This window comes from Capsicum annuum, chromosome 4 (assembly GCF_002878395.1).
Source record: "Capsicum annuum cultivar UCD-10X-F1 chromosome 4, UCD10Xv1.1, whole genome shotgun sequence".
Lineage (NCBI taxonomy): Eukaryota > Viridiplantae > Streptophyta > Magnoliopsida > Solanales > Solanaceae > Capsicum > Capsicum annuum.
Window position 1 is genome coordinate 217,330,989 of NC_061114.1, and position 72,089 is coordinate 217,403,077.

The 72,089-nt window shown below is 35.2% G+C and overlaps 4 protein-coding genes across 6 annotated transcripts; 3 read left to right on the plus strand and 1 right to left on the minus strand.

Annotated features, from left to right (window-relative positions):
• Nucleotides 1-8,228: 8,228 nt before the first annotated feature.
• LOC107867328 (serine hydroxymethyltransferase, mitochondrial) lies at nt 8,229-14,738 on the plus strand. Of its 3 annotated transcripts, none has more exons than XM_047411070.1 (16): nt 8,229-8,549; nt 8,956-9,006; nt 9,149-9,235; nt 9,722-9,843; nt 10,105-10,181; nt 10,316-10,440; nt 10,531-10,623; nt 11,418-11,510; nt 11,595-11,792; nt 12,560-12,664; nt 12,758-12,823; nt 12,942-13,019; nt 13,256-13,367; nt 13,706-13,816; nt 13,939-14,106; nt 14,536-14,738. In XM_047411070.1, exons 1-15 carry the CDS (start codon nt 8,457-8,459, stop codon nt 14,085-14,087), a joined length of 1,560 nt encoding a protein of 519 aa, XP_047267026.1. In that variant the 5' UTR covers nt 8,229-8,456; the 3' UTR covers nt 14,088-14,106; nt 14,536-14,738. The 3 variants fall into 3 exon arrangements, with proteins under 3 accessions (XP_047267026.1, XP_016568990.2, XP_047267027.1); XM_047411071.1 differs by lacking the exon at nt 14,536-14,738 and adding an exon at nt 14,385-14,529 and having other exon boundaries at nt 8,248-8,549; XM_016713504.2 differs by lacking the exon at nt 14,536-14,738 and having other exon boundaries at nt 13,939-14,333.
• A 131-nt stretch (nt 14,739-14,869) lies between these two features.
• On the plus strand, nt 14,870-17,239 carry LOC107867329 (putative F-box protein At5g62660). The gene is made up of 2 exons (XM_016713505.2): nt 14,870-16,304; nt 16,839-17,239. The coding sequence occupies exon 1, from the start codon at nt 15,349-15,351 to the stop codon at nt 16,213-16,215; it is 867 nt and encodes a 288-aa protein (XP_016568991.2). The 5' UTR covers nt 14,870-15,348; the 3' UTR covers nt 16,216-16,304; nt 16,839-17,239.
• Nucleotides 17,240-43,488: 26,249 nt separating this feature from the next.
• On the plus strand, nt 43,489-46,607 carry LOC107867331 (putative pentatricopeptide repeat-containing protein At5g52630). The gene is made up of 2 exons (XM_016713506.2): nt 43,489-43,780; nt 44,218-46,607. Exons 1-2 carry the CDS (start codon nt 43,688-43,690, stop codon nt 46,390-46,392), a joined length of 2,268 nt encoding a protein of 755 aa, XP_016568992.1. The 5' UTR covers nt 43,489-43,687; the 3' UTR covers nt 46,393-46,607.
• Nucleotides 46,608-47,074: 467 nt separating this feature from the next.
• Nucleotides 47,075-54,537, minus strand: LOC107867332 (CBL-interacting serine/threonine-protein kinase 8). Its single transcript, XM_016713508.2, has 14 exons — nt 54,025-54,537; nt 53,098-53,160; nt 52,906-52,977; nt 52,690-52,797; nt 52,525-52,599; nt 52,366-52,419; nt 52,095-52,220; nt 51,840-51,929; nt 48,812-48,934; nt 48,252-48,371; nt 47,889-48,008; nt 47,689-47,745; nt 47,533-47,607; nt 47,075-47,440 (listed from the first exon to the last, which is right to left on the minus strand). The coding sequence occupies exons 1-14, from the start codon at nt 54,181-54,183 to the stop codon at nt 47,339-47,341; spliced, it is 1,344 nt and encodes a 447-aa protein (XP_016568994.2). The 5' UTR covers nt 54,184-54,537; the 3' UTR covers nt 47,075-47,338.
• Nucleotides 54,538-72,089: the final 17,552 nt, after the last annotated feature.

Sequence of the window (72,089 nt, forward strand, 5' to 3'; positions counted from 1 at the left end):
TTTGAGTTTCTTTTCATGTCATTTGGACTAACGAATGCTCCGGCAGCATTCATAGACGTAATGAATAGGATTTTCAAACCTTTTCAAAACTATCGAAAACAACCTCTCTACTTTTTCGGAGGTAGTGGTATGGACTGCGTATATTTTACCCTCTCCAGACCCCACTTTATAGGAATACACTGGGTTTGTTGTTGTTATTGATTTTTATATATTTACGTAATAAAATTGAGCATGCAGATCATTTGAGGTCAGTATTACAGAAAATCAGAGAGCACCAGTTGTATGTTAAGTTCTCTAAGTGTGAGTTTGGGTTGACCACGGTAGCCTTTCTTAATCATGTGGTATCTGGAGAAGGCATCCGAGTAGATTTTCAGAAGATAGAAACTATGAAGAATTGGCCTCGACCGACCACTCCTACTGAGGTGCATAGTTTCTTGGGGCTAGCCGGTTACTACAGGAGATTTGTGGAGGGCTTTTCCTCTATTTCTGCCCTATTAACCAAATTAACGCAGAAAGTGGTTAAGTACCAGTGGTCAGATGCTTGTGAAAGAAGTTTTCAAGAGCTAAAACATAGATTAACAACTGCGCTAGTGTTGGCCTTACCAAAGGGTACAGAAGGATATGTGGTGTATTGTGATGCTTCAGATATTGGTTTGGTTTGCGTCCTAATGCAGCATGGAAGAGTAATAACATATGCTTTTCAATAATTAAAGAAGCATGAACAGAATTATCCTACTCATGACTTAGAGCTTGCAGTAGTGGTATTTGCACTAAAAATTTAGTGGTATTATTTATATGGAGTGCATATTGATATCTTTACAGATCATAAGAGTCTTCAATATCTATTCAAGAAGAAAGAGTTGAACTTAAGGAAAAGGAGGTAGTTAGAGTTACTGAAGGATTATGATGTCAATAATCTCTATCATCCCCATAAAGGTAACATTGTAACTGATACTCTTAGTTGACTATCCATGGGAAGTCTAGCTCATCTACCACCGGTTCAACGGGAAGTAGTGAGAGATGTTCATAAATTGGCCAATTTTGGCGTTCACCTTGTGGATTCTAAAAATGGTGGCGTTATTGTACTTAATTCAGCCGAGTCATCGCTCATGGCATCAGTTAAGTAGAGACAGTATGATGACTCCTTATTGTTCCAATACAAATAGGTAATTCAATAACATTGAATTACGATATTTGAACTAGCAGGTGATGACACCTTGAGGTGTCGAGGTAGATTATGTGTACCTGATGTAGATGGATTGTGATAATAGATTATGGTTGAGGCACATTGCTCTCGTTATTCAATCCATCTCGGTTCTATAAAAATGTATCATGATCTTAAAGAGATCTACTGGTGGAATGACATGAAGAAAGATATAGCAGAATATGTGGCACAGTGCTTTAATTGTTAGCAAGTGAAGGCGGAACATCAAAGACCCGGTGGCCTAGCTCAAACCTTTAGTATTCCTGTGTGGAAGTGGGATGCTATTAATATGGATATCGTTATGGGCTTACCTTTGTCTTATCGGAAACATGACTCCATTTGGGTAATAGTTGATCGGCTAACGAAATCTGCCCATTTCCTTCCTGTTAATTCTACCAGCATGACTGAAGATTATGCTAAGTTATATGTAAAAAAGATTGTTCGCCTACATGGGACCCGATGTCCATTATTTCAGATAGAGGTTCCTCGTTTAAAGATGAGTTTTGGAAATTGTTTCATAGGAGCTTGGGTACACAGGTGAACCTTAGTACTGCATTTCATTCTCAGACAGACGGCTAAGCTGAGCGCACCATTCAAAAGCTCAAAGATATGTTGAGAGCGTGTGTGCTGGATTTTAAAAGTAATTGGGATGATCGTTTGCCTGTAATAGAATTTGCTTATAATAACAGTTATCACTCCACCATCCATTTAAAGCTTTATATAGAAGATGATGTAGATCGCCTATTGGTTGGTTTGAAGTAGGTGAGACATAGGTATTGGGTCTGGACCTAGTCCATCAAGCCGTTGAAAAGGTTAAACTGATACGAGAGTGGTTGAAGACTGCCCAGAGTAGGCAAAAATCATATATGGATGTGCAACATAGAGATTTAGAATTTCAAATTAATGATTTCGTGTTCTTGAAGATGTAGCCTATGAAAGGCATTATGCGATTTTGTAAGAAGGGTAAGTTAAGTCCCAGGTATATTGGACCCTATAGAGTTATTCGCAAAATTGGCCTACTAGCCTATGAGCTAGAATTACCTCCAGAGTTATCTGCAGTGCATCCGGTCTTTAATGTGTCTATGCTACGTAAATGCTTAGGAGAGCCATCTCGAGTCATCCCTATAGAGGGTATTGAGTTGAACGAAGACTTATAATTTGAGGAAATCCCTATGGCTATATTGGATCTTCAGGTCAAAAAGTTGAGATCTAGAGACATAGCTTCAGTAAAGGTGCTGTGGAGAAATCAAAACGTAGAAGAAGCCACTTGGGAAACAGAAATGGATATGAAAACTAAATACCCTTATTTATTTCAAAAACTATCAGAAGGTTCTTAAACTACTTGTCCCTTTATATGATCGTTAGTTTCTACTATATTTTGCTCTATTGACATCTGATTCTTACTTGATATGTTTAGGTACATGATTTGTGCCTATGAGCCTTGAGATTTACACGGAAACAACATGCAAATGCCGAGAATAAGGTAAGTTACATGGTTAGTTATGACTTTTTAATGGTGTTTAAGGCCAAGAAGAGCCTTGTGTACTATTGTTTTCGAGTTTAAGGCCAAGCGGAGCCTCGTGTGTTATTTGTTGAATATTATATGTGTTGTGACACTCTGTGAAGTGCATTTGGATGTATTCTGGATATATGACAAATACCCGATAGTCCTATTTACAAAGGAAACTCTGGCGAAAATTTTGGAAATTTAGGGAGTTAGTCAAATTTAATGCCTTGTGATGGATCAAGTAAGAACAGAAGTTGATTAAATGATCTTAAGAATGTCTTGGATAGTTATGGGATGAAAAGTAAGGTATAAGCATCATTCGAGGACGAATGATCCTAAGTGGGGGAGATTGTAGTACCTCGAGAAAATTTTTGAATTAAGTAGAACTTTGGCTTATAAAGATAATTGCGGTACAAAAGAAAAGCAAATGCAATAGTATGCATATATACACGGTATTTTTATGTTGTGGCTGTTAAGAAGTGGACTTAAGAGTATTGTTATTTATGTAATATAAGTGTACAAGTTGTGGGTGCCACCCCTCTTAATGATGACCGTAAACTAGTATTAAACAAAAGGGTCCATTATTTCCCTTGTTCATTGGAAACTAATCCCGGGAAAACAAAAGTGGGGTTACCCCTTTTGTTTTCTTCCTTTTCATTATCAATTAAGAAATTAAAACAAAGCCTTAAGAGAAAACATTAGGCGGCAGCTAGAGTATTAGTACTCGACTTCTTCTCCTTCTCTTGGTATTCAAGAATTCACTAGAAGAGGAAGGGAGGAAAAGATTCTTATGATACTTTTGAAATAATCTTTAAGTGGTGACTTCAATAACCTAAAGTTGGAGTTGAATTTTAAAAGCTAGTGAATTGCGTATCGGATAGCAGAAAATAGTGGTTGGAAGGTTAAAGGCTTCAATATCGCGGGTTGAATTACTTGAGGGTCGAATTACTACCGTAGCTAATAAAGTATTAAGGTATGTAAAGCTAAACCCTTCCCCGTCACTAAGGCACCACCATACGTCACAAACTTCTTTCTGTTGATATTAATATAATTCTCGAAGTACGAAAGTAGAATCTTTATATTACCTTACATATCATTCTCTCGCTCTACCATCAAGCTTATGAGTATCTATCTTTCTCTCTTTGTGTTAAGTTTTCATGATACTTCCATATTATTATAAGTTTCTGTATTTGAAGCCCTTACACGCTAGAAGTAAATAGTAATAACATAGTTTCACTTGTATATGGTAGCTAAGATCAGTATCGTAACTCATATGTCATAGGCCTTCAAGGCATTATTTGATAAACATTAACGATGGGAGGGTAATAGGTTTGGCTTGGCGTACCGCTCGACATGATTTTGTGTATAGGATCGAGACCAGACCACTATAGCGAACCCAACCATTGGGTGTACCCGCCTTTGTGGAATCATTTGTATTTAAAGTCAGCTGGAACGCCATGTACTAGTTTTTCCTGACTCGAGCCAACATATGGCATATGTGGCCTGCGGGCGGACACTCATAGTGAGCCCCTAGGTGGGGCGTACCTGAATACAGACTGCGATTACAGTTATATATATGGGATCATAGCAATGAGTATATGAGCAACATATGCCTTATACTTGCCTCAGATGGCCTTTGAAAGACCATCTTGTTATCATTTGTACGACTTATAGGATAAGTGCATCACCTAGGCAAAGTGTAGGTCCTATGTTATGATGAACGCTTTTCTAAATATTATATATGATGCTAATAAGGCTGGTGCATAAGTTATCAGTTCATATTGTGTAGGTGTTATTTGTCGGCTCATACGTTTTTCACTTTACCATTTGACTCATATGAGCTTCTGTATTTGTCCAGTTGTTATTTTGTCTGCTTTAATACTAGTACATATTGTTTATGTACTAACGTCTTGGGCCCACCATGTTTTATTAATGCAGGCTCAGACCCTTAGGATAGCAAACGTCCACGTTAGGCTCTATTGCTGTTTTCAGTGGATATTTTGGTAAGCTTCAACTCTTTCTGGAGCCAGTCTATGCCTAGTATTTTGATTATATGTACAGGTCTCTGGCTGGTTATGATGGGCCTAATGCCAACTAGTCACTTGTAGTTTAGCGAGTTAAACTGACTAGAGGCTTCATGGACATTGCGTAGTAATGTATAGTTTTGTAAATATAACTCCCTCGTGTATATATGTAACTCTTACTGAATATCCTACTCGTTATTATCCCATAACCTCGTATAGGTCATAAAGTGCCTGTAGAGTAGGTGTATACAGTTCTTGTCCGTCATCATCGTTTTGGGACGTGACACTAACAATCCAAGTTTTAGCTTAAATTAATGTGTGAACAGTAAAGTGGGTGACGTGTCACCCTAACAAATTTTAATTAACAATTTTGATGTTCTTGGTTTTTCACAATTTAGAATGGATGAAATTGGTTTTGGAGGGAAAGTGTAAGTCCTAGAACCTTTTTCAATTTCAATATTCAATAGATGTGACTTTGACTTATACTATTCCCACAAAACAAGGCCTTTGAATTAGGAAAAGTGGTTGAAAAAGTTGTGGTCAAGTAAAGATTGATGTGATCAAGCCTTTCACCAACAAGTCTTGCAACTTTATATTCCACCTTTTTAGATCTATTAGGCACTTTATTTTGGTCAAGATAAGAGAGAGGTGAAGAACAACAAGATCACAACAATAATTTTCAAGAAAAACAACAACATCGACAACGTCCCAGTCCAATTTTTTTTAATAACAACATTACAACATACGACCACCTTTCAAGTTCACAACAACATGGTCAACTTTTTTTTTAAGCTCAAACTTTAGATATAGAAACTTTTAGTGTTGGTGAGAAAGAAACCAACACTTGAAACACTCTAAACAAACAAAATGACCACAAGAGCACAACTCTCGGCCAAGAACAACTTCAAGAATACAACTTTTTTTTTTTTGTTTTTTCTAGCAAGCCCAAGATTGATTTTGTTGGAATAAAATCAATCACAAGCTCTGATACCAAATGATACAAGATAGGCAAGGAACACACGAAATAAAAACCAAAACAGTTCACAAGTTGGAAGAACCGAGGACCCCTTTAGTGACAATTCTCGAATTCACTACAACAACAATGAAAACACAATAACAACAAGATATTAAGGTGTTCAACACCTCTAAAATCAATGAACTAACAAACTAGATTAACAACACAAGCACAAGAACAAGAAGAACACAAAGTCTCAATTTTGGGACACCAAACCCGAGAATGAACACCAATAATAATGAAATAGATAGATAGATAGGTAACTTGACATACAAATGTACAAACACTATGAACCTAAGTTATATTAAATACACAGACCCAAGAATTCATACAAGTAACACTAAGATCTACGGTGACCTCAAGGGAATGGTATTCCTAAGCAACCAACGTTTCAAAACTAGCACCAACACAAGTGATATCCACACGTGTTTACAAGGAATATACCTTGCAAGACTCTCTCTCTATAGAGCTCTCAAAATATCATCAAAGTTATGAGAAAATGATCTAACATGTTCTATTTATAGCCTAGGTTTCAACTTAATACAAAATATCTAGAATGCCCTTAATGAGCCATGGCTAAGGGGTGGTCTTGGAGTGTACATTTGGGGCGGCTTTGGAGTGTTGGGGACTTGTCCTCTACACTTCAAAGCTTGTTCCATTGGTCGGGCAGCCCACGAACTCGAGTCTTAATGTTTTGGTCTACAATCACAGTCGTTCTTGTATCATCGAGTTTGGTCCTAACCCCAAATGACATCCTTTATTAAATGCACTTATGCCAGACTTCTCCAAGATAAAGTAGTGCAGCCAAATAATACTCCCAACTCCTGTTGGATATGGAAACTCAACTGTCCGAATAAAATTAAATATTTTCTTTGGTTAAACAACTATGATCGACTTCCTAAAAAAGCTACCTTCATCGTCTGGGTATCACTAATGAACCAAGCTGTGCTATTTTTAATGCACCAAAAATCTTAAAACATATCTTTCTTCAATGTCCCAACGTTTAACTGTTTTGGAACCAGCTGCACCTCCTCCCCTTTTCCCAAGCTATAGTGATGTTCAATAGACAAGATTGGTTACACCTGTGCAGCAAAATACGAGCTCCTCCGATTCATAAGTTAGTTGAGTGGAACAATGCTTCCCCTTTCTATGTGTGGCATATTTGGCTCACTCGGAACCGCAACCTTTATAACGACTCTAAAATTAACATCCCTCTCTCACCCCCTTTTGCTCGAGCTGCGGGATATTTTTTTTAAACACGAGCCACTCTCGTGGAAATTCGAAACCTAAAAAAGCTTGGAAACCCCCTGATAAAGGACTCAAGCTAAACTTTGATGGCTCATACAATCACTTAACGAAAGCTGCGGGTGCTGGGGAGTCTTTCGTGACCCATTTAGAACATGGGTGAAGGGTTATAGTGCGAAAATAAATGTCCATTCACCTTTAAAATCTGAATTAACTGGTTTCCTATTTGGTCTTCTGATTGCTAACGATATGCAGGTCACACACCTGGAAATTGCTACGGACTCTCTTGAGGTAATAAGCTCCGTGGATTCATTTGCACAAACTAACAACAATTTAATTCTATCGTGCAGGGATCTTCTCCTCAGCCTGGGGAGCCCGATGCTACTGCATGCGCCTAGGAGATATAACATTGTAGCTGACAAGCTTGCAAAATAAGGGCAGATGTTAACCAATAGTAGCTATTTTGTAGCATGGATAGAACCACCAGATTTTGTTTACCCTATGATTAATGCTGACATGGATAGTAATCCTTTTGATGGGCCTGTTATGCCCCTTGTAAGATCTAATTGTAGTAATAGTGCTAGGCCTTTGCGTACTTCTGTTGAGCTTGTACAAGTTAACACTGTGTCCAACTATGATGCATATTATAAATAATGAATAAAAGTTTCTCCTTTGTTACCAAAAAAAGAGTTGGTGGTAATGAGAAGGTCAAGAATTCAAGTCGTAAAAATAATATTTTGCAGAATTAAATTGATGAGAAAATAAAATCCTGAGTCGACTTATTCGATTCATGAAGAAGAAAGAGAATTTTAGGTTCAGTTCTCCGTCTTAGCGATAGAAAATAGGAGAAATATAATAAAGTTGTGTATAATAGATCCTTGTGATCCAACCTTTACTCGAAACTTAAAAATAGCGAAAAATTTAATACACTAAAATAAAGATTACTAAATATACTTTCTCCATTCATAAATTTTACTTTTGACTTGACATATTTCTCAACAAACAATAAATAAAGGCGTAATTTTTTACTATATTATTTTTAAATATAATAAATTTTTTATTTTAAAAAATATAATAAGTAATGTATTGTATTTAACTTAAGAGTGAAATGAATAAAAATATATAAACTGTCATTATTTATAAACTGAGCAAATATGTATTACAGTAAAAATTTTTTAAATAAAAGAATGTTCAAATAAAATGAATCAAGGGAGTAGAAAAAGAATACAGTAATAAAATTTTAGTGCAACTACAACCACCAAAAAAATGAAGTCACATCCATCAACAAGCAAAGCAAAGTCACCAACCAAAGCACTAACCATCTTGAACCACCCTCTTACTCCTGAAACCCCTTAAACAAGGAATCTAACAACAAACACCAACCCAAATAAAACCCCAAAAGCTCATCTCTCAAATCCCAATTGCCATTTACACATACAACCCAAAAAAATATTACATAAAATGGCAATGTCTAAAGCTTTTCGTAAAATATCTTACGCTTCCTCAATTAATCTTCTTCGTCCTCTCTCCAATGGCTCTTCCCTCCATTACATGGTATACTAAGTTCAATTTACGTCGCAGATTTCGGATTTCGACATTCAAATAACTCTATTTTTAATCATAATTATTTTTTAAATAAATAATGTGTTTCTTTTTAGCTAGTTTCCAATTATTTAAAATTTGTTGCAAAAGTTGGAAGATTTAACATACAAATTCACGATCAGAACCCTCGAAATTCGAACCACGGCACGTAAATTTAAATATTTTGATTGTTAATTATTGTGAATTATAGTGTTTTTGTTAAGGTAGATTCCAAATGTATAAATATTGTTTCAAAATTTTTGAAGATTTTATATCCGAATTCCGGTCAAAATTAAACTGTTTAACTCTCAAAATCCGAAATTTGAGCTGGTGATATTCAATTTGTTAATTTTTTATTTTTTTTAAATTATTGTTGTAGTCGTCTTTGCCAAATCAAGCAGTTGGTGATAGGGAGGATCCGCGCGTTACGGTTAGTAAATCGAATCGTAATATATAAAAGCCATTTCATTTTTATTTATTTATTTATAATTTGGGATCTTTGGTTTTGTATAAGTATCTAATGCTAGGAACAATAATGTTAATTGTTGATCTTGGTTATTTGGTTTATATAGTGGATTAAGCAGTTGAATGCGCCACTTGAAGAAATCGATCCAGAGATTGCTGACATTATTGAGCTTGAGAAAGCTAGGCAATGGAAGGTTTGTATTTTGTAATGAAATGTGTTTATGATTCCATAATTTGTTAATAAAGTTTTGTTTTGGTTTGCGAAATCATATTCGATTTGTTTTGGTTTGCCAAATCATATTCGAAAGCATAATTAATAAAGTTGGTTTAGTTAAATACGCCATTTAATTAAAACTTTTAAGGTGTGTGTAAGGCAACACTGACCAAGTAATATGAAATGGAGGAGTAGTTAATCACTCATTTTCATTTTATATCATGATAGATTATCACTGATTGTATATAATGGAAGAAAATAATTAAACGAGTTGTTAAAAGAGTTAGTTTAGTAGAGAAAACATTAAATCAAACTTTAGAAAAAGTTGTATGGTAACAGAAATGTGTTAAGATTCTAGTAACCATCCGATGTCGTATATATTGGAATGAAGAGAGTACATTTTACAAGTGTTTGGTATGTTTAAAGGATTGTTTATGTATGAACCATATATTTGACGAATTTGTAGGGTCTTGAGCTTATCCCTTCAGAGAATTTTACATCACTCTCAGTGATGCAAGCAGTTGGATCAGTAATGACCAACAAATACAGTGAAGGGTATCCTGGTGCTAGATACTATGGAGGAAATGAGTACGTACATTGCTTTCGTTTCTCTGATTGATTTGAAATTCATATTATCTTTCTCCGAATACTTATCACCAAGAATTTGAACAAAAGTGATAATTTAAGCTTCTATGACATTGATATACTTGCTTTCTGGCTGATCAGCAAGAGTTTGTGATTCTGGCTATCATTTGTTGCTAATTGAATACCATTTGCAACATACTTTTTTTTAATTGGAAATGATACTATTTGGAACATTTACCATGTCTCTTTTATCGGTTTATGTAGGTATATTGACATGGCAGAGAGATTGTGTCAAAAACGTGCACTGGAAGCTTTTAAATTGGATCCTACCAAATGGGGAGGTAATTACATCAGGCAGAAAACTTTATGCTGAGTGGATCTTTAGATGTGAACTGACCTTATTACGGCTCTATTCTTGATCGCTAGGCTTCTGATAATAGTCTTTATGCTAAATATTCATCGGACTTTGTTGCAGTCAATGTTCAGTCGCTGTCTGGATCTCCTTCAAACTTTCAAGTGTACACTGCTTTATTAAAGCCTCATGAGAGAATTATGGCACTAGATCTTCCTCACGGTGGACATCTTTCTCATGGTTATCAGGTTCTGTTCTCTTGAACTACTATATCTGAGGTGTATTTTGCTGTAATCTTATTTCCCAGCAATGCCCTTATTTCTGTCTATGCTATGCAGACTGACACCAAGAAGATTTCTGCTGTGTCTATCTTTTTCGAGACCATGCCCTACAGATTGGATGAGAGCACAGGTTATATTGATTATGAACAGGTAATCTGTTGCTTGTCGGTGTAATTGGGAATGGTTTAGTTATTACAAGGCGTTTTGTTTTTCTTGTGTCTTGCACCTTTTGGCCACTTCTAATTACTAATTTCTGCTGTCATTGATTCAGTTTATCTAAAGAAAATGCCAACATTATATTTTCTCATCCCCTTTCTATTGTCTGCATTCTAAGTTGCTCGGACTCTCCAAAAATATTGCCGCACCAGTGTCGGATCCTTCAAAAATGCACTACTTTTGAAGGATCCGACACTTGTCCAATGACATGTTTGAAGAGTTCGAGCAACATAGTCTGTATGCACTGATTTCTTGGTTGCAGCATCAAATATTTGCAAACATTATAATATCTGATCTAGAATTCTCCTCAACTGAACCTGCGTCTTCACGTTATTTCTAGTTCATATGTTTTGATATGTTTGCAATGTCGTTGTTACGGAACACACTTTTTGAAGCTTCTAACCATTGCTGAGTAAATAATAATGAGGAAGCGAGACAAACGAGTCTTTGATGCTTCCTCTTTTCAAGGACTTCAGCTACTTCGGCACAAAAATTAAAGGTTGTTGAGCCAGGGTTACTTTTGAAGCAACTGTAATTATACCACCATAATTTACACATGATTATGCTAGTCTTTTCTGGGGAAAAAGCATGCATTATTTATTGTTTACGAATCTCAGCTGCGACACGATTTCCTTTCCCTCTTTGTTGTCTTTGTCTGGTTCTTTTAGTCTAGCTAGTACGTGATTTCTTCAGCACATTCTTCAGTTGTTGAATTTCCATTTGCACAGCTGGAGAAAAGTGCAACACTCTTCCGACCAAAGTTGATTGTTGCTGGTGCAAGTGCTTATGCCCGCTTATATGATTATGCATGTATCCGCAAGGTAAACTAATAAATCTTTTTATGCTTGTTTCCACTACTTTATTTTCCAACTTTTAAAGTACTTCTGTTTTTGAGCAATTGACAGGTTTGTGACAAGCAAAAAGCTATTCTCTTGGCAGACATGGCCCATATCAGTGGCTTGGTTGCTGCTGGAGTCATCCCTTCTCCTTTTGAGTATGCAGACGTTGTTACCACCACAACTCACAAGTCGCTACGTGGGCCACGTGGGGCGATGATTTTCTTCAGAAAAGGAGTGAAGGAGATAAACAAAAAAGGAGAAGAAGTGAGTATGACTTGAAGTCAAATAACATGTAGAATTAAGTGTGGATACTCTTTGGAACTGAAATCTAGGAATGGAAATTTTGTTGTTAGTCCTTGTAGCTTGTTCTAGTTTAGTTCTCCTATCGCCATGTCCTGCATCGGAAATTTTGTCTTATATTAGACAAGCCAATTTAGTCTTTCACTCTGAGCCGACCAAATTGAATAATTCTATGGGTTCCATCAACTTCTGCTGGCCTTAACCCAAAATCTCTGTTTATTCCTTGCACAAGCCCTCATATCTTCCGTCGACCTTGTATACTTTCCCCCTGGGCACACCATCATGTACCTCAATTAACATGATACCACCTTGTTAGCTACACTGGCATAGAAGAACATCCACAGCCCTCTTGAATGATTATGTACAATAGTATACAAGGGGCTTCTGAGTGTTTTGTGGAGGTTATAAATAGGTTGCTAGATTTTAGTGTTTGAAGGAGCTAATTTGGGGGTATTAAACAGGTCAAGGGCATAAGATACCTATGGGGTCTGAAATATTGGTTAAATTTCTCTCTATGATCGATTAAATTGGCATTTTCAAATGAATCTAGGTTAAATGTCTTAATCTCTATAAATTTAGAGCATAAAATCAGAATTAACACATAAGGCTGGATGAGAAGCACAAAAATTTCATTGTTGGAATATGGGTGGTGCCACTTATATCTCCTTTCTTTGAATGAATAATAGAGAAACTGTAATGTGATAAGTAATAGTGCGAATTTCATCCTACAGGTGATGTATGACTATGAAGATAAAATCAACCAAGCTGTTTTCCCTGGACTTCAAGGTGGCCCCCACAATCACACAATTTCTGGCTTAGCTGTTGCACTGAAACAGGTAAGTAGTTCATCTTCTGTGTTTGTTTCCAATGTTCACAGGTTTTCCTTTATAAGGTGTTAAAGCATAAAATGTCTCTTTGTATGTTTCTAGGTCATGACACCAGAATACAAGGCATACCAAGAGCAAGTTCTTAGCAATTGCTCCAAGTTTGCTGAGGTACTCCTTGTAGTAAAACTTCCTTATCCTATAGCATAGTCTAACATTACTCTCCCACAGAAGAAGGCCACTTGATGATTTTGTTGCATGTGTTAATTTCTGATCACAATATTTGCAGAGTTTGCTGGCAGTGGGATATGATCTTGTATCTGGTGGAACTGAGAATCATCTGGTGCTGGTGAACTTAAGAAATATGGTACATAACAGGTTTATTTTAAAATGGCTGGAGAGCTGCTTATTGTCCTGTAATTTGATTGCTGATCATTTTGCCTTAGACATCTAAAAGAACGGGATTATATTAATTTTGATAGCAGTATTTATTTATATTTGCAAAATATTCAGAAAAGAAATCAGGCACAGAACGTCTTGTCTTTTGTGTATTGGATGTATTTAATCGATCAAATATGACAATTTGTGCATTACCTTCTTCAGGGTATTGATGGATCTAGAGTTGAGAAGGTTTTAGAGTCGGTGCATATTGCAGCCAATAAGAACACTGTGCCCGGTGATGTATCTGCCATGGTGCCTGGTGGCATTCGCATGGGTAAAAAGCTTCTTTTCCTCTATTTTATGATTGCTTATAGTGTCCAGCATCTCATGAATTTCACATTTAGAATGTTTAGCTTCTTTCAGCTCTTCTTCTCTTTCCTCCCTTTTCTTGAGAAAGCGTATTTTTAGTATTTAACCAGGGGGGGAACCTTTTAATATTCTTGAGGCAAGATCTAAGTATTAACTACTAATTCCTCTTAATCCGAAATTAAAAACACTAATTAACAATTAAAATGAGTAAACAGAACAAAGAAAATTATTTTCATTAATGGAGACACACGTGTAGATACAATCATCTTAAAGTCAATTTACCCCTTCTCGTATGTGATCCAGGAACCCCAGCTCTCACTTCTAGGGGATTTGTTGAGGAGGATTTTGTAAAAGTGGCTGAATTTTTTGATGCTGCTGTAAAGTTGGCCCTTAGGGTCAAGGCTGAGACCAAAGGTTTGGTGATTTTCAATTTGTCTATTCTGGAATGCATCAGTTCCTTTGATCGTACAATTTATTATTATTAAAGATTTCAGATTGGGTACTTACATGCAATCATCGGTTTCTAATAAATGTAGGAACGAAGTTGAAGGACTTTGTGGCAACATTGAGTTCAGACTCCAAAATTCAATCTGAGATTTCAAAGCTAAGGCAGGATGTTGAGGAATATGCCAAACAATTTCCTACTATTGGTTTCGAGAAAGAAACAATGAAATACAAGGATTGAGCCGGGATCTAGTGTTGAGGTACTTCTGTTGCCTTAACGTTTCTCCCAAAAGAAAAAAAGAGTTTTTTCCGTTTATCTTTTTTTCTGTTTATTATACCAGAATGTAAAATCATGTATTTTAAGTTTCTAACAATGGGTCCATTTACTTAACCATTTGAGGGTTCCTTTTCCTTCACATTCTGAAATTTTGCTGTCGCTGGCTCTTTAAAATGTTTCATTTGCAAGATGATTGCCTTTTTAGTTCTAGTTTCCGACTTTTCCTTGTCCCCTTATCGATGATCTTATTTCTGCTACGAGGGTGAGTCTGAAAACACGTTTCTCCAATGAAGTTAGAACATTGTCCTTTTGAATTCTCCTGCAGTGTGCGGAATAGAGTTACATGGATTACATTTGTATAATTTTCCAAATCAAAGTCATGAACGGATGTAATTTTCAAACTGTAAAACAGCTGTTCCAAGATTCAATTCTCTCAGTCATCATTTCAAGAATAATGAAGAAGGCAAAGATGGTTAAGAGAAGGACCTTTTTTGGAATACTTGCACATGATGTATAACAAAAAGAGATAACAGGTTATGCATACAAAGTGAAACTTACCAAACTTTGGCTCCAAGGAAAAGAAAATCAGCCAAGTAAAATTTCCTTATTTTACTATTTTTCCTAATTTATTATTTGAAATATTTAAACCTGAAAATAAAGCGAAAGTTACCTGTAAAAGAATCCCACGGAGAGTGATTACTGCTTAAACTCCGGAAGGAAAAGAAAATCAACTCTATAAATAGAGAGAGAGAGAGAGAGAGTATCTCGTATTCTTGTTAACCCCAACTCCACCATATCATTAGTTAGATTTCTTCCTGTTACTCCAACACAAATTGGCAAAACTTCACCCCCTCAAACCCCTCAAATTAGACTGCCTGTCAAATCTCTTTTGCCTGTGAGATCTGTTTTACCTTTGAAATCTGTTTTTCATGCAAAATCTGTTTTGCCGTACAGATGTGTGGGCAAGAATTGGAACACATCTCTTATAACAAGCTCTTTTTCTGATAAAGAGCAGCTTCATCACAATGAAAATCCTACCCGTCTCATAATACCCATTTACAACGGCCCTGATCCGACCACTACTATTCACCTATTTCCCCATAAAATAGTGCCTGGAGTGACTCCTGTACCTGAAAAGCCTAGTTATTTACAGATTCCTGCAAAACTAGATGGAATTATTGGTCCTGTTGACGGCATTTTTTTCTTGCATAAAGATTTTGACCGTATGGCTCTGTGGAACCCGGCTACGAGGGAGTTTAGACCTCTTCCACGAGATTTCTTCGATTCGATCCCCGAAACATCTCGTCCAATTAATTATTATAATAATTACCTGGGCTTTGGGTTTGATCCATCAAGTCATGATTACAACGTGGTGTGTGTTTCGTTTCTTAGTGATATGGCTAAGCATAATCCTTTTTACTCATTAAACAAGAACTGTTGGAAATTCCTGGATTGCAACTTCCACGCTGATCCATGGATGTCAGACTCATCGTGCTCTACATGTGTGAACGGATTTTATTATTGGCTCACAGAAAGTTACATTAGTCCCCGCAAAAGCGGCGTCATAATACGTTATTTTGACATGCACAACGAAGTGTTTGGCGAGATTCCAGGGCCTATAGACTATACATCAAATCAGCATTGTGAGCTTTCTATCTATAAGGACTCAATTTGCCTACTAGTGTATCATCATCACAACCGTCATGATGATGATGATGATGATGCAATTCCTATAATTGATGTATGGTTGTTGAACGATGATAGATCATGGACTAAAGTTGTCAATCTGATTCCTACCAGGATTGAACTTCGCAATGTGGTGCCTACAATGACATGTTGGACTGTAGGATTTTGGGATCAAGATAAGTTTATTTTTGAATCTGAAAATGAAATAATACACTTTGACACTAAAACCCGTGAATTTACACCTCTACTTGATAAGCCTAAACAAGTGTGTGATAGAGCAGCTTTAAGTTATAAGGAGAGTCGAGTTTCAATCAAAGGAGATATCTTTAATCACATGCAAGAATTTTTTGAAGAATATTCCGAAGATGAAGATTGCAAAAATGAAGATTCCAAAGATGATGAATAACGGATTTGCTCCTCTCCATTTCCACTCTCTCCATTTTCCCCAAGTTCCTATCTTGATTGTTGACATATGACATAGCTCAAATTGAATGGGTAAGATTTAATTATTCTAAAATAAATCTCTAACCATAATTTAGATAATAAATACATTATATATTGAATTTAAAAAAAATATTATAATCGCACAATCTTAGCAAGGGGAAGTTTGATTATGAATATCTTGTATTATTGGTTTGAATTATCATGGAATATCAAGGTCCAAGATTCTTACTCGAATTCCTTTTTATTTGAAATAAATAATTAAGTGTTTGAATTTAAAATAAAGGGATATTCTTGATTTTATGCTCAAATTTCGGTAAATTCAAAAGTTGCTGTAAGTATTTGTTTAAAAATATTTATTAGTGAGTTGAAAATATTTTTAAACAAATACTTCCAGCAACTTTTGAATTTACCGAAATTGGTCTACTAATTATTCTAGCCTATAGGAACAGTATAAAATTTCATTATTTACATAATAAAGTAATCCTACTAAACTAAAACAATTGATATTGCGTATAATTCATCGTGTAGTTTTCTACTTTTCATCACTGTTTAGTGTGAATATATATATTTTTTTTATTTCAACAGAAACTTTTGTCTCACAACATGCGAAGTTCATGAAGAAGTTGCAACAAGCCACAAAAAGAGTTCTTATTGCTACAAATTCCAACTAGTTTTATTGCACTTTCTTTTATACTCTTTATTTATTTATTTTGTTTCAAAGTTTGATTTTGCTAGAGAATTCACTATGTTGACAACAAATTCTCATTACAAAATATAGGCTACTTCCTAATTCCTATTGTTTTAAGTTTCTTTTTACATAATATATAAGAAGTATTTATTTTAAAAATTAGAATATGTTCTCTCATTGTCTCATTTTCAGTTGTTTGGTGCATGAGGTGAAGGGATTAGATCGATCCCCTCCAATACTATATTAGACTTTGCCACCCCTACCTAGTGGCGGAGCAAGAATTTTCACTGAGGGGGTTCAGAAGTAAATATACGGACTAGTAGAAGGGGTTCAACATTTACTATATATATATAAAAATATTTTTGACAATGTAAAAATAGTATAATTTTTCGACGAAGGGGGTTCGGATGAATCCCTAAATTGTATGTATATCCGCGATTGCCCCTACCTTCCCTAGAGAAATCCAAAATATACTATAAAAAAATATGGTAGTTCTTTCCAATTTTTGAAGAATGCATACTCAAAAGATCCTATATATGGCTTGTCAACTGACGTAAAATCAGTGGTGAGCCATTCCAATTGCAGAATCTGTCAATTTACACAAGTTATTCAAGTCCATAGTGTGTAATCCAGGATAGTTTTGTGAAACCTCTTTCAGAGAACAGTCAATTCCATGCATCAAACTCAAGGCACAAAGAAAAGAAAACTGAAAGATTACATTTCCAAGTTCAAAACACTGCAACTGTATAGGCCATTTTGCTCTCCTGGTAGCGTGGGTAGGCAGTTCCTCAAGAAAACGGAAGTCACCCCAATGTTTAGTCTTATCAACAGGTTCATCCTCATAATTAAGCTGATCTTGTTGTAACACACCAAAGACATCTCCATATAAGGGCGTCCCATAGGAGCATTGAGTCGAGGGATCTTCACCAATGGATAAGAGGGTGGAGGACCATATCTCTTTCATATTGATAAGACAAGGAGGAGGAGCACCTTCAGGCATACTAAGGGCTATTGGAACAAGAAACCAACAAATTAATGTGTTGACAATGCAACTGCTCGAACAAATTCTCTCTGTTACCTATCTCATATCCATCATTTCCTATTAAAGAAGCCTTGACAACATTAAAACTTGCCTTAGTAAGAGATTCAGCTCATAGAAAACTAACTTAGTTTCTACTCTATCAATATTCTGCTAATTCATTCAAATGAGATACAGTGGCCATCAACTTCTCCTTCCGAATCATCAGTTCACTATTCTGAGACTCTGGCTGTCTGACTAAATTACGACTTTTTCCTTCAAATCCCTGATTTCAGAGTCCTTTTCTCTGCATTCAACTTCTCTATCCCTTTAGCTGGCATCAGAGGAAACCAAGACCAAAACAACAGTTACGATTTATTTCAGGAAAATTAGCGTGAAGTGAAGACTTGTAATTTATAAAGGCATTTACCTAGAAGACAGTGCAAGGTTAAACAAAAGTTCATAATTTTTTTTCTCCATCAGCAAGAAATCGGACTTGGTTCCACCTGCCCCTACCACCAAAGGCTCGTTCATGCTCTTCTGCTTCCGCCAACTGTGATGCCATGGAAACAGGTGCGCTAGATGAAGTGGAAAGCATAGTCTATGATCATTACACCCACTGAGGGAGGGTAACTTGATGCTTTTGTTGCATGTGTTATTAGTTTCTGATCACAATATTTTGCAGAGTTTGCTGGCAGTGGTATATGATGAGAATAATTTGGTGCTGGTAAACATAAGAAATAAGGTACATAACACGTTCATATTTAAATGAGTAATTATCCTTATTTATTACTCTTCTCTGTTTAATACTTTTTTTTGGCATTAATATCTTTCCATATTTATAACTAGGATAAATATGAAAAATATTTATAACTAGGGCAAATAATGAAAAAAAAAAAAACGAGTAATTATATCTTGGTATTATGAAATGATAAATATTAAGAAATATTTATTATATTTATTATTAAAAATGACAACTAATATGGAACGAAGGAATTATTTTTTTCATTGTAAAATTGGAATCAATGCTATAAATATTATCAGTTCATTATTTAAAATGTTTTTTCCTTGTGAAAAAATCGACTGAGAGTGGATAACCATAATTCCCCACCCACAACTATATAAATAGACTTGGAGTATCTCGTTTTATTGTTAACCATAATACTCCATCCGTTTCGTATTAGTTGACCTTCTTTTTAAAAATATTTGTTTCAAGTTACTTATTTCATTTTTAAAATCAAAAGAATTTTATTATGTTTTTTCAAGATTACCCCTATTTTTAAATGACTACATAAAGTATATAATTCACATTTATACTTTCAAAGCATAATTAATAAGATTAATTTGATAAAATAAATATTTAATTAATATTTTTCTTAATGAATATATCAAGTGGGCTAACTAATACGAAACGAATGGAGTAATTAATTCCCCACCCCGTCAAATCAATTCCCTGACTCTTACTACAAGTACAAGTTCTTTTCCTGTTAAAGAAAAGCTTAATCACGATGAAAATCCTACCCGTCTCATTATACCCGTTTACAACGGCCCTGATCTCACCACTAGTATTCACCAATTTCCTCAAAAAATATTACCTGGACCTGAAAAGCCTAGTTATTTACAGATTCCTGCAAAACTAGATGGAATTATTGGTCCTGTTGACGGCGTTTTTTTCTTGCATAAAGATTTTGATCGTATGATGGCTCTATGGAACCCGAGCCTGTAGGATGTAGACAACAACACTTTCTACTGCTACGCAGCGGAGGAAGTAGTGCATTGTCAAGTTCCATATGTGAGTTTTTTGTCTTTTGACTTGAATAAAAGAATAAATATAGGATATTCAAAATTAAAGTTGTTCTGTGAAACTTTATTGTCACAAAATTTACATGTCGATTATTGCACATTTTGGTGAAGTCCTAATTTTTTTCTGGATGTGCTAAGAATAACATATTTAACTTGTACACTTATTTGGATGACATTATCTTCGTGCAAATATGTGTACTTGTATATTTTATTTTTTAGATTTTATGCTATTGTTTTATATTAAATGTTTTCTATATTTGTTATAGAATTTTTGTCTGTTTAATTTTGAATTTGTGTGATTTAAGATAAGTACTTCTCAGATGATTGATTGTGTTAGATTTATAACATATTGGGATTTGAATGATGATTGGGAACTTAGTGAATTTTTGATTCTGAACCTAATGTGATATAAAGATTGACTTAGTTAATTATTTTAAGAATTAGTATGTATATGATTTTTAGGCTCAAGATATGTACAAAGATGCCTCAGAATAGTTTGTACTAATTGATTTTATCAATATGTCAACTGCTGCAAAGAGCTGTTGTTGACCTTAATAAAGATGAAAAGTTCAACGACGATAATCATGAAATATAGTCATGAAAGTTAAGTATGTCCTGGAAGAGCAAGAGGCTCTTGAAGCTTTAGATATGTCTATGGCACCTCCTAGCTAAGAACATTGCGATTGATCTAGTTTAATATATATGTGATGTAATCCTTCAAAGTAGTTACTTTACTCCATATAAGTTATGGATAGCTGATAACCAAGGAATATAGTTTCAAGGGGAATGAGTTGTGCTTGTTCATGATACTCTTCACAAATTCAGAATGTAGTATATTCATAAGTGGGTTTCTACATCACATTAACTGAATTTGGATCACATGATGGATTACTTTTATATGTAGAATGAGATAAGTAAAAACTTGTCTCTTCATGAAATTGTGGATCAAATTTGCTTTCACTAAAGCAACTTAAATGAATAATTGATCTCAGAGGGAGTAACTAATGAATAGATAATTAGTTTGTCAATGTCAACCTCGATGAATGAGTCGTCACTTACATTTCTGATCCCCCCGTCAATTTAAGAGTGAAGGAGAAGCATTTGTAGTTACTCCATACAATAAAAGAGTCACAAGATTTGAATAAGGTTCTTCGATATCCTACTAAAGATAAATAGTTAATGCAATGAAAGTTAAAGTAGGAGTTAGTAAAATCAAATTAGTGAGAGTTGATTAATATGATTTGGATGGCAAAGCTATTGAAAATATGGGTTCTCAAACTCAAGCATAAGATTTAGGATAAATTCTTGAAAGTCAAGATTTCAAGAGATTATTCGAAGTAATTGTATTCTCTTAACAAGAATTTAGTTCAAAAAATTCTTGACAATTAAATACGTAAGCTGCAAACCATAAATATTTCTCTTACTACAGCAACACCATAAAGCAAAGAATGTGTCTTTATGTTCTATAAAAGAAGAAACATATGAATAAAGTTTTCTTATGTTAGTGCATTGGCACAATAATACTTAAAGACAGTTAAAATGATACAAAGGTAACAAAAAGTACAATCAATTATTCTTTGTAAAGTCAAAGAAAGAAAATGTGATTCAAAGGCTATAGTTATGATTACTCAAAAGGAGATTTAGAAGAGTAGATAGCATTAAGAAGTAATCATTAGCCTTATTCAGAATATGAGCTGAATCGATAGCATTTTGAACAATTGTACAAAAAGTTGTTTGGTTCAAACGTCTTTATTGTTTGGTTCAGACGTCTTTGTTTGAGTATAGTTTAAAAGTGTGGTTGAATTATGTCACGCCCCAAATCCTATTAAGGCGGACTGGCACCCGTTGCCGATAAGGCTCGGGAGAACCAACCTGTAGGGATACATTACCTATGAACATTATAAGTTACTTTCATACTAAACATGCCCTCAAAAGATAAATAGGACTAGCAAGCCAAAAGATATTATATGACTAGGCCGTTGGAGCCACAATGTCTACGGTACGATACATGACCATACTGTACTTTACGTAGTCTACAAAGCCTCTAGACAAGAAACGTTATCTTATAAGGGTCGGGACAGGCCCCGCCTCATGATAAGATACTATACAATGCAAAAAGATATGATAAGACTCAAAGCCCCGAAGCAACCTGGAGCTCAGTGACTGCGGTTGATATCCTGTACTCTTACTAGGGAGGTTTATTAGCTTCTGTACCTGCAGCATGGAATGCAGGTCCCCCAAGAGGGACGTCAGTACGAAATAATGTACTGAATATGTAAGGCAACATGTACTATATATGAGATAAAAACTCAAATGAAACCATGTACTGCTGTAGGGTAAAAGACCACCTTTATGAATATTGTGGAGTCATGTATCTTATAACAATTATGTTACTTTACTCTTATTACTTGAATAATCTGTGCACAGCATGTAATACAAATGACCAGCTGATCAGTGGTAATTCTATATCAGGATCGACCCATGCTAGGCTTTCCTTTCACCCCTGGGATACCCCCTGTAATACTGGGATTGACCCATGCTAGGTGATTCTTTCACCCCTGGGATACCACCCAACAGAAGCAACTGTATACATATATCTTCTTATTACTTTTGAGATGAATCTTTGGTGGTCGTAACATTTGAGCTATAAGACTATAAGCATGACAAATGACAAGTATGTGTCCATGTAACATCATATCATAATGAAAAGAGTGGGTTATACAATTAGTGAAACATGTAGGACATAAACAACGTATGAACTTTATTTAGCTAAAAAGAAGACTCATATGTCATGGTACCCAATGTATGTATGCAGCAGTGACAATGCTCGAATCTGGACACACAAGTACATGTTAAAGAGTGGAGTGGTTACGTCAAAGTTTGTAAAGATCTCTATGTGCCAATGAAGACTTTGGATTCCATGCCAAATAATAAGAGATCGAATAGCCTTACATACCTCGACATATCAACTTGTTTTTACGTCGAAATGACTTCTTTTCTTCCAACTATTTATCTACAATATCATGTTTTAAAGCTAGTATTAGCAGCTAATCAATGCATCTGGACAGCCCAATCTCACAAGACACAACACTTTGGCAACAAACGTATAACCATCAACTCAATGGTGTTATTCCGACTTTCTCAATTCTAACTGTATTCAACCAGCATAGATTATCATATACATGATGTATACAGCCTATATTAGTTCTATAACATGCTGGCAACAGTCCATAACTACAACACATAACCATTTTACAAAACGCTCAACTAAGAAGCACAACATCTCGTCGTTAACAATTCATACTTGTCCCAACTTTGAACCAGATGCTCCCAACATATATATACATCAAATAAACCTTAACATAGTCACAAAATAGCTCAAAACGTAGGGGAAACGTGAAACAACATCCCCCTCAACAAAACAGTCTAATACCAGTTTGGAAGCACATAAGATCATATAAGGATACTTGTTTCCAAAGAACTAGCAAAACAGTCCAACAACCTTGGCAACCATATACACACTATAACATGTTAATAACCTCAACTTTACATCATATTAAAGTGAAAAATCAGGGTAAAAATCGTTCCAAAGCCAAGAAAACCAAACAACAACTTTCAGGACACAAGCTGTCCAGAAATTCCTGCACAGTGAACCAGCCAACTTATCCTGTTTTCCATGGAAAATTCATATCAAGTATATGGTTATTTTTACATACCTTAACTCCCAAGGTGTAGGTCTAATTCAAGAACTCAAAAAGTAGCCTTTGGTTGCCTTCCAAGGTGAAGAAATACCAAGAGAAACTTAGAGAGAAATTCTGAAATTTTTTGGTCTTTTCTTTGGTTAACCTAGAGCTCGGTTTTGGTCCCTTTTTAAGGAGACTTTAGACCGACTTTCTCCTAATATTTGTAGCTGATTAACTCAAGTTGGTCAATGACTAATTTTCCCCTTTCACTTGGGCCTTTTGGATCTCTAAATCAATGGGCTTTAGTGGCCCATTTCTTTACTCTTTCTTGCACTTTGTTTGGGCTCAATTTTGTTAGTAGTGAATGAATGTAGTTGGGCCTATTATATAAAAATCTTGGGCTGAACATCTTGGCCCAATATAATGTTAAACCATTGTCTTTAATAGCCTCCCTAACTTGGGCTTCGTTTGTCACAAGACTTGGAAAGTTTCGGCGTTAAGCCTTGTCTTCGTTCCCCTTTCTTTTTACTAACGTCTAGACTTCAAGTGAGTTCACTTATGAATGAATTCTTCTCCCTCATGTATATATAATTTTTAAGCTAAGCACACAGGTGACTCACCTGCTAGCTCCCTAAGTTCCATAAGCATGTCAATGTTTTTTTTCCATTTAAGGCCACAGTCTCTAAATAGACTTCCATATAGTGCTCCAATCTAACACTTGAACACTTGAAAAATTTTGGTAGTAATTAAATCAAGTCGTATGTCATTTTATGTGAACATTACTAGTACATGTAAAATGTGGGGTGTTACAAATTAGTGACAATCAAATGTGGTAGTCAAACATCAATAGTTTACACAGAATACTTAAGTACCATTAAATACGAATCATATTGATATGAGGTGTGTTTTGTGTTAGATACACAATTGTATTAAAAGAAAAGAAGATGAACAAGAAATGCATTTTACGGATCATTATCCTATAAGATTTGTTGCTTATGAAAGATTTGATGAGACGTGATTTTGCGTAGTGTTAATGCATTATATTTTAATTTTTTTTTAAATTTTGTTCACGTTAAATTACATGTTTGGGGAAAATGCTAGTTGATGTCTAAATTGTTTGTTTTTATTGATTCATATACAAGTAAGTATGTCGGACAGACAAAAAAATTGACCTATTCGCATAGGCGATCGCCTTTATTGTCTAAATGACAGATAAAGATGAGACTATTATAAGTTAATCATCGTTAAAAGTGACGATAAAAGAGAGGTAAAAGTTTATAATAAGAACGTAGTTTTTTTTGTTTTTAGTCATAGGTGATTAAAATGAAGTAGTCTATCTTAATGCTAGATGTGAATTCTGATGGTTAAAATGTATGAATAGATTTATGAACTCAAAGTTAGACATGAGTTGTTTGAACTATCATCTGTATAGTATTTAATTTACAGAAAGGCATACATTCCATAGGAAAGGAGTCAATACTGTAATACATGTTTCATACCATGCATGCATATTATGATCAATAAGGGAAACACAAGTTTAATCTCTACTTGGTGTCGTGTGAAGCCCTGAAAAACATAAGTAATTTTCTCTTTGTACCCTCATGACTTTGATCAGTTTTTGAGATTCAATTTTGTGGTTATTATCTTAAGGTGTTGTCAAGAGATCATGAACGATTCGGTCTGGCGGAATATTCCTAGAAAAGCATATCAGATTGAGATTAAGAGACTCATGAGATGAGGAAAATCACTGAGTATTATCACATTAATTGTGCTCATTAATCGACCCTTTATGATTGTCTTCAAGACAAGAACATAATGATGATTTCAAGTTATGATAAAAGAGATGTTGAGATGTGAATGTGATAAATGATCTAGGATACTGCATACTATAATCTACTCCAAGCTCCATTAAATGCTATATACTCCTAATAGATATATAGCAACCAAGTTCTCGAAGTATGCACTGGTCACACGGTCTAGTCATTATGTATGAAAGTTGTAGAAAAGGAATATAAGAGTTGACGCACCATGTGTGGGTGGGAGATGTTGGAAATTGAAATTGAATCACCCACGGGATCAAATCAGGATCCATGAAAGAATAGATAAATATATATTTATTATATTTATTATAATATTAATAACAGAAGGAGAGAAAAAACACATATCTTCTGAAGGGTTGTGTCACTTCTGAAGAATTGTGTCACTTAAGAAATATAAAGTCTTATTTGTTAGGAACTCCAAAAACAAGAATAAGATGAAAGGAACGTAAGTTCTACTCTCTCTTCAATAACCTAAAGAAAAACAAACTCTCTTCTTCTTGATGAAGAATTACGATGGTAGATTCCTATGAAGATGAAAGCAATCTTCACCAAATACTGGAGCAATCCTCTGTAATAGGTACGATTTAGATTATGAAATTTTACGGTGTAGTTCGTGTTTATTATATGTGAATTGTGATTACACTGTCGACTAGTAAAATAAATAGAATGAATCTTGGCTGAAATTCGTGTTCTTGATAGATTATTTTCCTTCAAAAACTTCTTATCAAATGTGTTACTTTAAAATTAATTGAAATATTCGTTTTAACAAAACCTGATTGAATTAAAAACATCAGTTATAGTTTTTAATAATTTGCATTATTGGAGTTTTTATTTTAGTGAAATAAAATTCAGAATAAATAATTTAATATTTCTTTATTAGATGGTTAGCAGTGCTTCCAATTTGAAAGTTTTAAAACTATAAAAGAGCTGATTATTATCATAGTTCCCGCTAAAAATGACACAAAAATACTTAAATATATCCAATCATAAAGGAATTGATCACTCTGATTTTTTTTCTTGGAACTTGAGAAAAGGTAGAAGGATGTGAATTACATGATAGTAGATGTGAAGGTGTATGGAGAATGCAAAATAGGGTAGAAGAATGATAGAAAGGAGCGTGTTATTAATAGTAAGTAGGAGGCCTTTGTTTTGTTATCCGTACTAGTAATCATAGTGCTAGTTGTGTTTCAGAGTGTGTTATAATTTGTCATATTACATGGTGATAGTTTTGTTTATGTTATTATTTAGTGTATTAATACCTATTGTTTCTTGTTTCTTTACTATTTCTTTTCTAGATTGTTTTTTGTCTTGAGTCGAAGGTCTATCGAAAACATGTTGTCTATCTCACCTCTGAGGTAGTGATATGGACTTATGGGTGTCAAGTGGGCCGGGCCGGATCAACCCGGAACTGGCCCGGGTCAACCCGGAACCGGCCCATTAATTTTAACCGATTTGTGGGCTGACCCGATTTCGGGCCTGGTTAAGTGGGTCGGGCCAATTTCTGGTCCAACAGTAATTTTTTTAAAAACAACCCTGAACCGGCCTACTTAGCCCAACCCAGTCTAACCCACCTAAGCCCGGTTAAACCCGGTTAAAAATTCAGTCAAAACCGGTCACAATACAAAAAAAAAAAGTTTTTTTCTAATATACACTATATATACACACCTTTATACATTTTAAATACGTTAAACAATATATATACACTATATATATATATAGTATATACTACATTAGAATTTAAAAAATATATACACATATACACAATTACACATATATACATAACATTCAATATATACGACTATACGTACTACTTTAAATAAAATATATACTGCAATATATATATATATATATATATATATATATATATATATAGTTATATACTAATTTATAAAACATATACACATGTGATATGTATACGTTAAATATATATGTCTATAGAAGATATATACACATATATATATACCATTCAATATATGTACTACTTCAAATAAAACATATACTACAATATATATACACTACAATATTTATATATATAGTTATATACTAATTTATAAAATATATACATATGTATACATTAAAGATATACGTCTATAGAAGATATATACACACATATATATACCATTCAATATATGTACTACTTTAAATAAAACATATATACAATATATATACACTACAATATTTATATATATAGTTATATATTAATTTATAAAACATATACACATGTATACATTAAATATATACGTCTATAGAAGATATATACACATATATACGCACCATTCAATATATATGTACTACTTTAAATAAAATATACTACAGTAAATATATACTATAATATATATATATAGCTATATACTAATTTATAAAATATATACACATGTATACGTTAAATATATACATCTACCGAAGATATATACACATATATACGCATCATTCAATATATACGTACTGCTTTAAATAAAATATACTACAATATATACACACACTATATATATAGTTATATACTAATTTATAAAACATATACACATTATAAGTTAAATATATACTATTTTATTTGACTCAAATATATAAAACTAATAATTGTTAAAAATGACTCAAAAAATGACCAAAATAGTCCATCAAGTTTGAAATTTGAATTTAAATAGTCCTTATTTTTACGTGAAATATTAATAGACCTCCAATTATTTTTACTTTTGTACTTCTTAAATTAGTTTTAAATATATTTTATCAATAAGTGCATAATATAATTTAAAATGACACAAATCATAATATTAAAAATGAATTAAGAAGACAAAAAATGTTAAATTAAAGCTTAAAATAGGTAATTATATTTTGAGTAAATACATAATTACCCCCTGATCTTGTCCGAGATTTGCAAAAAGACACTTAAACTTTCACTTTGACCTATTACCCCACGATTCTTCTTTATTTTATTGCAAACACACCATTATGACCCTCTGCGTGTATACACGCGTAAAGGGCTCGAATTTAACTTTTTGACCAATTAAAAGCTGCCACATGTAAAATAATTGATATATAATTTATATTCTTTTATTTTAAATTAATATTTATTTATTTTTTAAAATTATCCCACCCCCTCTCCGCTTCCCAATCCACCCACCCTTTCTTCTTCAACTCAATTCACCATTAAAGCTCCTCCATTGAAACTTTTTTAAAAAAAAAAAAATAATTCATTAAAGCTCCATTTTACAATTAAATCATATCATTTAACTACCCACAATGTATTCTTCAACACCATTAAAGCTTTTCAACACAATGTCACAATTAAAGCTCCTTCATTAAAGCTTTTTTTTTTTTAAATCATATCATTAAAGCTCCATTTTCAGTTAAATCGTATCATTTAACTATCTTTTAAACTCAATTCAATCATAAAACTCTCAATTCAATCATAAAACTATTTTTTGAAGTGATTTGAAAAAAAAAATGGACGAAAATGTTGACGGAGTGGGGGGTTAAGGGGAGATGCTGATGGGTTGGGGGTGTTGTATGGGGGGTGGGGGTAGAGGGGAGCTGCTGGATGCGGGGGGCGGGGGGGAGGGGGAGGGCAGTCGTTGGATGAGTGTAGGGTGGGGGAAGAGGGGGTGGGGTGTTAAATTAAATAAAAAGGAAAATTTTATTAAAAAAATTTTAAAAAAATATGAAATTAAACGTATTTAACACGTGGCAGCACCTGATTGGTGCGTGTGTTCACTCTCTTTGTTGTGACTGAGATTCAGCGAAAAATGGTGTGTTTGCAATGAAATAAAGAAGAATCATGGGGTAATAGATCGAATTCAAAGTTTAAGCGTCTTTTTGAAAATTTCGACCAACATCAGGGGTTAATTATGTATTTACTCTTATATTTTAAATGAAATAAACAAGAAGTACAGTTATTGTCCACATTGATAAATGTATTTAGTTTTTACAACCAAGTTGACGAGGCGATATAATTTTCTCTGAAATAATATCACAGGATTGATAAAAATAATATTGGAACCTTAAAATATTTTTAAGTTACAAAATAGTTATATAAAATCACCTAATTTTATTTGATAGTGAATGATTGATGTTATTATCATGGTATCCGTTAATATGCATTATTTTTTAAAATAAAAATCCTTTAAAATATTTATATATGGTTCTTCCACTAGCTAGAGACCCTAATTTTTTTTTTTGGATTTGTATGAATTCATCGTCTTCTTTATGAATTATAATTTTTTTGACAATAATTTGGAGTAGAAGAAACTAACAATTAACTTGAACTATTTTATCAAGAATAAATATTAATCCTAAAATGAATAAATATAGAATATTATTTTATTATTGAAATCCTAAGTTTCCAAATAAATACAGTACATATAATTAGCTTATTTCTAACAATTTTAATTGCAATTTTTGGTGGACGTCATTAGATTTAATATCGCAGTTAGAAGTTGAAAGAAGATTGTACTCACTAAGTTGTATAGTTGAAAAGTTAGTGATATTTCGTATTGTTAACTAATATGAATCATTTAAATTCAAAGTTCAAACTTAAGAGACTTTTTTGATCATTTTTTTTTTCATCTTTTGAGTCATTTTTAGCAATTATTGATTTTTTAAGAAAAATGTATAAAGTTCGATGATATTATTGGAACAAAAAAAAGTTAAATGACTTTGTTGGGATATTTTCCTAGGTTGAGTGACAATACGAGGAATTGACTCAAAACATGCTCTCTATCTCACCTCTGAGGTAGTGATATGGACTGCGTACACTTACCCTCCCCAAACCCCACTTTATGAAAATATATTGGGCATATTATTATTTTGTGGGTGATGCAATTTTATTAAATTTAAATTCGTACAAAATTTGAATTATATTAAATTCAAACTATATTGTTCTCAAATAAATATTGCGGACTAATATAATTGGATTAATTATTTAAATCCAAAAAAATATGAGTTTAATTAAAGTCCAATTTTTATTGGGCTAGCCCATTGATATGGGCTATAAAATAGGGAGCCCATTTTACTAAGCCCAAGATATTATCATATTCTAGAGGCCCAAATAAGCATCACGTGTCAAATGACGTGGCATGCCAAGTTAAGCGAAGGAGCCAATAGGACCATGTCACATGTCAAACTGATGCAGCAGACCCATGAAATAAAAGTCCATAAAAGGCGCCACATCACTTAAATCTGATTGGTCAAAGGAAGTCCATATTCATCATGACTCTTCCTTTTCTACAACTATAAATTGAGGCCTCATAATTCTGAAAAAAGGGACCCCCCCTAGAATTCTAACAAGTAGCAAGAGAAAGCTCGTGGATCAAACGCCATAATTTCTCTAAAAAGCTCAAGCATTCAAATCAAGTTCATCAAGATTCAAGATCCAGACCGCAATATTCAAGAACAAGCTCAAAAGCCCTTGAATTCAAGCACAAGTCAAGATCAAGTCCCTCAAGTTCAACAAATCAAGTTCAAATTCAAGATCAAGCTTTAAGCCCTTGAATTTATATTTGAAAAGGCGAATCAGAGGATTCATAGAGATTGTAACACTCGCATTGAAATCAATAAAATTGATGTTACAATATTTTCTTGTCTCGAAATATTTATTTTTCGCACTCGAGAATTTTATTGTCCAACAAATTCTGGCAGGCCTAGTGGGACAATCTTTACCTCTTATCTCAACTTTTCATACTTCAAAGTTCAAGAACAATAAAATGAATTCCAATAAGGTCAATTCTCAATCAACTGCTTCCAAGGTTGCAGATTCAAAGTTCTCTGCTGAAGTACAAAGGATCCTTGGTGTTACTTTCGGAAGCTTGGGAGCTTTCACAGAAAGCAAGGCAGGCTTGCTAGGACAACAAACACATCTAGTGTCGTACGCTCCAACTCCAGTTTTTGGATATTCAACCTCAAAATGAACGAAATCCAATACAAGTGCTTCAGAAGGAGGAAGCAGTGTGGCCGAATCGCTGAAAAAGACTTTAGCTCTACTTGAGCATTTCGGTTCCTAATACTCTGGAGCCAAGAGCGATGGTCATTCAACAAATGCATCATCTCCACTTACACCACATAAACTAAGCACTTTAAGAATTAACTTATGTGATAATTCATGTTACTCTCCAAGATCTCCGGTGATTATGCAAGCAATGGTAACTGATGCCTCGTCTATGGAGGAGCAGCTTGCGAATCTAACAAAGGCAATTGAAGGCCTGACCAACTATGTTCAGAATCAAGAGTCTAGGATTGATAAGATAGTGGATAGGGTGGAAGACTTGATAGACAGAGAATCTAGCCATGCACCGGGAAAAGCTCCAGAGGTTCATGAGATAGAAAACCCTGTGAAACAAACACCATCGAATAAAGAGGTGCAAGTTTCTGCTGAGGGAATGATTCCGACTGGGCAATTGAGGGAATTTATTGAAGTGACCCTCAAAGACAAGTATGATATTGTCACGAAGCCTTCCCTTGCATATGCCAAGCCTTACACTGCAAGAATAGATAGCCTCAAAATGCCTGCCGGCTATCAACCCCCCAAATTTCAACAATTTAAGGGCAAAGGTAATCCGAAACAACATATCACACACTTTGTCGAGACATGTAATAATGTTGGAACTTATGGTGACTATCTTGTCAAACAGTTTGTTCATTCCCTAAAGGGAAATGCCTTTGATTGGTATACGAACCTTGAACCTAATTCCATCAATAGTTGTAAGCAATTGGAACATGAGTTCCTAAATCACTTTTATAGCACAAGGCGTACAGTGAGCATGGTAGAGCTCACAAATACTCAGCAAAGAAAGGACGAACCAGTCATTGACTTCATCAATCGATGGAGAAATGCTAGCCTAAACTGTAAAGATAGGCTCAGCGAAGCTTCTGCGATAGAGATGTGCATCCAAGGAATGCACTGGGGGCTTTTCTACATCTTGCAAGACATTAAGCCAAAATCTTTTGAAGAGTTAGCTACTCATGCTCACGACATGGAATTGAGCATGTCTTCTGCTGGAAAGGAAGGAGCGCCTATCCATGACCCTCGAAGGGAAAAAGATAAGCAAGAACCCAAGAGATGGGGTAAGTTTGTCCCAAAAAATGATAACAAAGAATCCATGAATGTTGATGTGTCTCCGGTGAAAGTCACCACAAAGGTGAGCAAGAAGTAAAGTGTAAAGACGACTTCTGGAGCACGTCCAAATCAGAAAACGTTAAAGGAGATGCAAGAAAAGGAATATTCCTTCCTTCATTCTGATGTTGCTAAGATTTTCGATGAACTCCTTCAGCATAAGCTCATCGAACTCCTAGAGATGAAGCATCCCAACAAAGTCGGAAGGACCAATGACCCTAATTATTGCAAATATCACAGGCTCATAATTCACCCTCTAGAGAAATACTTTGTCTTTAAAGATAAAGTTATGCAACTGACAAAAGAGAAGAAAATCTTCTTCGACGATGAGACAGCCAGTTCTCATCAAATCTCTATCACTTTTGGCTCGCTCGATCCGGTTAAAATTTATGTCAAAGAGCATAATGAGGAGATATTAGAGCTTCAAAGGTCTTCAGTTGACGAAGACGTTGATAAAGGTTGGACTCTAGTGACTAGACGCAGACGCAAGAAAATAAGTCTGCAAAAAGAGACGTACGAGCAGCCAACCGAAAGGAGAGTGGTGAAGAATACGAGAGTGATGGAGTTTCACCCCCAAAAACTTCAGCTTCCGGTGACTTTAGAGGAATTCTTTTCGAGTTGGTTTCGTGTAAAGACTTCCCAAGCCAACCTTGAGGCTCCTTGTTTTAATACCGCCGAAGAGGGGGCAAAGGGTGAGAATCTACCCATGGAAGTTCCTGCATCTTCCAAAAGGTTGGCTGAAACTCTTGGCCAAGAGGCACATGTGTGTGATACAAAAATCACATTCACAAATAACGATCTTCTGCTTGGTGAGACCCTACATAACCGTCCCTTATACATGGTGGGTCAAATTCTAGGAAAGAAGATCAATAGAATCTTGATAGATGAAGGATCTGGAGTCAATATCCTGCCTATCCGTATGATGAAGGAGCTTGGCATCGCTACTAGCGAACTGGACGAAAGCTGTATAGTGATCCAAGGCTTCAACCAAGGAGGCCAAAGGGCCATGGGATGTATCAAGTTGGGGATTAGTATGGATGATTTTCAATCAAACCATTAATGCATGTGATCAATGCTAAAACTTCATACAATGTATTGCTGGGTAGGCCTTGGATGCACGGGAACAAAATTATCTCGTCCTCTTACTATCAATGCTTGAAGTACCTCAAAAACAGAGTGGAAAGAATGATAGTTGCTGATGATAAGCCATTCACTGAAGCTGAGTCATATTTTGTCGATGCAAAATTCTACTTAAAAAATCATATTGTAGATGAGAAAAGGATTGAAGATGTCACCAAGACCAAGTGTGAGGATCTTGCATCTAAGAAGGTCGCGGTGACTATCGAAAAATTCACCAACAGAAAGCCCTTCTTCACTTTGAATAAAGAAAGCATCGCTCCAACGGAAAAGAAGCCAGCTCTTGTTCTTCGCTACGTGCCAAAGGTAAAGAAAGAGGAAGATCACTAACCTGATGCCCAAGAAGAATCAGGTCGCTAATAAAAGACCCTCCGTATTTGATCGACTTGGAGAATCAACCACAAGAACTTCTGTGTTTGAAAGGTTAGGTCCTATAAATAAGAAGAAAAACAACAAACGTCAAAGAAGTCATCAAAGAAAGATGCAGCACTCTTTATTTAAAAACCAGAAGGATTTCCAAAGTTTGATTCCTTCTAGAATGAAGTGACAGACGGAACTGGTAGTTTCATGCAACGAGGTGTTAAAAGTGAAAGTGTATACTGTGGTTTATACCAAGCAACATGAAGAAGATGAAGAAAGTGGTGGCTCTTCATATCATGTTATGACCCAGAACGAGAAAGACGTCTCATCTCAAATAAAGGTTGATGAAGAGATAGAAAATGCCTTTTGGTATTATCATATATCCATCAATGATGATGATCCTCAAGAGGAGAAAGATGCTGGAGATGCTCCATCGCAACTTGAAGAAGGAGTAAAGGCCACAATAGATCCCTTAAAGGAAGTTAATCTTGGAACCGATGAAGAACCAAGACCAACTTACCTGAGTGCGTTTCTAGAAGTAGGAGAGAAAATCGCCTATATGGACATACTCAAAGAATAAATGGATGTTTTCACTTGGAGCTATAAGGAAATGCTTGGCTTAGATCTAAAAGTAGTGGTCCATCAGTTGGCAGTCAAGAATGGTGCCCGTCCTGTTAAGCAAGCCCAAAGACGTTATAGGTCGGAGTTGGTTCCACAGATCAAAAATAAAGTTAACAAACTTATTGAAGCTGGCTTTATTCGTGAAGTCAAATATCCCATGTGGATTTCAAGTATTGTTCCAGTACGGAAGAAGAATGGCCAAATTTGAGTTTGTGTCGACTTTCGAGAGCTCAACAACGCATGCCCTAAGGATGATTTTTCAATCCTCATACCGGAGTTAATGATTGATGCCACCACTGGTTATGAGGCAATGTACTTCATGGATGGTTCATCAGGCTACAATTAAATCCGTATGGCGCCAAAGGATGAAGAACTCACTGCATTTCATACGCCTAAAGGTATTTATTGCTACAAGGTGATGCCTTTTGGTTTGAAGAATGTCGATGCCACTTATCAAAGGGCTATGCTAAACATCTTTGACGGCCTGCTCCACAAAAATGTTGAATGCTATATGGATGATCTAGTGGTGAAGTCAAAAAAGAGAGACGACCACTTAAAAGACCTAAGAATGGTATTCGAGTTACTTCGAAGATATCAACTTAGGATGAATCCATTAAAGTGTGACTTTGGAGTTAATTCAGGAAAATTTCTTGGCTTCATTGTGCGACACCGAGGAATTGAAATTGATCAAGCTAAGATTGATGCAATTTTGAAGATGCCCGAGCCTCAGGATATTCATGAGTTAAAAAGCCTTCAAGGAATGCTAGCATATTTAAGAAGGTTCATCTCAAACCTGGCTAGAAAATGTCAACCATTTAGTCGTCTTATGAAGAAGGACACTCCCTTCAAATGGGACCAAGTTGTAGTAATGCCTTTGAGAGTATCAAATCGTACTTAATGAAACCTCCAATTCTTGCAGCACCCATACCTGGGAAGCCATTGATACTCTACGTCGCGGCACAAGAAAGGTTGGTTGGAGCACTACTGGCTCAAGAAAATAGTGAAGGCAAAGAAAACTCTCTTTACTATCTGAGCAGAATGATGACACCAAATGAGCTAAAGTATTCTCCAATTGAAAAGTTATGTTTGGCATTGGCCTTCTCAATTCAAAAGATAAAACACTGTTTTCAAGCTCATGTGGTTTGTCTCGTGTCTAGGGCAAATCCCATCAAGTTCATAATGTCGAAACCTGTCCTTAGTGAACGACTTGCAAGATGGTACCTTCAATTTCAATAATTTGAGATTGTGTATGTTCCCCAAAAGGCCATAAAGGGACAAGCATTGACTGACTTCTTAGCAGACCACCCGATACCTAATGATTGAAAATTGAGCAATGAACTTCCTGATGAAGATGCAATGGTCATTGAAGCTAGACCCCCATGGAAAATGTACTTTGATGGTGTCGCACATCGAAATGGAGCTAGTGCCGGGGTGGTATTCGTCACTCCACAAGAAGAGGTCATCCTATACTCTTTTACCCTAATAAATCGTTGCTCTAATAATGTTGCTAAATATCAAGCTTTAATACTTGGACTTGAGATGGCAGTGGATATAAAACAACTGCAATTACAAGTATTTGGTGACTCCCAATTGGTGATCAAACAGCTTTTGGGAAGCTATAAAGTTAGAAAGTCTGAGTTGCGACCATACCATGACTATGCACAGAAGTTGATGGGGTGGCTTGGAGGAGTAACCCTCCAACATGTGCCAAGGAGAGAAAATAAGTAAGTTGATGCCCTAGTTGCTCTGGCCTCAACCTTAACTCTTCCAAATCAGACCCAAGTTACTGTCTGCCAAGAATGGGTAGTACCATCATTAGATGAGGATATGGAAAACAAGGTTGAATACCTCGTTGCCATGTCTGAAGCTATAAAAGAAGATTGGCGACAACTTATTATTGATTACTTATGTTATGGGATACTTCCAGAAGATCCAAGGAGAAAGACTGACATTCGTCGTCGTGCACCTTGCTTCATTTACTACAAAGACACACTGTACAGAAGATCATTTGAAGGAATACTCTTACAGTGTTTGGGAGATGAAAAAATAATTCAAGCTTTGCAAAAAGCGCACTCGGGAGTTTGTGGATCGCACCAGTCTGGACCAAAGCTCTATTTTCACATTAAAAGGATGGGATATTATTGGCCAACGATGGTGAAAGATTGCTTAGACTATGCGAGAAGATGCAAAGCTTACCAATTCCATGCAAATTTCATACATCAACCTCCAGAGGTGCTACATCCAACTGTAATATCTTGGCCATTCAATATTTGGGGAATGGATGTTACTGGTCCACTACCAAAGTCTTCTGGTGGACACTTATACATCTTGGCTGGGACAGATTACTTCTCAAAATGGGCCGAAACTGTTGCTCTTAAGGAAGTAAAGAAAGAAAATGTTGCGAACTTCATCCGAGTGAATATCTTCTACCGCTTTAGAATCCCTCAATATATAATAACTAACATTGGCAAGCCGTTTGATAACAAGTTGATGAACAAGATCTGTGACCTCTTTGTCTTCAAGCAGTGCAAGTATTTAATGTATCATGCTATCGCTAATGGTCTAGCTGAAGTCTTCAATAAAACTTTATGCAACTTGTTGAAGAAAGTCGTCTTCAAATCCAAACGAGATTGGCATGAGCGAATGGAAGAAGCTTTATGGGCGTATAGGAAAACTTACCTACACCAACACAAGTAACCCCATACTCACTTGCTTTTGGAGTTGAAGCATCCTGCCACTTAAGCGTTAAATACCTTCTTTAAGACTGGCTATTCAAGAAGGGCTCACCAATGAAGAAAATGCTAAGTTGCGTCTTGTGGAGTTAGAAGCTCTTGATGAGAAGAAGCTAGAGGCTCAACAAAATCTTAAATGCTATCAGTCTCGGCTATCTCGTTCTTTCAACAAAAGGCTTCGCTTAAGGTGCTTCCAAGTTGGAGATCAAGTTCTTACAGTAAGAAGGCCCATTATTACTTCGCATAAATTTAGGGGCAAATTCACCTCGAAGTGGGATGGACCATATATTGTACAAAAGGCATATTCAAATGGTGCTTACAAGCTTGTTGATGCAGATGGCGTGAGGATTAGCCCCATCAATACCAAGTTCTTGAAGAAGTACTATCCTTGAAGGGAGATGACACTCCTTAAGGCACGAGTATAAACTGTATGTCCACTCCTGGACCGCAAGAGTATAAACTGTGAACGGCTAAAAAAGAACACTCACCCAGAACTTCATTGTGACTTGATCCTCTTTACTGAGGTACGTAGGCGGTAGGCGCTAGGCGCTTGGAATTTCATTCTGAGTTCAGTTGTATAAGTGTCAAAAAAAATACATGTCCCCGTTTGATCCGTCGTATGAAAGTCAAGTTTGCATACATCTCAATTAAGTATTGGAATTATGTCAAATACTTGTGGCACAATGGTGGCAACCCATCAAAAGAAAAGGAAGCTCTTTCGATAGGATTTGGAATACCCAAAGCTTACAGTTGGGGCATAGATCTACCACACGTTCAATTATCAATTATGAAGTCAAAAGCTTTAATTCTTAAGGCTTTCAAATTGAAGTTGCACATCTAAATCGGTTGTGAGACAAAGACGTAAAGCCAATGAGCAATAATTTTGGAAGAGAAAAGCCAGAGTTTAATATGGCGACATCAATGCATCAAAATAAGCAAGTAATTCTTGGGGTTGGAATTCAAAGAAAATATTAAATAAATGTGCAATATAAAGAAAAAGAGTTTTCATTGTGACTAATAGATCCGACTACTCAATAAAAAAAAGGTAAAAGAAAGCAACAAGAAGGTTTGAAGGAAGACATATCCTAAGGCTAATCTAAGTATAGCTTATAATTGACTAAATCTTGTAAAGAAGCCTCTAAGACTTGTTTCTTTTTCTCTACGACCTTTGAGGCTTTTATTGTTGCAAGGGAGGCATCAGAACACTTGGAAAACTCTTCTTCAGCAGCTAAAACTTTGGATTCCATCTCTGCAGCTTCTTGCTTGGCAGCATCTTGGCGAGCTTTCAACTTCTTTGCCTTCTCAAGAGATTTGCAGGCGGCAGAAACTTCTTCAGATTTCTCATCCCTCTCCCTCAATACAAGATCAAGATGCTTTTTGTCTTTTAAATATGGATCTGACTCTTTAATTGTTGTGGTCTTATCAACAAGGGTGGATTGTGCTTGGTCATAGGAAGTCGCCATCCCAAAGAAAGACCCCAATAAATCCTGCAAGGGGGAAATATCTGCCCCCATTCTACTCATGTCATTAAGTATGACTTCGACGTCATCTTGGATAGAAGAAGCACAACTCGGAGTAAGGCCTGCAAGTTTGGTACGGATATTAGCCCAAGCCTTCATGATAAACTCCTTTTTAATCTCTGAAATGACCTTCTTGCCATCAAAAATAGACATGGTTACTGTTGGTTGCCTGGAAAAGTTTGACTCCGCATTTGCTTTGACTTTACCACAAAAGTTAGAAGTAACCTCTTTGGATGACAAAAGTAACTCCCTTGAGTCTGGACCTACTACAGACTTGCTACTATCTTGTGGCTTACTTTGATGAGGATCTTCCAAAATTTGGACATTGTTTGGCTACGCTTACAAAGAAAAACATAATATGAGAGGTATATAAAGGCAATGCATATACTGTGAAATGGTAGAAGAGTTGAGTCATTACCTTCTCGATAGCTAGCGAAGTCTTAGATGAACTAGCAAGAATCTCCACATGGGTATTAGAATCACTTTGCTTCACCAAAGATGGTTTTACCTACTTCCAACAATGATCTCCGTGACTACTATCGCTCTCATCTTGAAAGGTTCATTTATTGAAAGTCGATTGAGCCAGGGCAGGCAAATCCTCTTTCTGAGTTTCTGCATGTGGAAGTCCCTTGACTTAGCATGGAATTACTGCCTTAGCTTTCAAAACTGGAGGCTTAGCCACATTTGGGACCCCTCACCATGTTCTTAAGGAGTGTCAATAATCGGACCTACAACATTCACCAAAGATTGTAGATTAACTTCGAGAAAGTTCCCATGAACTTTATCCCACCAAGATTTATATGGCGTGGATAAATATCTTCGCATATTGGGTGTGGCTTTAGGGAAAGTCACTTTTGACATAGAGCTATGCAATACACAAATTCGATGAAATTTAAGGCTTTTATCTAATGAAGCATTGCGAATATCATCTTCCAAGACTCCGGAAAGGCCTTGATAAAATCCAAACTGATGGCTAAACCAGTGTGGACTATATGGCTCAAGTATGAATGAACCTCCATATCTAAAAGGGAGTAAGTTAAAATGGAGGCTCATGAAGTATCTTATCTCTGACTCGTCACCCTTATCATCATCCATAAAATGACAAGGAACGATCTGGCTCGGCATAGTGGAAGCCCAAGTAATAGTGTCACCTTGATGGATGCGTTTTCTCGCAAACTCTCCATCAAAATACCTTACCCCGCCCTCGCCGTAATATGCCATCATCAATGAAACAGATGGTCCATTAGAAAGTGGAAAATGTGTCTTAAAATAGTAAGCAAGTCAGCCATACATATAATGGATAAGAAATGATACTCTGAGTTGCTCAAGTAGACTCTATTAAGACCATTATAAATGCTCGATAGGACTAGAACGGCAAGACTGAAAGTTTTCTTATCCACCATCATAGCTGCAATTCTAAAAGTTCCTGGACGAATGAAAAATCCGTCCCTAGAGGGAAATACAAAGGTGCACAACCAACATGATAGGAACGCTGCCAAATACGTATCGGTTCTGTGTTTATACTTCACTCCAAGTTAAGAAATTGTGGCATCATCTGCACTTAACCACTTCGTGGCATTTGGAATGGTCCCAGTTGGGTTATGGGTTGACTTCAAGCGAGCAGATTTTTTCTCCTTCCTCGGTAGGGATGACTCGTATCTTAATATCCTTTTGCACTAAAATTTTATCCATTTGCTTAAAGGAACTCTCGGATTAGAAGCATCTCCTTTTTGAAGATATTGAAAAACTATAAACAAGGATTCACAAGAACGAGGGATAAATTTCTCATTCTTTTCATCAACACCTGTAAGCTCCTTTGCTTCGGGCACCACTTCTTCATAAGGAAGCCTCCGATATGCAGATCTCCAATTTTGTAAAAGTCCCAAAGTGATATGGATAGCACTCCAACTGAAGTAAGCAATGTGTTGGTATTTGGTCACCAAGCCTCAAAGAATGCCTGTAATATGTTCGAGTTTCGATCATAGGTAAACAGTGAAGCATAAACGACAATCATATATTTTTGTCGCCGTCAAGGTTTGTGCACTTCTAGCCAATATGTCCTCGGTCCATTCCCAATATCCTTGAGTATGACGATATTCACCGGTTATCTCCATGGTACCCCCCAATGTACTTCTCTTTTAAGTACCCAACGTCCTAAGGAAGGAAGGGCACTCTCAATATTCAATTGACGTTGGTTGGGAGTATGAAGAAGCTATACTTTAACCAATCGATTAGCACCAATTTCATGTTCTGAATTTCAATCCGACATGTGGAGAGAATTTTGAAAGGGTGGCCACGGATCTGCATACCTGCCTACCATTGGAGTTTCAATCAATAGCTTGGTTAAAACGGTACCGTCATCGGCTTCAATTAGAAGGTACTTGCTTTTAGAGGATGAAGATGTGTAGTCTCTAAAGCGAACCATCTCTGCAAGCTGCATAAATAAAAGAATCTCGATTAGACACGAAATCAAGATTCAAAATATACATATATATATATATAGGTTCTTCATGTGTTTGGCTCCGGTGAAATATAGTCACGTATATTTGAAGCCGAATTTGTCAGGTCTTAGGGTGACGAAGGCAAAGTTAGACTCTCACGCCTTAAGCTAAACATTGAAAAGGGCTCATACTTAGAGGAGATCATCGCATAAATATATCGGTGAATGGGCTCATACTTAAAGAAAATCACTGTACCATCTTCAAGTAAAATTGGTCGGACTTAAGGTGACAGAGGCGGAGTTAAACTCTCGCACCTTAAGCCGATGTCCACCGTCTTCAAGTAAAATTGGTCGGACTTAAGGTGACGGAGGTGAAGTTAAACTCTCGCACCTTAAGCCGATGTCCACCATCTTCAAGTAAAATTGATCAGACTTAAAATGATGGAGGCAAAATTAAACTCTCACACCTTAAGCCGATTGTTGCATATTGCTATCTGATTCAACCCTACAAAGAAGAAGAAAAGAAAAAAAAAAAAAATCACAAAGAAAGGAAAAAAAAATTATCTTGCTCTTTATTTCAATTAGACACAAACTGCTGCCAGAAGAAATCTCATGAGTGTACGCTGAAATAATAATAAAATTCATCGGTATTTAGAGTAATTAGGCGGTGGCAAACTCCTAAATCAATTTAAATTTGGAGAGGCAAGGCAAGTTCCAAATTCTAAGAGAAAACAGTAGGAAGGAAAGCAGCATCTCAATTCAAAATGAAAAAGGAAAATGAAAAAGGAGCCGTGGGACCTACATAATGAAAAAAAGGGGAGGTGCGGGGGGGGGGGCAGTTCATATTAATCCAAAAGATATCAAATTGGTATATTGTTGGATTACTTTGATTGAATATTAAAAAGAGGGGTCCATGGGACCACCAAAATATATATATATATATATATATATATATATATATGGCAAAGCATTCTGCATGTTCAAAGTGTTCATTTTGTGTATAAAACTGGTCCGTCATAATTTTGTTTGCACACAATTTTATTTTGTGTAATTAAAATATCAAGTTCGCATTTTAAGGTTAGTTTTCAAAATATTAGATATCTTAACAAGTCTTGAAGTAGGAGTATTTGTGGGTAATATAATTTTATTAAATTTAAATTCGTATAAAATTTAAATTATATTAAATTGAAAATATATTGATCTCAAATAAATATTACGGACTAATATAATTAAATTAATTATTTAAATCCAAACATATATGAGTCTAATTAAAGTCCAATTTTTATTGGGCTAACCCATTGATATGGGCTACAAAATGGGGAACCCATTTTACTAAGCCCAAGATATTGTTATATTCTAGAGGCCCAAATAAGCACCACGTGTCAAATGACGTGGCATGTCAAGTTAAGTGAAGGAGCCAATAGGACCGTGCCACATGTCAAACTGATGCAGCAGACCCATGAAATAAAAGTCCATCAAAGGCGCCACATCACTTAAATTTGATTGGTCAAAGTAAGTCCATATTCATCATGACTCTTCATTTTCCTACATCTATAAATAAAGGCCTCATAATTCAGAAAAAAAAGGGACTCTTAGAATTCTAGCAAGTAGCAAGAGAAAGCTCGTAGATCAAATGTCATAATTTCTCTAATGCCATAATTTCTCTAAAAAAACCAGACATTCAAATCTAGTTCATCAAAATTCAAGATCTAGACCGTAATATTAAAAAACAAGCTCAAAAGCTCTTGAAATCAAGATTCAAGATTTAGACCGCAATATTCAAGAACAAGCACAAAAGCTCTTGAATTCAAGTACAAGTCAAGAAAGTCCCTCAAGTTCAACAAATCAAGTTCAAATTCAAGATCAACTTTTAAACCCTTGAATTTATATTTGAAAAGGCGAATCAAATGATTCATAGAGATTGTAACACTTGCATTGAAATCAATAAAATTGATTATTGCAATATTTTCTTATCTCGAAATATTTATTTTTCGCACTCGAGAATTTTATTATCCAACATATTTTTTTTCCAAAACTTTAGAAAATTTTCGATCAACACCTAGGCAAGCCCGTTATAACAAGCTCAACTGAGAAGACGTTAACATACAAAATCACTTTTGATTTCTTTTATATTATATATATATATATATATATATATATATTATATTATAATATAATATTGAATCCCTTCCATTAGTTTATATGTTTATTTCTAAATTTTCTTAATAAAAATTTTGACTCCACCAGTAACTTGGTGCACCAATTAATTGGTAAATGTTTAAGGTGTGGAAGTAAAATATAAGTTCCCGCTAAGAGTAACGCCCTAGTCCATTTCTGGCATCACAAGTGGGATCCACACAACTCCCTGCAATCAATCTCCATATCGGATTTTCAGTTCAATTTCATCCAAAGAGTAAAGATAACATAACATGTAATATTTTTTTTTTCCAATTTTAAGATAAAATATAGTAACCGGAACAATGAAGTAATCTTTTCTAAGTGGAAAATTCATGGCTTCTCTGCCTTCAATAGTTGCGGGCAACACCCTTAAACTTGAAAATGAATTCAAGAAAAATATAGCAACTTCTTTGCCTTTCGAAAAGGTAACTTCTTCATTCTTTTAATTTTCTCACTTGGGTTTACTATACTTTTCAAATTATATTCAATAATTCACGAGCCTTGTCGTAACTGTTAAAGTTGTTGGCACGTGATCACGAGAACATGTCACAGGCTCGGGCTGTGCAAACAGCCTCTTGCATTAACTTGTAAAGTTGTTGGCACGTGACCACGAGACATGTCACAGGTTCGAGTTGTGCAAACAGCCTCTACAAGTTGTTGGCATGTGACTGAGAGGTTATGCCATATGTTTACATGCAGGTTAAGGCCGCGTACAATAGACTTTTGTGGTCCGGCCCTTTTCCCGACTACACCTATAGCGGGAGTTTAGTGAATCGAGTTGTTATTTTATTTATTTATTTTAATTCATGGGGTTTTTCTTTTTAACATTATTCTTGCTGTTTTCTGGTTGAATTTCTGATAGAAAAATCATAGTCCCATAATTTTGGATAAAGCTACGGAGTCATTCAATCTTGAATTCAAAGAGGCACTTTCACTGATCAATGAAGGAAGTGAAAAAGTTGAATCAGCTTCTTATGTTCCATTGTTGCAAGAATGTATCAAGAAGAATTCTGTTTCAGTAGCTGAAGCAATTCACGGACATATAATCAAAATGGGTATTCATGAAGATTTGTTTCTCATGACATTTCTTGTTAATGTTTATGCAAAATGTGGGATAATGGGAAGTGCACGGAAAGTATTCGATAATTTGCCTAAGAGAAATGTTGTTACGTGGACTTCGTTGATGTCAGGTTATGTTCAGAACGCTCAGCCGGAGGCTGCTATTAGCGTATTTCAAGAAATGCTGGAAGCGGGTGGATTTCCCACGAATTATACGTTAGGTGTTGCGTTCAACGCGTGTTCATTGTTGGGTCGTTTTGAGTTAGGAAAGCAGATTCATGCGTATGTTGTGAAGTATGAGATCGGAGATGACACAAGTATTGGAAATGTGCTCTGTAGCTTGTATTCGAAAAGTGGCAATCTTGATTCTGCAGTTAAAGCTTTTCGGATGATTGCTGATAAGAATGTTATCTCTTGGACGACAGCTATATCTGCCTGCGGAGATAATGGGGATTCTGCGATGGGTTTAAGCCTTTTTGTTGATATGCTTTGTGCGGGTGTGGAGCCTAATGAGTTCACGTTTACAAGTGTACTAAGTTTGTGTTGCATAATGCAGGCTTTAAAGATAGGATCACAAATTCACTCTTTGAGCATTAAACTGGGGTATGGTTCTAATTTACGAGTAACGAATTCAATAATGTATTTATACTTGAAAAACGGATGGATTATAGAGGCAAAGAAGCTGTTTGATGGAATGGAGACAATTAGCTTGGTTACGTGGAATGCTATGATTGCAGGTCTCGCTCAAATGATGGATCTTGGAGAGGATGGTATGACTGCACATTCCAGCGGTTTTGAGGCACTAAACACTTTTTTGAGACTGCATCAGTCGGGGATGAAGCCTGATTTATTCACCTTCTCGAGTGTGTTGTCTGTTTGTAGTAGTTTGGTTGCGTTGGAACAAGGGGAACAAATTCATGCTCAGGTTATTAAGTCCGGGTTTTTGTCGGACATTGTAGTAGGAACTGCTCTAGTTAACATGTATAATAAATGTGGAAGCATTGATAGAGCAAGTAAAGCTTTTGTGGAGATGTCTACACGAACTTTGATATCTTGGACATCTATGATTACAGCCTTCGCACAACATGGCTACTCTAAACAGGCGTTGCAGCTCTTTGAGGATATGAGATTCGTAGGGGTTAGGCCAAACAAGGTTACATTTGTGGGAGTGTTGTCGGCGTGTAGCCATGCTGGGCTGGTTGAAGAGGCGTTGGCATACTTTGACATGATGAAAAAAGAGTATAAAATTAAGCCCGTGATGGACCATTACGCATGCTTGATTGATATGTTTGTGAGGTTAGATAGGATAGATGAAGCTTTTGATTTCGTCAAGAAGATGGATTTTGAGCCGAATGAGTTTATATGGTCACTTCTAATAGCAGGGTGTAGAAGTCATGGGAAATTAGAGCTAGGTTTTTACGCTGCTGAACAACTATTAAACCTGAATCCGAAAAACTCAGAAGCTTACTTCTTGTTGTTAAACATGTACCTCTCGGCCGAGAGATGGAAAGATGTTTCCAGGGTGAGAAAGTTAATGAAAGATGAAAAAATCGGAAAGCTTAAAGATTGGAGCTGGATCAGCATCAGGGACAAAGTTCATTCGTTTAGAACAGGTGATCGATTGAATCCTCCATATGAAAATATAGACAATTTCTTAAGTGAATTACATGACCAAGCAAGTACAATGGGATTTGAGTTGCACACAACTTTGGAGCTCAGAAATGAAGAAGATGATGAAGCAACTTTTCCTAAAGGTCGTCACAGTGAAAAGTTGGCTGTTGCATTTGGATTGCTGCGCACACCGAGTGCTGCACCCATCCGAGTTATTAAGAGTATTAGCATGTGTAGAGATTGCCACAGCTTTATGAAATTCATCTCACAGCTAACTTCAAGAAAAATCCTCATTAGAGATAGTAAAAGGCTGCACAAATTTGTGAATGGACATTGTTCTTGTGGAGATTTTGGGAGTCTTGTTTAATTCTTTCTCAACTTACATTAGTTTCTTGTTTATCATTTTTCTTGTCAAATATCTGTTCTCTAATTCCATTCAATATCATAGTTTCTTAAGGGTTCTTCATTGACTGATTTACAGAATTTAGATCATGTAGCTTGTCATATGAAAGGAAAATCACAAAAGTACATGGTGGCTTATATTGAGTTTTGTACTTTATGAAAATTCCAATTGCCATGCCATATTACTCGAGGTTTGTCAACCCATCTTTCTGAGACAAGGTTTGATTTTTGTTCTTTTCTTTTTATCAAGACAGATGTTTTTGAAAAGATAATCAAAGCAATTCAGAAATAAGGGAAGACTTAAAAACTGTGAACACATCAAAAGAACAAATTTTGTTGGGAATTTTAACACCTAGAGGACCCTCCTTTTTGTTCTTGGATCTTTGCTAATTTACTTTGCCTGGGAAATTTGAATGATGAATGCAAAGTTTGTCACGCCAAACCAGTACACCTACTACTTCTATTACGTCTCAGTTCTAAACAAGCTAGGATCGGCCAACTGGTAAAATTGCAAAACTGAAATGCCAAGGATATTTTGACACTGTGAGTTAATGGAGAATGTAAAAGGGTTGTGTAGTGGTTTTGCTTTAATGAAAGCAGATGTTAAATAAGTAAAGAAGGTTTTTCATCAACTTAGGAGAAATAGATTGAGGTAAATAAGCTGGTCAAAATATTATCAACTTGACAAACTCTTCTCTGAAAGTAGTACAGTATTTGTTAAGTTTACTCTGTGCTCTAAGATGATAAACTGTCACCACATCGATATAATTGATACAAAACCTGGGGAAAGCGTTGGAGCTTTAGCCCTCACTTGGCTGACTATAGAAGAGTACTTACTTCCTACTCGGTATAGGAAACTTTAATCTTTTATACAAACACAAAGTACAGACAGATTCTCTAATGTTAACAGATCATCTCTTTCTACTCCTTGTTTTTGTAACCCTTGATTTGCATGATTCATCCGGGGGCCTCCAGATTATATCCTCGAGATTGCCACAAAAGTTCTTGTAAAACTGTGAAACAGTATTAGGTATTGGTGTAAGCATTTGCATTTGCATTATGTCGGGCACTTTTGGATCATGTATATGTATGAGACTGAACTAACCTTGAGGAATTCACTAGCATCACCGGCTGCTTTCTGAACGTCTACCATGAAAAATGTAGGAGCAACTTCGAAAACCTGTTGAATAAGAAATATTAGCAGCTAGCACACAAGGAGTGCCACACAGATTGAAACAATTTTGGAAAGATGTAAACTTGCCTCCAGAATTACAGAGAAATGTGAAGTCTTGTTCGCGGAGAGACCTTCTACCCTCATCTGAGACGTACAAGCAAAGAAGACTAACATTAGGAACTCTCCAAGAAAGAAGCATAGAACTTGCGGAAAAGAAAAAGGATCTAGTGAACCCAAATGATTAAGCTTGAGATGCCCATTATTATGAAGAAAAGGCACTTGTCTACCTTAAAATTGCGGATATGGGTCTTGAAACCCATGGACTGAGCCGCAACTTCCATACTTGATAAAACAACTTTTGCTGGTTTCTGCGTAAGGAAGCGTGTTTGATGATGCTTCATTGAATCCTGTAAATCCAGCATTCACGTTTCACTTAAAGTTGAAGATCAAACCTTAATAATGACAAGGAACGAACAAGCTATGGAGGAAAACTGAAAATGAGAAGCACGATGTGCCTCTTTTCTTTTCTCAAACACAACTAGGTGATATGTATGTTAGTGGACCATATTAGTTCTGATCTATATGAAAGAGAGAAACCACGAGACCCCCGTTGTGGATGGTCAAATTGGTAGAAGTTTCAGAATCAATACCTGACCACGGTCAAATAATATGGACAAATTCAATCCTTGAGAGAGAATAATAAGGTCAAAGGCATTTAGAGCCAGAGGCCCAGTATCAGCATTGTGACATTGGTCGTTGGTTGCTTCCTCCTATAAAACATTATAACATGCCATAAAATGGGAGAAAACAAAGAAAATTAACATGTCAATAAATAGAACCTCCATGGAATACTTTACGTCATGCCAAACAACCTAAATTCCACCAAATAGAACTTTCTTTCATTTTTTGGGGCATATCCTCCAATTCTCAGAAGGAAAAAGTTCAGAAAGAATCTGAATAATGCTAGAAGTTATACTGAACAAGCCTTCACAAAACAATTCCATCATCTAAATCCAAGTGATAGCCCAATATGTTTCTTACACAACATTAAACAATAACAGGACATTCAACTTGAGCATTAAACAAGTACAAACTAATTCTTCAGCCAGGTTCTTGCCACAAAGAAGCCTTGGCAAGATTTCACTTAAAATCCCAATTCAACAGCAAAATATTTTATTTAACAAAAGCAGCAATTCAAAATCGTACCAACCTCGCTATCATCAAAAGCTGCATTAATGTCATCTAAATTGACATCTTCATACTCCATAACTTTGCCAGGAACATAATTTGTTTTAAACCACTCATCATTACGGATCTCTTCAATCCGAATACGCTGCACAAAATAGCAGGATGTCATAACAGAGGAAATTGTAAGTAATAAACCACTATAAGAATATGTTAGTTATTATTGTAAAGGACCAAATTTATCTTCATAATCGATATTATTGTATAACATTTAAACCTCAACACAGCTAGTATACCGAGGTCGACTGAATTCATGCAATAGAGAATATAAGAATACTTTATGTAGTAAATAGCTCAAGAACAAAAAAATTTTAGCATCTTACAACAGAACTTTCAAAAAATTGCAACCTAGCAATTCCACTATTTTGAAAAATAAGCCAAGTAACTATAACGGTGAAATAAAGACTTAAGGAGATCCTTTCTCCTTTTAATTTTTTGCCTTTCCTTGAAATGACCATCCATCCACTGTGCAATCCCCAGATGCTATCCTAACAATTCTCCTTTTATCCCTGTCTTCCTAAATTGTTCTATCTGATATTTTAGTACTAAGATGGCAAGGAAATACACAGCAATAACAACATACCTTGTATATTCCCACAAAGAAGATGACGAGGAAATGTCAGGTGAAAATAGAAAAATTAGACAAAGAAAGGAAGAACGTGCAGAAAAAAGGTCTAATGAACAAAAGAATACTTCAAACACTTGGGTACTGTCAGCAATAATGCCGGTACAAGGAAATACACAGCAATAACAACATACCTTGTATATTCCCACAAAGAAGATGACGAGGAAATGTCAGGTGAACATAGAAAAATTAGACAAAGAAAGGAAGAACGTGCAGAAAAAAGGTCTAATGAACAAAAGAATACTTCAAACACTTGGATACTGTCAGCAATAATGCCGGTACAAGGAAGAAAAATGAAAGGGGAAACCAAAAAGGAAGGAGTTTCTGGATTGCTGCTTTCCATGGCAATGGGATCATCAGGAAAAACTGAAATTTGAGCACGGGAATACAAGAAATGTAACAAATATGCAGTGCAGCAAAGCAGCACAAATAGCAACAAGTTTCTTTCTTTGCTCTTGTGAGAAATATAAGAGAAAAATATTATTGAATTGTTGTAACTACATTATTACATTGAGGCCCTGTTTATAGACAATACATTCCAATCCTTTTCCTAATAGGACACTACATTACAATCCTTTTCCAAGTAGGATATTTTATATGTTATTCCTATTTCTACTCATATTCTAACACTCCCCTCAAGCTGGTGCATTGAAGACATATGTACCAAGCTTGTTATGGATGTAACTAATATGAGAATCAGTGAGGGACTTGGTAAAGATATCTGCAAGAAAACTGATAAGGACTGTTTTGGACGTTTGGGAGACCTCAATTGAAACGGAACAAACTGGAAAAATGATCTGAAAAGTAGTAAATTTTGTCGTAAAGTCGATGTGTCGCTGGAAAATTGCCGAAAACTGGTATAAAATATACGGGTCATCTCGAAATCAAGAGACGAGTAGATCGTGAACATGAAGTCACTGGAAACTTAGCCGAAACATGCTCACACACCGGATTATTAGATTTGATGGCTGAAAAGTGACTACAATCTGAGGGAAAAAAAAGTATATGGGTAGGGTCAAAATGATGACACGACCCTACTGAAAAAGAGAAATATGTGTAGGGTCGGAATGATGGCACGACCCTACTGAGAAATAGAAATTATATGAGTAGGGTCGGAATGACGGCACGATCCTACTGAAAAAGAGAAATTATATGAGCAGGGTCGGAATGATGACACGACTCTACTGAAAAAGATCTGAGGAGTCACCGGAAAGACGTACGGAACTATGTAAATTAAATCTGAGGAGTCACCAGAAAGATGCATGGTGCTATGCAACTCAGATATGAGACAGTAGTCCGGAAAGATGCACGGTGCTATGCAAATCAGATATGAGAAAATAGTGACCGAAAAGAAGTACGGTGCTAAGAAAAATAGATATGAAAAAGTAGTCACCGGACAGATGCATGGTGCTATGCAAAGATATGAGAAAATAGTCACTAAAAAGATACACAGTGAGTCAGTGACCCAACTTTTACTAACATAATCATTGGCCAGACGGGCGGCATATATGCCGCGCGCCGGCAACGGAAACTCTTTGATTCTTTACCAAGATCGTGGAAGCTTTGATACCATGTGAGAAATATAAGAGAAAAATATTATTGAATTGTTGTAACTACATTATTATATTGAGGCCCTATTTATAGACAATACATTCCAATCCTTTTCCTAATAGGACACTACATTACAATCCTTTTCCAATTAGGATTTTATATGTTATTCCTATTCCTACACATATTCTAACAGCTCTCTTCACTTCTCCTACGCTTGTTCATTTCTCTTTCTACCTCCCCTTGTAGAACCTGCATATTTTTATCTACTTTTCTTCTATCTTTTTGCTAAATTCCTTCCATTCATTTTCTCTGTTTCTTCCTGATTGAAAAGAAACAAAACAGTAGATGGAAGCACCCGTATACACATGAACCATTAAAAAAGAACAGTAAGGTTTAGATAAGAGGCCAAGGAAATGGAGGAGAACGAAATAAGATTGCCGGTGCATGACTTGCTTTAAAAGTCACATAGACATCTAGTACATATTATTTAGAGAAAATCTAGCTCCACAACAATGAAATTTGACTTATGCCCAAAAAAAGAAAGTTGCCAAGGCCGAAGAGAATGCCAGAGGGAGAAAATGTTGTTAAACTTGTCTGAGGGTGGAGAAGAGAGAAGAAAAGGAAAAGGATTTATGCTAAAGTTCCGTTCTTGCTTCCGTATTTGACAAGTTTGTTAAAAAATACTAAACAGGATGGATAATTTACAATATTTTACAAGTTCAATTGATAAAATGCTTTGTGATGGATTAAGTTTCCAAAACAAATAATTTTTAAGGGCGCAAAATAATATGTTGACATTCTCTGATTAAGTACTTACTGTTTGAGGGTTTGGGTCTAAAATTCGATGTATTAGAGATTTTGCTCCAACAGGAAACCAAGACGGGCAGGAAAAATCGGCTTTGTCAATCTGCAGAAAAATATAAACATACTTGAGGTAAATATAACTTTGTTATAATCTTCTTTTACTGTGATGAAATGTGAAATTGCCAGAGCATGATTCATGTCATACTGCTGCAAAATCAAAGTACGCAATTCCATTTAGGTTATTTACACAAAAGTGCAAAGATCCTACCTTCGCGTACAGTGTAGTGAGATCAACCTCATCAAAGGGGAGAAAACCTGCCATCAGAACATAAAGGATGACACCACAGGACCAGATATCTGCCACAGCACCGTCATAACCTTTGTGACTAAGAACCTAGTAAAAGTTCCAACAACAAGGACGAAAAAGGGAAATCTTAATACATAAGAAAGTAAAGGATGAATATCAATAATCAAACTACTCATTCAAAGATATACATGTACCAAAGAACTAAGACTACTATAATGAGAACTTAACTTACCTCTGGTGCTACATAGTTGGGAGTTCCACATGTAGTCTTAAGAATGTTGACTCCCTATTAGAACATAATTGGCAGCAGTTAGCAGCATAAAGACTTGCACCAATATTGTCGATTTTCTTGTTAATAGAGAAAAAAAAGGTAGCATTTTGGGGATCTTACTTCGCCAGGTGATGCACTAAGTCCAAAATCTGATATTTTCAGATTTCCTTGGGAATCTAGCAGAAGATTTTCAGGCTGAGCAATGTTGAAAACAGCAGTAAGATTTTCATTTAAATGCATAATAACTTATTGTTCTCGCGATTTTACTTTTCTGTTAACAAGTACCTTTAGGTCTCTATGATACACTCCCTTGATGTGACAATAATCAACTCCATCAATCAACTGCTGAAAGTATCTGCGAGACTCGGCCTCACTTAATCGTCCATGGTGGACCTACAAATGCATATCAGAGATCATTGAAAGGAGAATATATGCTTAAGTTCTAAAGAAGAACCAAAATAATCTGCATTTGTCCTTAATCCATTTAAAGGTATGACTTACTATCTTATCAAACAGTTCCCCGCCTGTGATAAATTCCAAGATAATATAGATCTTGGTGCGAGTTGCTATAACCTGGCAGCAAAATTTCTTTATATCAGCATAAAAAACCACCCGAACACCAGTACCCTAAAAGTGAAAGATGCAACCAATTTCAGGAAACTGATATTCATCAGCACTTGTTTTGGCACATGCCTCATGCAATCGAACTACATATGGATGTCTAACAAGCTTCATTATGGATATCTCCCGCTTTATCTGCAAGATGAAAAAGAAGAAAGCTCCTATCAGAGAACCAAAAGATCAATTATAGTCTATCAGCAATACTGTCACCATACCGTCCTTGAGAACCAATACCACAAACACAAATTTTAATTTGAATCTATTTACAGAAACCCCACTCTTGTGGGAATACACTGGGTATGTTGTTGTTGTAATCTATATACAGAAAGATTGCTTTAGAAATCAAAGTTCAAAATAACTTTTGAAATGCTGCACTGTGATAGATTCTACTTAAGTAGGACTTTTAGCTAGCAGCAACTTGTACACATTGTCAAAAATGATCAATCAACTAACTTGAATCCGTTGATCAGAGTTCACATAGCATCATTAACCTAACGGTCTATTTCATTTTTTAGTATAATCAACTTTTTCAGTATATTCTATTTCATTCAATAGAATCCACTCTTGTCACTAACACCCTATGTTGCTCGGAATCTTCAAAAATGTCAAACAGGCGTGAGTCGGCTACTCTAAAAGTAGCACATTTTGAATAATCCGACACAAGTGCAACAACAATTTTGGAGATTCCGCGCAACATAGACTAACAACATACTTTCAAATGCTTTGCAGGCTCACAACATTGCCATAAATCCATCATTTATTAACTAAAATTTCAAATATGTTCACAAATTAATCTAAAAGGGGGAGTCAAACTTATCACATTTATTCACAGAAAACTTATATTCCATAAATTCAATACTATCAATAGCCTACAACAAGTCAAGTGAGCATTTACAAAATATAAATTTAACTACTAACTAGGACTAATTACTCTAAAATCTTACTTCATTATCAGAAACAACCTTGCACTTTTAAGTATGAAAAAGAAAGAAAGCCCACCTGGTCAACCATCTTATGCTTAATTATAGTACTTCTATCAAGTACTTTCATTGCAACACTTTCACCTGTCTCAGTATTTTGAGCAAATTTAACCTTAGCAAATGTTCCTTCCCCAATTGTCCTCCCAACTTCATACTTGCCAACTTTCCTTACCACCATTTTTTCTTCTTAACAAAATTAACTAAAAAAATCAAGAATCTAACAACACCCTTTTACTTCTTTTTGAAGTTGTTAATTTCCTCAACCCATTTTTTTTTTTGCTTTTTCAAGAAAACATACTGGGCTTGATGAACAAGATTTTGGCTTTTTTTTTAATCTTTTTAGCTGCTTTTGTTATTATTTTAAGTAATAAAGCAAAAGGGTATTGAAGAAAAAATGGAAGATGAACTGTGAAGGAGTTGAAAATGAATGACAAAAAGGTGATTTGGGGATTTTGAAAACTTGGAAAGTGGTTTTGTGGGGACTTTGGGGCTTGTTTGGGTGAGTTACATGTTATTGCAAGATACTCAATCCATCCTAAATTACTCGTCTCAAACTGATATAGCATATTGATTAAAAAGATAATTAATAACATACCTAATTTATCATATTACTCTTATTAAATGACGCTTACATTTTAATTTAAATAAAAAGTAATTAATACAAAGGGTAAAACATGAAAAAAAAATTATGTCTTCTTAATTAATAAAAAAGACAAGTAAATGAGAAATCAAATTAGAAAATTTGAGACAAATAATTTGAGACGGAGGAAGTAATTTATTTCTAGATTAGTTATTTTAGGATTATTATTCAAATTTTAATTTAGGATAAAAATAATATTATAATTTTACTAATTGTGGATCCAAGATTTCGGAATTGAAGGTTCGAACACATATATGGACGTCCCAAAATTTAAAGTTTCACGTGAAAATTAAAGCACTCACGGCTATCTTCTAGACTTACTGGGTGCTTTTCTAAATATTATAATATCAAATTTTATTTATTTTTTATATAATTATATTTAATCTGCGTCGACTTTAATGATGTTGGAGCACTAAAAGTTTAGCTACAGATTTACTTCTGAATTTCAGAATAAATTATTTTTTGAGTTTTTTTAAACAAACGTGGGATAAATTATTCTAAAAATTAATTAATATTGAGATTAATTTTCTTTTATTTTTTTTGTACCAACGAGCCCTTGAAAATGCCCAACTTGGTTTGGGATTTTTGGTTTGGTAAAGTAGGAATGACAAGTATATAGAGAAAAATTGCACAACTTGGTAGTTGTTGAAAAGAAGAGATTTCATTAGTGGAGAATGCACCACTTGAAAATGATGCCTATGTGTGTATTCATTTGAGTATATAGATGAGAATATACATTAATTTATAATTATTAAATGTTAAAATTTGTCATATTGGTGATAGTTGAATTGATTGAGAAGAAAATTATCTTTATGTATTTCTTGATCAAGCTAGTAACATGAGATTTATTATCGAAAGTACACGTAAATATTATCGTTGCTTTGAGTTTCCTTGTATAAAAGAAGAATTAATATAAATTTGGTGAAAAATAAATTTTTTATTCTTTTCAATTTAGGCTTAGTACATAATTTATCCTCTTTATTACATGTTCCTTCATAATAGGAAATTGTTTTAATGCACGTGATGGGAAAAAATGGTCTACACATTAAATGTTTGTCCAAGTATGTCTAATAGACATTAGTTTTATTTGACCAAATATTTTTTAAAATAAATGAGTGTCACTCACCAATAAGTATATTCAAAGTAAAATTATGAAAATCTAAATTAAAAAGCTATTTTGATATTCAAGAAGTTTATTTAATTATTTTAGATATCTACCCTCAAAATCTCCAAAAAAATTTATCTTTGATATCCAAGTTTTCAAAATCCCCAAATCACTTTCTCTCTATGTAACAAAGATTAAAAAATTTTAGTCTTTGTTACCAAAGTTGCAAAATCTCGAAATCCCTTTTTCTTTGGGTAACAAAGATTAAAAATTTGCTAATAAAGACGATCTCGAAATAGGTAATAATTCTTAATCTTTTGTTCTTTTTCCCGCGATCCTGCCTCTGGCGAATGGAGCAAATTTTTTGGTCAGTTTCCTACCGCTAAATGCACTGATCGAGGAACGGAGGATTAGTCTCACGGCTGCCGACTATGGGATACCTTGGACAACCAAAAAAAATAAGTATTTTTTTATTTACTTTTCTAATTTAAAATCATCTTTGTTTTAGTAAGAGGTGATTTATCTTAAAATAAAAAATTTCATTATAAATTCAAATAATTGAGCTTCAAAATGGATGTCCAAACCTAAGTAGGAAACCAAGAAAAATGACGATCATTGCCAAGTTGCTTCACATTTATCAAATATTATATTCCATTTCTCCATTTCTATTTATTTATCACAATTTTTAAGTTGTGCATCATTAAAAAAAAATATTAATTAAAAAAAATATTTATTACTCATTTTTATTTAATACTTACCATCTTTATACTACATTAGTATATATTTATATTTATGATTAAAAATAAAATAAATAAATAAATAAATAATTATATGTAGATCTTTTAAAATAACAAATACAACGCAATATTCATTTTTGAGAAAATACTGGAGGGAGGTGATTAGACATGACATGGAGCAGATACAACTTACTGAGGACACGACCCTAAACAGGAAGGTGTGGAGGTCGCGGATTAGGGTAGAATGCTAGTGTGAGTTTCTGGGTTGTGGTAAGGTGGTAGGAGAGCGCTTATGTAGCTAGGTGTCATCTTTCTTATCTCTTATTTTGAATTGCTAGTATTTTCTCTTATTTCGTATTTCTCTGGTATTTATTTTTATTTTATTTTATTATTTCTTATTTCGTATTTCATTTATGTCATCCATCCTGTTTCATGTTTCATTACGACTTTGGTGTACTTTTCTCTATCTTGAACCGGGAGTCTATCAAAAACAGTCTCTCTACTTCTTCAGAGGTAGCGGTATGGACTGTGTACATTTACCCTCCCCATACCTCACTTTGTGGGAATACACTGGGACTGTTGCTGTTGAGAAAATAGTCAAAAGCCCCTCCAATCTTTACCCTAAATCTCAACGACACGCTCAATCTTCACAGGAATCCTAGTACCCCCTGAATTATTTTAAAGTGGAATTAATTTTACCCCAAAATGCTATATTCAGATTTGGAGTAGGAAGTGCAATACACGCGTCAATCTTATATCTACACGTGTATTTTATGATTAAAATTGATTTTTATTTACTTTCTTCTCCATTCTTATTCTTTTCATCACTTTTCATTTTTTTTCACCATTAAAACAATATTAAAGGTTCTACTCATAGCTCAAAATGCAAAAATGAGCCAAATTTATAAAAAATGTGATAAAGAATCTTTTTCTAGTGATGAATCTAAATAAAAATTATTAATAGTGTTTGCAGCAACGGCGGCGGCTAATAGGGTGGTGATGGTGTATGAGATGATATTAATATTTTGATTAGAGAATTGGCTTAGATTGATGTGTGGTGAAAGATTACATGGTATTAGCATTATAATATTATCTTAAAGATTCTTGAGTTTTTTATGCTTGATTCTTAATTCTTGAAATTTAAGCAGGATTTTGGGTGACTTTAGCAATGAAAAAAGAGAGAAGGCTGAGGATTTGTATGGGGAGGAAAATCGAGGAAGGTGAAGAAGTGGACAAAGAGGTGGTAGTGGCTGCGCGGCGGCAATGGTGAATTGGTGGTGGGGAGAATTTGACTATGGTGATGAGAAGAAGAAAGAAAGTAACAATAAAAAAATATAATAATAATTTAAATAATTAGGTTAAGGATTTATATGGGGAGGAAAATGGAGGAAGGTGAAAATGTGGGACAAATGCTGGAGATAGTGATGGCTACGCAGCGATAAAGATAGGATGGTGGTTGAGAGAATTTGGCTATGGTGGTGGAAAGAAGAAAGACCATCCATAGCGAGTGTCTCACACCTCCATACTAGAGCATCAGAGCCCCTTATCACATGCCCGAACCAACGTAACCTTACTTCTCGCATCTTATCCTCCATCGAGGCCACTCCCACCTTCTCTCGAATACTCTCATTCCTTATCCTATCCTTCCTGGTATGTCCACACATCCACTACAACATTCTCATCTCCGCCACCTTCAACTTTTGGATGTAAGAATTCTTAACTGGCCAACACTCTGTTCCATACAACTTATTCGGTTGGACTGTCACTCGGTAAAATTTTTCTTTAAGCTTCGGGGGCACCTTATTATGACATAAAACTTCCGAAGCGAGCCTCCATTTCAACCACCCCTCCCCAATACGATGTGTGACATTCTCGTCAATCTCTCCATTGCCGTAAATTATAGGACCTTCGATACTTGAAACTCTCCTTCTTCTGACTGGCCTGGGAGTCCATCTTGTCAACCACATTAGCCTTCTGTGACACCTCACTAAACTTACACACCAAGTACTCCGTCTTGGTCTTATTTAACCGAAATCCTTTAGACTCAAGGGTCAGTCTCCGAATCTCCAACTTATCGTTAAATCTTTCCCGAGTCTCGTTAATCAGTACCACATCATCTGCAAATAACATACACTAAGGAACCACCTCTTGAATATGACACGTCAAAACATCCATCACCAAAGCAAATAAAAAGGGGCTAAGAGTCAAATCCTAATGCAACCCTATCAAAACCGAAAAATACTCTGACTTTTCACCTACCGTCCTCACCCGAATCTTTGCACCATCATACACGTTCCTGAATCGACCTAGCGTATGCCACGGGCACCCGTCTAGCGTTCAAACACCTCCATAAAATCTCTCTGGGAACTTTGTCATATGTCTTCTTAAGATCAATAAACACCAAGTGCACGTCCTTTTTCCTCTCCCGAAACTGCTTTACTAGTCTCCTCACGAGGTGAATGGCCTCAGTAGTTGAGCGACTTGACATGAAGCCGAACTGATTCTCAGAGATGGTCACGCTCTTTCTCAACCTTAACTCTACCACCCATTCTCAAACCTTCATAGTATAACTCAACAACTTAATACCTCTATAATTGTTGCAAATCTAGATGTCTCCCTTGTTCTTTTACGAAGGAATCATCGTACTCCACCTCCATGCTTCAGAAATCTTAGCCGCCCTAAATATGATGTTAAATAACCTTGTCAGCCACTTCAAACCATATCCGTCAGTGCTCTTCCAAAAATCCACTGGAATTTCGTTTGGCCCTATCGCCCCACCCCGACGCATCCTGCGAATAGCCCTCTTGACCTCCTCAACCTTGATACGCCTATAATAACCATAGTCGCGACACTACTCATATTTTTTCAGGTCCCCCAACACGAAACCTTTGTGCCCCTCGTCGTTCAAAAGTTTATGAAAATAAGTCTGCCACCTCTTATTAATGAAGGCATCCTCAACCAACACAGTATCATCCTTTACCTTAATGCACTTCACTTGGTCAAAGTCATGAGCCCTCCGCTCCCTGGCCTTGGCAAGCCTATACAACTTTTCATCCCCGTCTTTCTCCTCCAAAGCCGCACACAAACTCTAAAAAATTTCCGAATTTGCTGCCATAACCGCTAACTTAGCATCTCTCTTAGCAACCTTATACTCCTCCTTATTCGCCCGTCTCTCCTCCTCATCCTTGTTCTCAACCAACTTAGCAAAAACCACCTTCTTAGATTCCACCTTCCTCTTAACCTCTTTGTTCCACCACCAGTCTCTTTGATACTTGTCAGAACGACTTCTCGATCCACCTAATACCTCTCTAGCGGTTTCTCTAATGCAATTGACAGACGTCTCCCACATACTATCCACATCCCCTCTACACTCTCAAGTCCACCTGCTCCTCAACTTCACCCCCATCTCCAAAGCACTAGCCAGAGTCAAGCTATCCCACTTAATTCTGGACCGAGCCTCTACCCTCCTCCTTTTTCTACCCTTATTAATTACCAAGTTCATCACCAATAGCCTATGTTGAGTTGAAAGATTCTCGCTAGGTATGACTTTACAGTATTTACATAGCGCTCTGTCACCCTTCCTAAGGAGCAAAAAGTCTATTTGAGTTTTGGCCATTAAATTACGAAAAGTAATAAGGTGATCCTCCTTCTTTGGAAAGCTCAAATTCACTATCCACAAAACCAAACTCGTCATGCACATCATCATAACCTTTCGTCAAAGACCCAATGTGCCCATTGAAGTCTTCTCCTACGAAAAGCTTCTCAGTGATCGGAACGCCCCTCACCACCTCATCAAACACCTCCCAAAAGCCCTTATTCTCCTCCTCATTCAAACCTACTTGCGGAGCGTAACTACTAATGACATTCACCGTAGACCCTTCCATAACCAACTTAATAGACATCAATCTATCACTGACTCTCTTAACCTTTACCACTTGCTCCCGAAATTCTTCATCTACTAAGATACCTATCCCATTTTATGTCTCACGCTACCCGAGTACCACAACTTATATCCATCTACATCTTTCGCCTTAGTGCCTACATAAGTCTTTAAAGGTTTAATAATTTCACTTTAAAATAGTCTGAAAGGGTAATACCCACAAAATATAGATGTGTAGTTGAAAATTCAGATATAGATTGGGGGGCTTTTAACCGTTTTCTCTTCATTTTTAATAAGAACGATAAGTATTTAGCAACTGAGAGAATACATATTTCGGACTCTTTATTTTGTAAAATATCTAATATAAAATGCTTTATTCTTTAAGAAAAAATTCTTAATTTTTTTTTATTTAGAACCTCGAGAATTGGTCCTATTCATCTCGTGAGTCATAATTTACGTACACAAACTATGAAAAGAGCTAAAATAGGAAAGATGAGAAGATTCTACAAACAACTGAGAGGATCGTTATAAAATATTTGTCAAATATAAAAATTATCTTTTCTTCATTTTAATAAGAAGTGATTTACCATAAAATAAAAACTTTTATTATAAATTTAAATAATTGAGCTTGAAAATGGATGTCGAAACCTAAGTAGGAAACCAAGAAAAATGGCCTCCTATTTCAAATTTTCTAGTAATAGCTATACCTAAGATGACATCATGGAACGTGTAGGGCAGCGGAGGAATGGCCTTGGGTTTAAGAAAACGGCGATCATTTCCAAGTTACTTCACACATGGGTTATGAAATACTCCGTCCGTTCTATCTTACCCATTTTAAATTGAGATGACACAATTATTAAAAAAATAATAATTAGTAGTATAATTTTATCATCTTACTCCTGTTAATTATATTTTATTGTTAGTTTCAATATTGATGGATGACTAATACCAAAACACCATTTATATTCTTAATGGTACTCCTTTTTACAATATTTTCCTAGAATGCTAATAATAAGGAGTAATCAATTACACTAAGGGTATAATGTCAAAAAAAATTGTCTTGTCTTGATAAGTAAAAAAGAACAAGTAAAATGAGACAACAAATTAAGAAATTTAAGACGAGTAAAATGGGACGGAGGAAGTACATCATACTCTATTCATTTCTACTTACTCCCTCTATTTAAAAAAAAAATGATTTAGTTTGACTTGACATAAAATTTAAAAAAATAAAATTTTAAATTTTATGATCCTAAATTAAAAATATGTCAAATATATCAAAATATTCTTTAATATTATGATTTTAAACATATCATGTAAAAAGTTGAATTGAAAGTATTACCAAAAAAGAAAAGGACCATTCTTTTTAAACAAATTAAAAAGGAAATAGACCATTCTTGTTAAAAGAGAGAGTATTTATTATCATATTGAGTTGCATATTCATTACAAAAATATTAATTAAAAATAATTTAATTAAATTAATTTTATTTATTATTTATTTTTACTTAATATTTGTCGTTTTTGTAGTATAATAGTATACCTTTATATATGTGATTAAGAGTAAAGATAAAAATAAATAATTAATTATATCTTAAATTAAAAAAAAACAAATATTATTTAATATTTATTTTTAAAAAGAACGCTAAGTATTTAGAAATGGAGGGAATACCTATTTCGGACTCTTTGTTTTATTCTTAAGAAAAATTGACACCGTATAGTAAGTTGGACTAAACTAGTGTTGTTCATAGATTTTTAAATATTTTTGATAAGTTATTTTGGGTGAAAATTTAAGTCAATTTTTTCCTTTAAAATTCACAGAAATTAAAATTTGGTTCAGCTACTATTTTTTTTTTTTATAATATTTGAAAATTTGAATTATTTATCAAAAGAGGGCAAATTGTATGACCAAATTTTGTTTGTCAAGTTTTTTTTTCAAAAACTACTTGAAAAATTTATGGTCAAAGGGGTAATGATACTTTCTCTGTCCATTTTTATTTGTCTATATTATTAAAAATAGATGTCCAAAAGTATTTGTTCAATTCAAAAAATTAGTGGATAATGCTCATTTATATCCTTGTTATTAAATATACTATTCATCACTTAATACATTTTTTAAATCATTAAATACATCATATTTAAAATGTGATATAATAAGATTATCCTTATTATTCATTGCTTTTCATAGAAAAATATGAATTTCATTTCTCGTGTGGTCAGATCAAGAAGAAATCATGTCAATTTTTTTTAAAAGTATAGATAACTAGCAGAATTTAAATTTATATTCTTGATAACAAGAGAATAAGAAGAATTTGAGTATAGGTATATGGATGGACATGACGGAAGAGTAATAAGAAGCATAAATATAAGATGGAATTATCAAATGTTAGCTTAACACATGCAAATAGTTATAATAATAGATTGAACTATAATATTTTCGATGAATTCTCTAATTGAAGCAGAAAAATTATATTAATAATTGTTTGCTTAATGTTTTCTTTTCCTAAATTGGCGTAGTTCTGTTGGAGCTATTACGTAACATACACATTCTGTATTTTTCTTATACAGTTACTTACATATATACATGTTCATTTTTGGACTTTCAGTTGTAATAGTTAGCCTAATTGATTTTTGTCCAACCCAATGTAACAATACCATAACCCGATCCAGTACAAGTGTGTATATATATAGTTGAGTTAGTGGAGGTAGTAGAGTAGACAGATATTTTGACTCTCCATTCAATAAAAGAAAAATTCTCTCTTCTTCATCTGATTGTTCTCGAACCTTCTAGGTTCTTCAATGATTATCAATGGAGCTCATCGTATCTTCATAATAACATGGTATCAGAGCGTGTAGATCGATCCTCTCTTCTTCCTTCGATTTCCAATCTAATGGCGAAATTGTGTGGGTTCGTAACGACGGTATAAACAGATGACGTTTGAAGTTTGGTTCAAATCTATTGCCGAAGACCTTTTTTCTTTCAGGTGTATAAAAGAGACCGGTAAACAGTATCTGTGACTTCTTTGTTAATATTTTCCTCGTCCCTGATCTATTCGACATTGAATTTTCGGTTGAAAATGCTTCATTTAGGGCTGATTTGTTCTTTTCGTGCTCATTAAGGACGATGTTATAGTAGATTCGTTTCTGTATAGTGTTTTATCTGGATCTGCACTTCGTTGTCATGGATTTGCTATTGTAGATCTGTTCATGTATGATCTTTATCTGATCTGTAGATTGTTGTGGTGGATTGATCTTACTTGTAATTTGCTTTTATCATTAGTCCTAGTCCTAGAAATAGTTGTTGTTTCATATCTTTGTAAATCACTAGGATGACTACTCCTAGTACTAGTACTACTAACGCCTCAACTGGTACTGCTGGGTTTGAAGACTTATCTTTGGACCCTTTTCATCCTTATTACATCCATCCTTCTGAGAGTCTTAGCCATCAGTTAGTTCCTATACCGTTCAATGGCTCTGGTTATGCTATTTGGAGAAATAGCATGATCACATCCTTGTTTGCCAAAAATATGTTGGGAATGGTAAATGGAAAATTTCCTCAACTTGACTCTTACAATCCGTATTTTCAGTTCTGGGAAAGGTGTGATCATATGGTTAAAGCTTGGATCATAAATTCCTTCTCACGAGATATTGTTGTTAGTGTTATGTGTCTTCCTACTGCTAGAGATGTCTGGAAGGACATAAATGATAGGTGTGGTCACTCTAATGGGTCTAGGTATATCCATATTTAAAAGGAAATTAATTCAACTCTTCAAGGGTCTTCAAGCATAGCTGCTTATTTCACTAAGATGAGGTCTCTCTGGGATGAATTGAATACCTCTTATGTTGGTCCTGAGTGCACATGTGGTGCATTGTCCAAGTTCATTCATGATCAACAAGTGTTCCAATTCCTTAGTGGCTTGAATGAAGGGTACTCCACTGTTAAGAGCAATACCCTGATGATGACACCTTTGTCATCTATCAGTAAAGTATATGCTCTCCTTCAATAGGATGAAAGCCAAAAGGAATCTCAATCTGGTCCACCTCATTTCTCTAGTGACTCGGTATCATTTAGTGTCTCTGCTCCTGTCTCTAATTCAGGTAATAGACTTTTTCATCAAAAGGTCAATTTCAACACTATTAAACAGTCCCATGGATCACAGACATGCAAATATTGCAAGAAGCCTAGTCATACTATTGACACCTGTTATAGGCTTCATGGATTCCCTCATGATTTCTAGTTCACCAAGAATAAGAAATCCTCTGCTTCCTGTGTTCAGCTATCAGATCCAGATCCTGATATCAAGCCACATTCAAACCCCTACAAAGAGAACTCTTCTCATGGTTTTAGCAAGGAACAATATAATTACCCCATGAGTCTTTTCCAACAATCTTAGATTTCTCCCATGCATCCTCCTCATCTTGATCATGCAGAGAATTCTGGGTTTGCTCACTTTGCAGGTTTGTACAACAGCTCAGTTTTTACTTCTGCTAGCTACAGTGTGTGTGCTTCTTCCCAATTACTCCCTACCTCCTGGGTGCTAGACTCAGGTGCCTCTAATCATATGACTCCCCATAAACACCTCCTTCACAACTTACAACCTTTAGCTCATCCTTTTTTTATTACCTTACCTAATGGATACAAAGTCTAAGTAGTATCTACTGGGTCCTTGCTCTTAAGGGATGACATTACTTTAGATAATGTTTTGTTATTCCCTCTTTTCATTTTAACCTACTTTCTATATATCAACTACTCAAACATATCTCATGCTTAGCTATATTTTCTGTCACTTCTTGTCATTTATAGGGCCCTTCTCTGAAGAGGCCATTGGAAATTGGTAAGGCTATCAATGGATTTTATTACTATCATGTTGCTCCCTCTACTTCTCCAGTACCTGATCACCAGTCTGCTGTTTCTCAAGTTTCTGCTTCTAGTTGTACGCATATTTCAAATTCTGTCAATGTATCTCACGATATCCCACCTGTGATTCCCTCTTATTGTAATTCTTCATATATTTTTAGTAAAATGGATGTATTTTGGCACCAAAGACTTGGTCACAAGCCTTATCATAAAATGAAATCCATTCATTTTCTTCACTCTCAGTTTTCTCCAAGTCAAACTTTTACATGTAATGCCTGTCCCCTAGCTAGACAACGAAGACTTCCTTTCCCCCACAGCACTATTCATTCCACTCTTCCCTTCTAATTAGTTCAAATTGACATTTGGGATCATACCACACTAAAACATACTCTGGTTACAAATATTTTCTCACTCTTGTTAATGATTTTATCAGAGTCACATGGACCCATATTCTTACTTGCAAAAGTAATGCTCTTTCTATTATTAAAGCTTTTGTATCTATGGTTAAAGTGCATTTCAATACATCTGTCCAAACTTTCAGATCTGATAATGCCTATCAATTGGGTAGTAGCCTTGAAACTTCTTCCTTTCTTGCTGAAAATGATATTCTTCACCAAATAACCATTCCTCACACACCTCAACAAAATGTTGTTTTGGAAAGAAAACATAAGCACCTTTCAGAAACATCAAGAGCCTTACTTTTCCAATCAAAACTCCCTACTATGTATTGGGGTGACTGTGTACTCATTGCCACTTACTTAATAAACAGGATGCCCTCTTCTGTTTTACACAATTTATCCCCTTATAAAAAGTTGCATGGTTCTTCTCCCTCTTTTGATCATCTCAGGTCTTTTGGCTACCTGTGTTATGCCATTACCCCTCCTGTTGGGAGAGATAAATTTCTCCCTAGAGCCATTCCTTGTGTTTTCATTGGCTATCCTTGTGGTAAAAAGGGGTATAAGTTACTGCATCTTTCAAACAAGTCCATTTTCTATTCTAGAGATGTCTATTTCCATGAACACATCTTCCCATATCCTTCTCCTCCTTCTCCCTTGCCTTTCCCTCCTCCTCTAGATTTCCTTCCCTCCTCTTTTTCTGTTCCTATTCCCTCTTCTTCTTCTTTTCTTATTCCAAATTCCCCTCTTCCTTCTTCTTCTTCACCTTCTCCCTTTATCCCTTCTGTTCCATCACTTTTTCCTTCTCTTTTAAGAAGGTCTACCAGGCCCATCATCACCCCTACCTACCTGTTTGATTATGTCTGTCATTCAGCCTCTACCAGCATCTCCCTTGAAACTCCTTCTACTGAGCCACAGTCGTATCACCAAGTTGTTCTTCACCCTACATGGCAGGATGCTATGCTCAAGGAATTTCAAGCTCTTGAAGCCAATAACACTTGGGAACTGGTCCCTTTGCCTTCCAACATGAAGCTCATTTCTTTCAAATGGGTGTACAAAATTAAGCATAAAGTCGATGGGTCTGTTGAGAGGTATAAGGCTCGCTTGGTCATTCGTGGGGATACTAAAAAAGAAGGGATTGATTACAATGAAATCTTTTCCCCAGTGGTAAAGTTTACTACTATCAAGGTCCTTTTATCTATTGCCATTAAACGAAATTGGACTGTTTATCAATTGGATGTTAACAATGCTTTCCTCTATGGGGATTTACTTGAGGAGGTTTATATGAAGCCCCCACTTGGACTGGAAGTTTCTTGCTCTGCAGCCCCTATTTCTCTCTTGGTTTGCAAACTTAAAAAGTCCCTTTATGGGTTAAAGAAAGCTTCAAGACAGTGGTTCTCTAAACTTTCTGCAACTTTGTCTCTCCAGGGCTATTCTTCTAGCAAGAATGATTATTCTCTATTTACCAAGTCTGATGGTGCTTCATATATTGTATTAGATGTGTATGTTGATGATATTCTGCTGGTTGGGGATGATGTTCATGAATTAGATGACTTGAAACAGTTTTTGGATTCCTAATTCAAGATAAGGACCTTCGGTCTGTCCATTATTTTCTGGGTTTGGAGGTCACTCCTCACCCCCTAGGTTACTTGATATCTCAAAAGAAGTTTACTTCAGAACTTTTATCTGAGTTTCACTGTGACAACTTTACTCATGTTAGTGCTCCTCTTGATTGCTTAATTAAGCTCACCACTGATATGGGAGCTCCTCCTACTGATCCTTCCCTTTATCATCGCCTTGTTGGAAAATTAATTTTTTTACAGCATACAAGGCCTGATATTTCATACTCAGTTCAACATTTGAGACAATTCCTCCAGGCTCCCCAGGTGGCTCACCTCCTTGCAGGCCTTCATGTCCTCAGATATTTGTTAAATGCACCTGATTAGGGTTTATTGTTGTCTAATTCTCATGACTTTACTCTTCTGACATTCTCTGACTCTGATTGGGCTTCTTGTGCTCATTCACGTCGGTCTGTGACTGGTTATTTCATTACACTTGGTGGTTCTCCTATCTCTTGGAAGAGTAAGAAACAACCTACTGTTTCCCGATCTTCAGCTGAAGCTGAATATCGCGCTCTTCGTAAAGTGGTTGCTGAAGTTTCCTGGTTGGTTCGCCTACTTTCTGATTTTGGTTGTCATGTTACTAATCTTGTTTCTGTTTACCGTGATAGCCAGGCAGCTCTGCATATTGCCTGTAATCCAGTCTACCATGAGCGCACGAAGCACATCGAGATATATTGTCACTACGTTCGTGATTGCCTTTAATCAGGCTTGATTTCTCTCTATTTTGTTCATTCAGCTGATCAGCTCGCTGATATTTTCACGAAGTCTCTTCCTGGCCCTGCTCATCTTCACATTCTTGGCAAGCTTAGTGTGTTTGCACCCTCCAGCTTGAGGGAGGTGTTGGAGCTATTACGTAACATACACATTCTGTATTTTTCTTATACAGTTACTTACATATATACATGTTCAGTTTTGGACTTTCAGCTGTAATAGTTAGCCCAGTTAATTTTTGTCCAACCCAATATAACAATATCATAATCCGACCCAGTACAAGTGTATATATATAGAGTCGAGTTAGTAGAGGTAGTAGAGTAGACAGATATTTTGACTCTCCATTCAATAAAAGAAAAATTCTCTCTCTTCTTCATCTGATTGTTCTCGAACCTTCTAGGTTCATCAATGATTGTCAATGGAGCTCATCGTATCTTCATAATAACAAGTTCCTCTGTTGTCCTCAACAGTATTGACTTTTATAGTTTAATCTTCTTTTTTCCCTCCATTTCATGACAAAATTCTTATGTTAGTAGCATAAAAGGAGAACCAAAACAAGAAACCCCCAAAGAAAAAGGGAACATAAAACAAATCAATAGAAGCATTATTGTATTACTCTATTTATTAAATCTTTTATGCAAGGTAATAGCATAATTACACAATAATGTTAATTTCTTTAGATAATACCGTACGCAGAAGTGGATACAAAATATTGGAGTATTACCGGATTCAGCAAAACTTAAGATATTCGATACTGAAAATATATATATTTGTTTGTAAAAATTCACAAAAATTATAGCAAATAATAGATACCAGTTTATAATTTTGAAAATACAAAACATTCAAGCTAAAAAAACTTAAAATTAATTTCATAAAATTTAATTATTGAATTCATCTTTCATACATAAATACAATTCAACAATTCCATTCCACATTGAGTTTAATAATTGGAAAGGCATAATTTCCTTGTCGTTGAAGGAAACTTCTTATTATGTGACCTCGATTTAAAAGTGGGACAAGTACTGTCCTTTGTCTTTCGTTTTTTCCAACCAAAAACATATTTGTGTGTTGTTTATATGAGACGGCAAAATCCAAGAACATGGAAGTACCAAAGTTTTGTCCACCTTTCTCTAGCTCATATAATTGAGGAGATCAAGAAACACTTTATGTACTGATAGTTTTAGAGGAAGATTTGTGATATATTTCCACAATATGTTTGAGGTATTAAATAGGTGAATTAGATAAATTTGAAGTTGAGTTTATAAACATACAAATTATTAACTCTTAACTTTGAACTTTGAACAAGTTGTGCAGCTAATATTTTTATAACTTAATTTTATCAATTCTAAGGTTTTGTTTTTTTGGTCCAGAAGGAAAGGGCTTTTTGCATCCAAGAATAATCAATAGGAGCAATTATAATATCGGCATTAGAATGCAAACTTTATAATGTACGCATTACAATATATGTTGGGAGTATTAGATATTTGATCGTTCTATAAAAATTAATAAGTATATAGTACATGTGGAGTTATGTTCTATGTTAAAAAAGAAAAGAGCTTGGAACAAAATACATACTCTCAATTAATATTAGTTGTTAATTATATATATATGTGGAGATTATTTATCAGTATTTTTCAACCAAACGACATCTTAATTAATAACATGTTTGATTTCTTCCAACTCCTTGTCAACAAACTTGTCAAGTTATCTCCTTGTCAACAAACTTGTCAAGTTATCATTTTTTCTTGATTAATTTTGATAAAATCTCTCAATTTTTTAATCACTAGATGACAACTTGATATCTTCTTTTTTTTTTTTTGTTGTTGTTCTTTTAAGGTCAATGGGCTCCTATTCATTTCTTGTTATTTTCACTTCTTCGAGGTCTAACTAAAGTGAAATGGACGCATATCATACTTTAAACTTAGTCATTGGATTTAATTAATCAAATCTTAATAGTCAATTATAAATTATGATCTATATGTGTTTAATATTCAAGTAAAAACTTGGGAGGAACAGGATTAGTCTTAGACTTCGTTGAATTATGTATTTAAAGCTTTCAATATCTATCATATTACCTAATTTAGGTATTTTGCATTTACAATTAATTAATGTAATGAGTATATCACTTGTTAAACAAGATAATTAATACTAAGTTCCGAACTCAGAAAGCAAAAGAAGACAAAGGAGCAGGTGACCAGGCATATATAGGATTTAATTAGTTAGTTGGAATCACTACTTTGTTATACTCCCTCCATCCTGTTTTACTCGTCCCAAATTTTCTAATTTAATTTCTTATTTTACTTGTCATTTTTCATTAATCAAGACAAGACAATTTTTTTTCTTTTTTACCCTTAGTAATTGTTTTTCTCCAAATTAAAATATAAACATCATTTAATATGGACACTATAGTAAAATAACCATGTTATTAATTATTTTTCTTAATCAATATGTAATGTGAAATTGGGATAAGTAAAATGGAACGGAGGGAGTAGTTCTGTAACCACAATCAATATCTAATAATTTAGATATAAGTGAATAAGTGAAACTATTTTCGTGGATTCTATTAATACTTGCATTAAAATAAGATGCTCTTCTCTTCTCTTCTTTTTTCTTTTTAGGGTGGGGAAGACCTTGAGATTCAAAATTGTACCACTAAGATAGAGGTGTGAACAACTGTCCAACTAAACTGCATCCCTTCGAGGTGTGTGTGGAAAAGATTATTGGACTATATAGGAGGTAGTGCTTCTATATTGTATATAAAATTGTAAAACTGTAAAGTGGTGCAACTATCAGACAACACCAATGTTGAAAGTTTTATGTAATATATAGTTTAATATAGTTTTACAAAAGTGGAGATTTGATGTCTCCCATGACCCATAGGTCAATTATGTGTTGGTAATAACTAAACTGTTGTATTAGAAAAAACGTTCGGGATAATAGAGTCCTCACCAAATATTCTTTGCTTATCCAGTTTTATTCCTTTGTGAACTTTACTGCTTTACATGTTCCCTCAATGAATGGGCATATGAATTTAAGTTAAATAATCAGTCTACTCACTACCTAGACAAATTTCTTAACCTTGGCTTAAACTTTGAAGTACATATGCTTTGGTTATACCACACTGTAATATTTGTCTACAATTCATCATCATCATCCACATATGTATTTTCTACCTATTTTAAAAGTCAAATCCATATATATAATTCTGTTAAATTAAACTAAGCTTTAATTATGGAGTAAGGATCTTTCACACATGATGAAACCTGGGATTATGGTACACCAGTAATCCAGGACGAATGCGACTTTTTAACTCGTTCATGAATAAAAAAAATAAAATATCTACAAGATATTATTTAAAATCGGTAATATTAAAAAGGATTGAACAATCATTGTGCATAAAACAATATTATGAGGTCTTGATAAGATTGACAATAAGTGACTGCAACACCAAACTATATATTATATTGTTGTTTATTTTCTTTATATATCAACGTAACATCCACAAGAATACGCCACAATTATGTTGCCATAGCCACAAATAATAATAGTACAGTACTAAACAGTAAAGAATGCATGCATTAAGTCAAGCTGTCAACTAACTTCTGCACTTAAATGACCCTTGTACCATTAATATTTTATCAATGGGGTCAAAAATTTATTAATTTGTGGCCCTGTCAATACTTGTAGGGAAAATATCAATGGAGGGGCAATTTTAAAAAGAGTTGTTGACGTTAATCACATTTCAAGTTATCTAATTAGGGACAGATTCAAAACTTTAAACCAATAAAAATGGAGCCTTACGATATTCAATATTCTTTTATATTAATAATAATTAATCTGTGCACATACTAATCAACTAGTCAACTTATATATTTCAAGCTGCATTGGATGAATGTGCACACAACCCTTGGGATTTTCATCAAGATATCTATATATTCTATATCTATGGACCACAGAAATGTAATTTTGCGGAAATACAGAGTAAGATTGGGTATAATTAATTCTTGTGCTTCGGTCCTTTTCTTGATCCTGTGCTATGACAGTCAAGTGGGCCGAGCTGGGCCAAGCCGGAATCGGTCTAATAAAATTAACCGGATTGTGGGCCGAGCCGGGTCCGGGTTGGGGGTTAAGTGGGTCGGGCC

Bases quoted from the DNA above. Each gene is read 5' to 3' on its own strand.
- LOC107867331 (XM_016713506.2), top strand. From the start codon at position 43,688: ATGGCTTCTCTGCCTTCAATAGTTGCGGGCAACACCCTTAAACTTGAA. The intron at 43,781-44,217 runs GTAACTTCTTCA...AATTTCTGATAG, and splicing joins CTTCTTTGCCTTTCGAAAAG to AAAAATCATAGTCCCATAAT.
- LOC107867328 (XM_047411070.1), top strand. From the start codon at position 8,457: ATGGCAATGTCTAAAGCTTTTCGTAAAATATCTTACGCTTCCTCAATT. The intron at 9,844-10,104 runs GTACGTACATTG...CGGTTTATGTAG, and splicing joins AGATACTATGGAGGAAATGA to GTATATTGACATGGCAGAGA. The intron at 12,665-12,757 runs GTAAGTAGTTCA...GTATGTTTCTAG, and splicing joins TAGCTGTTGCACTGAAACAG to GTCATGACACCAGAATACAA.
- LOC107867329 (XM_016713505.2), top strand. From the start codon at position 15,349: ATGGCTCTGTGGAACCCGGCTACGAGGGAGTTTAGACCTCTTCCACGA.
- LOC107867332 (XM_016713508.2), bottom strand. From the start codon at position 54,183: ATGGTGGTAAGGAAAGTTGGCAAGTATGAAGTTGGGAGGACAATTGGG. The intron at 51,930-52,094 runs GTAGGATCTTTG...ATTTTTCTGCAG, and splicing joins TCACTACACTGTACGCGAAG to ATTGACAAAGCCGATTTTTC. The intron at 48,935-51,839 runs GTAAGTACTTAA...TATTTTGTGCAG, and splicing joins TAGACCCAAACCCTCAAACA to CGTATTCGGATTGAAGAGAT.